The sequence below is a fragment of the Helianthus annuus genome, chromosome 10, assembly GCF_002127325.2.
Source record: "Helianthus annuus cultivar XRQ/B chromosome 10, HanXRQr2.0-SUNRISE, whole genome shotgun sequence".
In the NCBI taxonomy this organism is placed as follows: domain Eukaryota; kingdom Viridiplantae; phylum Streptophyta; class Magnoliopsida; order Asterales; family Asteraceae; genus Helianthus; species Helianthus annuus.
In genome coordinates, this window is record NC_035442.2 from 26,451,051 (window position 1) to 26,523,139 (window position 72,089).

The window sequence follows — 72,089 nt, forward strand, 5'->3', positions numbered from 1 at the left end:
TCGAAATCGTTATTAATTTAATATAAACCATTTTAATCATTTTCGAAACCATCGTTAAAAACATTGAAATCATTTAACACATATGAATCACCCCAGAACAATCGAAAACAGTAAAATAGGGGAACTATGTACTCACTTGAGAATGCTTAGAAGTCTTGAATAACAACCAAGTAAAGCTAGAGGGATCACAGAAATCAATCGGCACCTAATATAAGTAACTACGTTAACAGACCGGACCTAAATCGGAAGATCAGATAGGATGAGGTTTTGTAAACCAAATGAGTATTGGAACTCATATGACATGGTTTAACAATGCCTACATACTAAATCAAAACCTAACCTAAGTGCTTACCACCCATTACGACTCGTTTAGGTAGCTTACGCTACTTTAACGCGTCGTTCGCGTGAAACGCGTTCGGACCGCCTAACTAGTCCTATGACAAGTATTATATGCCTTAACATGTCTAATAATGTTACCTAATCAGTTTAATTGTCAAAATTTAGGTTACATATGCTTAAAATGAAATTATGCGTAAAAAGGGCATTTTGGTCATTTTCCTAAGGCATATAAACTACCTATCATACAACTAACTAAACGAAGTGATCATAAGGTATAACCTCGGAAAGTTATTCCCTATAAACTATGGTCACAAAATATGTTTGGTCGGATCCTAATGAACCACCAAACGGGTCGGGTTCGAAAGTCCAAGGGGTTATTTAGACCGCTTATCTTACGACCCTATATAAGCACTAACTAAAAGTGACGAGTTAAACATGTTAAAACATGTTTAACGAAGTTAGAAAACAAGTTTGATATCAAAACAAAGGGTTTTGATACCCAAGAATAGTTTGGTTGCAAAATACGCATGAATACGCATTTTGACCGAAACTATGACTCGTCACTATACCTAATCAACATGGTAATCAGTAGGTATAGTCACAAGGGACTATGACCATCGTGATTACGCTCACGTTGTGAAGTTCAAACGAACTTCGTGTTGACCATTGATCGGTCAATGCAGAAAGTCAAACACTGTTTGACTTTCGTGCTTGAAAACGCATAAAAGAATGAAGGAATACTTACAAAAGTTCCAAGCTTGAAGATTTGAACTCAATTTGCTCAGGTATGAAGGTTGAGAGCTTCAACTTAGAGCAAGAATGAGAAAAATGTGAGGATTGCAAATGGGGAAAGTGGATATTTATAGAAATTGGACAACCGTTAGTATCATTTCTCGAACTACGAGCTTTGATCTTGGCCCTCCATGTGTGCCCACTGAAATAACATACTATGGGTGCCCAAAACAAGCCCATAGAGTTGAAAAACCATGAAGAAAAACCCAGAAACCAGCTGCTGATTGAGAAAATTAATTTTTGCAAAACTGGGGTTCTCTCGCGGGCCGCGTAGACTTTCACTTAGTCTTACGCGCCACTCCTGAGCCAAGTTTGGCAGATTGTCAGAAATGGTCTCTGAATGTGTGAAACTTGGTTTTCGATGCTTTTTCGGCACATTTAAGCCCCGTTAACCCCATTTCAAGGCCCTAAAATGAAGTTAAAGTACAGGGAACTTAAAATATGCTAGAAATATGTCGGATGTCGGTTCGTTTGGTCGTACGGTTGCGTTGTTCGGTTAATTACGATGAAACACGAACGGACGCGAAAAAACGATCTCAATTACGCGACGAATGGAATTTTATCGTGCCAATCACTAAAATAAAATATTTTAATGATTACATAAATTTTTCGATGTCCGGATATGTTCAGAACGTAAGATATGCGCCAAAATGCAAACTTATGCACTTTTTGACGCTTTTAGTCCCTGATTGACCAAAAAGTTTATTTTAGCATACCAAACCCCTCAAAGCCTATTTCTTAGCTATGTAAAGGATATCAAGGGTATGTTTAACTTATGATCAAGTTCCGGAATGTTCGTTACAGTACAAATCGGCATATTTTTGCAGTTTGTCGAAATTAGTCCCTGTAAGCGAATAAACTTGATTTCGACACACCAAACCTTCCAAAACTTATTTCTAAGTTATGTAAAGGTTATTTAAGGTATGTTAAGCCTATGTCACTGTTCCGGAGTGTTTGTCGCGTTAAACTGATTACGTTTACGCATCGGTTCGCGTATAACTTTCTAGAAAGCGATTTAGAGCTCGAAATCGAACAAGAATTGATATATGCGCAAATGATACACATATTTATACAAATCCCAAGTATGAAACACAATATTTCATTTATTTGGTATTTGTTCGATGGTCGTGGAGGCACAGATGTCACGGTCTCCCCTACTTCAAGAAATTTCGTCCCGAAATTTATTTAGAGGAAACTTGTGAGAGCTCGACACATGAAGTCGAAAACATAACACAACACTGGTTAGGGTTCTGAACTTCTAGTAACATTAAATAACATCATGCTTGCAATATAAGAGGGACACTTATATACAAGTATATGAAGCGCCATTGGTGCATCCACCGAACCTCCATTACATTGTTCACATTTCGTTATTGTTGCCACTATCGGTTCTTACACATGATAAATCTTACTGTGGTTTCCGTGCACTGAATTATATAATTATGTATGCATCCATAATTACATAATTCCTTTCATAGTCCACACAGTGCATTTTATAATGTGTAGGGGAAGAAAATCAAACATGTGATGAGTGTGACTAGACCACTATAGGGTCCTTTTAATTAAATCAACAGATAATCTCTCTAAATAGACCACCAATGAGTCTTTTTATCTATATCATCACATGACATTCCCAACCAGATTTTTGAATCAATCTTTTTAGCTAGACCACTCAAGGGGTCTCTTTGAATTATGGAATGGTACTATATAATCCAAGGGTCTTTACCATTACGTAGAAGCCCATTAAGGATTTGAGGTAGTACCTTTGGATATCCTACTATGAATCCATAATATGAAGATATGGAAGATTCTACGAGGATTTGGATAACGAAAATTCGAATCACACAAAAACATAAAAGAAAACACATAATCACATAATTGTTTAACATGACCTTCAATTTGTTATCTTTGGACACGGGCATTTAAAGCACACCAGGAATCCAATCCGTGGATTTCATTTGGCACTTTAAACATTTCAAGAATCTAACTATGAAGATAGGAAGATCATAGTAGGAATTCGGCTTTGTCCTTATTGGATCGTAACGTATGTGTTAAAGCGTACAAAAAATCCAATCAAGGGCTCCGATTTGAGCGATAATCATCCTCAAGGATCTAATTGTGAAGATAAGAAGATCCTATATGGATTTTGGAATTTGAATAGCGGGTGACACTTCGAAACCTTGCACTAGACGTGCTTAAGTCGATACACAAGGTAGAATGCTCATGAAGTTGAGGTGCTAGATATGCCAAGGCGACATATGAAGCAGAATTTGAAGGTTAAGTCAATGTATGAATAGAATGTTTTTTTTTTTTGAAAGAAATGCATGGGGTTCTTTGGAAATGTGTTTAATATTTGTAAAACCTTACATACTTTTCAAATCATAAGGTAGGTATTATTAGGTAAGTATAAAAAATATTTTAAAATTATGCGAGATGATTTTTTTTTTTTGAAATTATGTATAAGGTTTTTGGAAACATGGATAATGCTTTTGAAATCATGCACTTGGTATATTAAATAAATACACTGTGTTAAAATCGTTTTCAAACTATATGAAATATTTTGAAATCATGAAGGTTGTGTTTTGAAAAACATATACTATGTATGTTGTTATAAAAACTAGAATGTAAAGATATGGGTATGAGATGGAAGAATACCCTTAGTTATTAACCAAGGATTTAAAGTGACATTTTGAGAAATCGTCTAAAATTGTCACTTACATTCTGTACTTCGTTTCTTAGAATGAAACGAGTACTTAGAATTTTTCGAGGAAATCATGAGTGATCACATAAATGAGAGAACTACAAATATGGTTCTTTGGTTAGGTATCATAGGGGTATGCCATACACACATGCAACTACATTTGTAGATCAGAATTGTGAACAACGATTTATTTATAAACAAAACCGATTGTTTCAGAGTTCAAGAAAAACAAAAGAAACATAAGCATAAGATTCAGATTATTCAAAGCAGCAGCATCTTTTGATCAGCCAAATGCTCATCCGTGGGTCAGATTGACATCTTTGGGTATTTGCTCCTGACATAGCCCATCTTGCCATAGATGTAACATGCACCAGGCGGAAAACGAGCTTGAGCAAGGTTGACTTGGGGTTGGTTTGGACCACCTCGGCTTGGGTTGAAAAGACATGCATTTGGCAGGTGACGGAGTCGCCCACATGATGCACACAGACGACACTGAAGGTAAGCCGGGTGGGTGCATTACATTTGTTGCATATCGGCGCAGCATCGGCATAAGGTTTCCTTGCAGGAGATTGAGCAGCAGCAGGATTTGCAACAGCTTTGTTTTGGATAGCAAAGCGGCACACATTAACCAAATGTCCCCATCGTCCACAGTGGGTACATTTGCGACAGGGTATCTGATTCGGATGATGAAGGTTGCATTGATCGCACCAAGGAGCAGTTCCCAAGTACGGCTTCTTGGCTGGTGGTGTTGTCACCTAGCTAGGTTCTACTTGATTTGGTGCAACGGCTGGGGGATTCTTTGAAGCTTTACGCTTCTTTGACCTTTCCGAAGGCTTGGCTTCTGCTTCCTTTGATGCTTCTTGGGTGGCTTCATCATTAAGACGAGACATGGCGACAGCTAATTCAGAAGTTTTCAGGATTACTTCGCCTATTCGCTGGGCAAATTTGGTAGCCTGCTCGGACATTTGAGTGTCACTGCGATGAAGAGACATTCTGGAGGAAATGAAAGATATAGGAGGAAACAAGTGAAATGTTATCGGATAATCAAAACAAAATGTCAACGCATAAAAATTGTGATCATTTGTTTGTTACCTAAGGCAAACAAATGAGACGGTGACTAATCAAAGCAGGCGGGTCATATTAATGTATCGCGAAGACATACTTTAGCCTATAAGTGGATACTCACCCCAAGAGTTCCCAGGTAAGAGTGACTGGTCCGATTATGTGGATTTGTACGAACACTCTAGCCTTAGACAGAAAACTCAGAGTACAGGCATCCACTCTTCCAGATTGCACGTGTTCACACTATAAGACCCAACTTTGACGAGATTTTGAAAACTTAGAGGGTTCAAAACCTTATAATAAATCATCCTAGAAGAAATGATTGGTTTTCAAAGCGGATTTGAAATTTGTGTTCTTGTTGTGGTTGTCACCTAAGGATAAGTGACGGTATTATTTTTAGAATCTAAACGCAAGTAAACTGCGTTAGGGTCCTAGGAAGGTTATAGACTAGGTCAAAGCATTACTAATAACCTAATTCCCTATAACCATGAGCTCTGATGCCAACTTTTCTGTCACACCTCGACCGCGTAAAACAACAAATCGCGGCAGAATCGTCGGGGAGTGTTGTAACAGAATCATTGTTTCATAACAAACGGAAATTTGAAGTTTCGTTTTATTTAAAGATTAACCATTTAGATTCTCTTTAAAATTCAAACAAACAAGTTAAACATAGTCTATTATTGTTATTAAGTCACTAAGGCCATCGTCCAGTCCTATGTGAGCATGCATCCTAGCAATCAACATCATTCAACAACACCTGAAAAATATGTAAAAAAACAAAGTCAGCAAAGAAATGCTGGCGAGCACATAGGTTTATGAGAGTGTCGGATTCATGGCTAGTTTACATGTTGCAATACCTCATTAGACTACAAGAGTTAAAAGTTAAAAACCTTGTTTTGAAAAGTATAGTATTGCAACATAATTAACCAACTCAAATCAAGTTGGTTATAATTTATAAAATCTCGTAGCCATGATTCTTAACCCAAAATATTTATTTAAGAAAACCAAATTGTAAATCATCTCGTTAATAAAACTCGTATGGTTTATATTATTTAGAAAAACCTCGTTGTGTGACATTGTTTTAAAATCTTTTAACCAAGTAAACTAAATAATGCCACGAAATGCAATATGATAAAAACACTAATATATAAGAAGTATCAGCGGCGTATCTAGCATGCTTTTGTCATATCACACCCGTCCCATTATCTAATCACAACCCAAAAACCAATCGTTTATCCAAATCGTTTAACTCGTTAAAGTCGTTTCAAATCGTTTAATTCTTTCTCGTTTTAATTGTGAAAACTACTTTTTGTCGCCTCGCTAATAACATCCAAACCTTCGCAACTCGACTATCTCGAAACTCGCATTAATAAACCACCAAAGGGTAAATTAACAATCACAGATTCAGTCGTTACCCACATAACCCACACATAACCATGGGTGCAGTCTGATAACGGGATTTGTCAGATCCTATGGTACCATAACCTAATACTGGTTGGTTCGGCCAAAATTAATGAATGTTATTTGTTATGTAATTACAACCAACAAGTTTGTTCACATTATCGAAATCGTTATTAATTTAATATAAACCATTTTAACCATTTTCGAAACCATCGTTAAAAACATCGAAATCATTTAACACATATGAATCACCCCAAAACAATCGAAAACAGTAAAATAGGGGAACTATGTACTCACTTGAGAATGCTTAGAAGTCTAGAATAACAACGAAGTAAAGCTAGAGGGATCACGGAAATCAATCGGCGCCTAATATAAGTAACTACGTTAACAGACCGGACCTAAATCGGAAGATCAGATAGGATGAGGTTTCGTAAACCAAATGAGTATTGGAACAAATACGACATGGTTTAACAAAGCCTACATACTAAATCGAAACCTAACCAAAGTGCTTACGACTCGTTTAGGTAGCTTACGCTACTTCAATGCGTCGTTCGCGTGAAACACGTTTGGAACGCCTAACTAGTCGTATGACAAGTATTATATGCCTTAACATGTCTAACAATGTTACCTAATCAGTTTAATTGTCAAAATATAGGTTACATATGCTTGCCATGAAATTATGCGTAAAAAGGGCATTTTGGTCATTTTTCTAAGGCAAATAAATTACCTATCATACAACTAACTAAACGAAGTGACCATAAGGTACAACCTCGGAAGGTTATTCCCTATACAACTATGGTCACAAAATATGTTTGGTCGGATCCTAATGAACCACCAAACGGGTCGGGTTCGAAAGTCTAAGCGGTTGTTTAGACCGCTTATCTTACGACCCTATATAAGCACTAACTAAAAGTGATGAGTTAAACATGTTAAAACATGTTTAACGAAGTTAGAAAACAAGTTTGACATCAAAACAAAGGGTTTTGATACCCAAGAATAGTTTAGTTACAAAATACGCATGAATACGCATTTTGACCGAAACTATGACTCGTCACTATACCTAATCAACGTGGTAATCAGTAGATATAGTCACAAGGGACTATGACCATCCTTATTACGCTCACGTTGCAAAGTTCAAACGAACTTCGTGTTGACCGTTGACCGGTCAAAGGAGAAAGTCAAATGCTGTTTGACTTTCGTGCTTGAAAACGCATAAAAGAATGAAGGAATACTTACAAAAGGTCCAAGCTTGAAGATTTAAACTCAATTTGCTCAGGTATGAAGCTTGAGAGCTTCAACTTAGAGCAAGAATGAGAACAAATGTGAGGATTGCAAATGCGGAAAGTAGGTATTTATAGAAATTGGACAACCGTTAGGATCGTTTCTCGAACTACGAGCTTTGATCTTGGCCCTCCATGTGTGCCCACTGAAATAACATACTATGGGTGCCCAAAACAAGCCCATAGAGTTGAAAAACCATGAAGAAAAACCCAGAAACCAGCTGCTGATTGAGAAAACTGATTTTTGCAGAACTGGGGGTCTCTCGCAGGCCGCGTAGACTTTCACTAAGTCTTACGCGCCCCTCCTGAGCCAAGTTTGGCAGATTGTCAGAAATGGTCCCTGAATGTGCGAAACTTGGTTTTCGATGCTTTTTCGGCACATTTAAGCCCCGTTAACCCCATTTCAAGGCCCTAAAATGAAGCTAAAGTATAGGAAACTTAAAATATGCTCAAAAATATGTCGGATGTTGGTTCCTTTGGTCGTACGGTTGCGTTGTTCGGTTAATTCTGATGAAACACGAACGGACGCGAAAAAACGATCTCAATTACGCGACGAATGGAATTTTATCGTGCCAATCACTAAAATAAAATATTTTAATGATTACATAAATTTTTGGATGTCCGGATATATTCAGAACGTAACATATGCGCCAAAATGCAAATTTATGCACTTTTTGACGCTTTTAGTCCCTGATTGACCAAAAAGTTTATTTTAGCATACCAAACCCCTCAAAGCCTATTTCTTAGCTATGTAAAGGATATTAAGGGTATGTTTAACTTATGATCAAGCTCGGGAATGTTCGTTACAGTACGAATCAGCATATTTTCGCAGTTTGTCGAAATTAGTCCCTGTAAGCGAATAAACTTGATTTCGACACACCAAACCTTCTAAAACTTATTTCTAATTTATGTAAAAGTTATTTAAGGGATTTTAAGCCTATGTCACTATTCCGGAGTGTTTGTCGCGTTATATGGATTACGTTTACGCATCAGTTCGCGTATAACTTTCAAGAAAGCGATTTAGAGCTCGAAATCGAACAAGAATTGATATGTGCAACTAATACATACATACATACATATATATATATATATATATATATATATATATATATATATATATATATATATATATATATATATATATATATATATATATATACTAGTCACTTACCCGCGCGATGCGGCGGGAGTGGCGATTTACAATAGGATACTCGTTTACCGTTAGTTTATCCGTCGTCTCGTGATATATCGTATAGTACTTAAGTTAGTTTTCTTATTCGTGATCTTCTACAAGAATAGTACAAAATAAGGAAGTAGATGTAATTAAAAACAAGAAGAGTTCAAAACAGTCAAGTAGCTAGACAAAACAATAAAAACAAAATGCGGGGAGTCTCTTGTATCTCTTCCTGTTTTACCAATACATCCGTTCGCTTATGACTTTCTTGTATCTTCTCCTCTCCTGTACCAGATTTCGACACATAACAAAATGTTACACGCTTACAGGTGCTTTAAAATAGTAATTAAAAAGTAATTTCAGGAAGCAAATAAGGCACATAATCTACTAACTTACCTTCGTTTTGATACGGATGCGATTAATTAATCACGCAACACTTCCTGGTAGACAACATTTGATGTGTAAACTCCGCGTTGTTTGAATTCTTTGGCGAGATGTACCAACACCTTCGTACTTTGTCTTGAAATCCCTCTTGATAACGCGACATAAAGTTGTCCATGTGAAAATACAGAATCCGGTAGATAAATACCAACGTTCGGAATTGTTTGACCTTGAGCTTTATTAATCGTCATGGAAAAGCTAAGTCGAATTGGAAATTGTTTTCTTTTCAGCTTAAATGGGAACATGTCATCTTCAGAAAGGGTTAGAGGGATTCTTGGCAAAAAAACTCTTTTTCCGGCATGTTGACCGACTGCAATTTCCGCATCAATAACATTTCGCATGAAACCCTTACATATCAACCGCGTGCCATTACACAGGCCATGTGATGGATCGATATTACGTAACAATATTATTGGGCATCCAATTTTTAAATGAAGCTTATGAGGCGGCAAACCACTAACATTTAGCGAATTTAAGAACTCGACCGGATAGAAGTTGCGCTGATCGTCTTCAGCTTCATCAAAACTGTAATAAACTTTTTCCTCCCCTTGAAAAATTTCAATCATTTGATTATTAATCTCGTCAACACTATCATTTTTAGTGGACAATATTGCTCTAGAGATTATATAATCTGAAGAATATACATTATCTTCAATTGATGGAAAGATGGCATGGATCAATTCTTTTATAGCGTTTTCTCTGTTGTTGCACTGAATTGTCATGTCATCGGGTATGCGGATATAGTTTCCTTCGATTGGTTCTTCAGTTCCATCGCCGACTCTTAAAAGAAATTTAGAAAACCATGGATCTTTCAGCGCTCTCATATTTATGGTCAACCGCATCTTCTTAGTCAAAGACCAAAGAGGTGACATTCGTACGCTGGAGTCTACAATCTGTGCTCGAGTGCCACGTTTGATAACCGGCAACACCTGTCTGAAGTCACCTCCCATAACCATTATCTTTCCACCAAATGGGAGACTAACACCTATAATGTCTTGGAATGTACGATCGACTGCCTCTATCGCTTGTCGTTTAGCCATCGACGCTTCATCCCATATGATTATTTTGGCAGAGCGAATCAGTTTAGCGGCCCCACTCTGTTTTTTAATATTGCACATTGAATTATTTTCAAGATTAAGAGGAATCTTGAATCTCGAGTGAGCCGTTCTACCTCCTGGCATATTATTAGCCGCTGCACCTGATGAAGCTGTTGCGAGAGCAATAAGACCACGTGACCGAATTTCAGCAAGCAAGGCAATGTACAAAAATGTTTTTCCAGTTCCACCTGGACCATCAATAAAGAACACGCCTGGAAGATCATTATCAACATGCATCATGATCTCATCAAACACGTTTTTTTGGTCCGGATTAAGTGAATGTTTGGCACTCAAGTGTTCAGGTTCCAAAACAATCCCATACTCTTCTTGTAACTCACGATAACCTGCATCTTGTAAGTTAACATCGTCAGTTATCTTAGGAAGGTCGAATTCATTGAAATTTTTACCCATGGATTGTACCAAGACACTTATTTCGGTAAGAACCATATTTTGAACTCGTTCTATACTTTGACAGTGTAACCGATGATCTTCAGATAGTGAATCAAAGTGGTCATTCCATAACTTTCGAATATCTCCAGGTTGGCAAAAAATCATTATGGTCGCAAATAACCTTCTAAGAGCATTGGGAAACTGAAACGTAGAGGCTTCTTCGAGACATTGTGATAGATATTCATCGTCTTCTATTAAGCCTAACTCAAGAGCTGCTTTCCGAAATGTCGCACACCGTTGACCATTAACTGTGCAAAGATGTTCGAAAGAAGTAGGCCCTTTGACATTTGACAAAAGTAGGCGTAAGTAGTACCTTTCTCCTTCGGCTGGATTAGCGGAAACGATACGACCTCTTTGTTTTTTACCGAAACGACGACTCCAACGGCGTGTGCTTCCATTCCAAGTATAGTGTTTTGGAAAATCTTTATACAAATGTACCCTTGCTGTTTCATCGTTTCTATTCTGATCAAAAAATGCTGTTAGCATGGTTCTCTTATCCCTTTCCCTATCAACAATATTAGGCATCAAGTCATCATCTCTAAATCTAACCATCTGATTATTTGGGAGATGAAGTTGTAAGGCTAGAACAACAGGAAAGATTTGAGAAAGAGAGAAGGAAAAAATTCGCCACATAGCCTCTGGGGGCGATATGTAGCGTGCATCTTGAAATCTTTTTATCTCATTAATAACAACCCCTGGCTCACTTTGATCGACTTGAATAACCTGTTTGTCATGTCCTTTATAAACATATTTGAAAAGATATTTCACAGATTTTATACTTGAGCAAACTTCAACATTCATGTGGCAGTTAAACATCATCAAAAGCCTTGGGTTATATGGGACCACCCATCTATTATCAAGTGTTTGTCCTCGTAGGTCCACTTCTATCCCGGTGTCTCTCCTTCGATACAACGGATACGAATCTTCTCCTTGTGTCGTCTGTTCATTAAATTGTCTAGGATAGTGAAAACGACAAATTTTAGGATCACCCTGCATACAAGGACTGCTTGATCGTAAATTGCCGCAAGGACCGTGAATCATGTGCTTGACAACCATCTCATGCAATCTGGGATGTGTTAGTTTGTTAGGAATTTCAGCACACACAACCTTATCATAATGGTCCGCGTTATTGATCTTGTGTTGCGGGTACATGATTAGGAGAAAATGTGCGTGCGGCAAACCCCGCTTTTGAAATTCAATGACATAGACGTATGACTTAACTTCCCCGAGGACATGTTTCTTGAAGAGTTGATCCTTAAGATCTTCTAATTTAGCCCGGAACACTCTTGAAACAAGGTCTGGACGATCTGTAGCAGTTTGACCAACATGTAAGTTATCACATATCTCAGGCCACTTAGGATTACATGTCATTGTAAGGAATACATCAGGCTTGCCGTCGTCTTGAACTAACGTCATCGCATCTAGAAACCGACGTCGCATGTCGCGAGGCCCCCCGATGAAAGATGCAGGCAACACAATTCTTTTCCCGACTCTGTTTGCATGAACCTCGCCAGTATTGACGCAATCCACAATACCTTGGTACAATTCGGCTCGAATTTTTTCCTGGTTTCTCTCACAAAATTCTAAGCGTGACGTCTCAATTTTGATGTAAACATCAACCACAAACTGCTGTAGCAGCCTACCACCGAACAAAAGCACATTATCGGTAGATCGAATCTGGAACTTGTAACAGTAGTACTCTCGCATAGCCACGGTTGTTCTACCACTTCGTGTGTTAGCCTCTGAACGATGAAGATGTATTAAAAACAAACAGTTAATAAAAATAAAACGCATTACGCTATTTTTATGATCTTCACTTAAAAAGGATAACAAATTGTTGGTACCTTCCATTTCTCCTTCGATGTTGTCATTGTTGCGAACCTCATTGATTGATACTCCTTGACGTGGTATGTTAGCATGCCAACCCGACTCACCATTAGGAAAAAATAAAGGATACGACAATGGATCGTAACAACTGAAGTACGGCTGAATAGTTTGTCTATATTCAGACCTACCGTACACTACAATACTTCGTTTATACGAAGTGATATTGTCATTACCTTCAACCCAAATACCAGCAACCTATATAATTGTGAACTATAAGTAAGTAAAATAAGCAATTATATTAAATAATTGCAATTAATATAATATATTATATATACCTCCGATGTCGTTGGTCGGTTGTACACCCTTTGGTCAAGTTCAACCGAAGTATTCAAAGTGACTCTATAGTTGTCCAGAGGTCCTAGTTCCGCAAGTCTTCTAAATGTATCGACATATGGGTTTGTAGAAAGAACGCGTGTTAAAATCTGAGTAATACGCCGATCAAGATTTGGCCATCGGAGTCTGTGATCTAACTCAGTATCAGGATCGTAAAAATACAACTGCAAGTACCTAGGAGTCCCATCCCAAGGAACTAATTGGTCGATTCTGTGATATATTCCTTTATGTGCACGAAAAGTATATACGCCGTCTCTCATATTGTTCAATGTATCATCCAATGTCACACCCATTGAGGCAAAAGAAAAATTGGTGTTATAAGCACGGATGTTTTGCCTAAACAAATCTCCAATTTCATCTTGAGACGTGAAAAGTCGGTACAATTCCTCTGGAATTTCTAAGTTTGCTAACACGGTTTTCCCACTCATACAACAAAAGGTATCAAATTCAAATTGAAATCGTTTGGCTCCACAATTAGGACATGCGCCTCGTTCCTTTAAAACACGATGCTCTCCAGGTACACCATTGTAAACAAAATTATAAGGATCATCTTCTACGCTCCCATGTTGGGGGGAAGGTTGATCAACTACTTCAGCAAATTGGGGTAATAAAGTACGCGGATGAATTTGAATACCTAAAAAAATTGGTGTATTAAGTAATGAAGGTTGTAAAAGATGTCAAGTTCGAAAAAGAAATCTTTGTTAAATAAATAGAAACCTCGTGATGTTCTATGCCTGACTACGTCAATTACATCATCTATCGGGGTTTGGTTGACTTGACTGCCATTTGAAATACGCATTCCATTATCGTTTGGTGTATTAGAACATCCTTCATTGTACTCCTTGCATTTTGTAGTAGAAACACTTGAGGCGTTCTCATTTGTTGTTTGTAGAAATTGAGTAATATTAGTTTGTAAACTTCTTAACGGTGTCCTTTCTGTTGACCTATTATTCATTAAAGATATTGATGAAGGACTTTGGGGGGCATCACCACTCCCAAATTTAGATACTTTGTTATTTTCTTTGCGTGCAGCATAGTATCTTTTTTGATACTCTTTTCGTTTTTCAGCTTTAGTAGATGCAGTCGAGCTAGAAGCATGATTTCGAGGGTTTGAGAGTCCATTAGTCATTGTAAATTGAAAAAATGACAAATACCTTGCAAATTAAATAAAAGAGAGTTATCATAGATGATGAAATTCTCAAATCATAACAACATTCCAACACATAACTTAGAGAAAAACAAACCGAAGGATAACATTGAAATACATAATGATAACATTAAAATACATGACTTAAACGGAATATCATGACTTACAGAAAAAAAACACAAATCCTTAAAACATTGACATACATAATGATAACATTAAGTGAAAGCCAATCTAAATACTTGGTGAAACAATGGTCTGCACAAACACCGCACCCTTAAAACCTCGAAACCAAGAAACGGGATAAAAACATTCGAAGGGCTTCATATCCATTTCAATTGTAAACAACTTCCCTAATTTAGTCATCACAAACCAATTACCATTTGTCACATAATGTGTTATATCGCACCACAATGACAATGATATCGGGGGGATCGGAGGACATGATAAGACCTTAATCCAGTAATCCCCTTGTAGTGTCCATAGGTCAATTGTCATCTCAAACATGCCAGTGCTAGCAAACATGTGAAGCACATTTTTTACATTAACTAAAACACCTTGAACCATTCCATTAGAAGGAACGGGTGGAAAGCTTATCTCCTTGAACTGCTCCGAATTAACATCAAAACAAATCACCACATTCGTACCTACAATCCAACATTCGCAAACAGTGAAATATAGAGTACCACCACAAAATGTGCCAGCTGACCAATTGAAATGAGGGCTTAGGTACTCTTGTCTTGTTATGAAAGGAATATTTCTCCAAGAGTGTACTTCCCTAGAATAAACATAGACACCAAGTACACCACTCCTACGCTTTATATGCAAGACCTTGTAATCATCGTCAGCGTCAACGTACAAACCAATGGCATCAAGGTTATTTATATAGAATCCATGAGAATCAGGGGTTGACAAACGCTTGAAAGCAGTAGTTGTTGGATTCCAAAGAAGCAGCTCGTATGTATGATTCAAGCAAACACACAACAATCCGTTCAAATGTGAAAGTATTGAGACATCATTATTTTGGTGATGGAATGGAAATGTAACTGTTGAGCTTGGACCATAGTCATTGTTATTAGAGATGATTGGACGAACAGAACACGTTAGGTCGTCAATTAGTAGAACTCTCTGGTTAGATGAAACTACTGAGCGAGAACAATGTATCTTTACGAAATCTTGTGTTGACAATAACGCATACCATTGCTTACATACACTCTTAGAATGACCTACATCCTTTGCTGGCAGCCTCGTTAATATCTCAAACACGATTGTATGAGTAGGAAGATCAGCCATTGTTATACCTTCGTTTAATACAGATAATGATTATTTAGTTGTCCAATCTAAGAAGATTATACCTTGGTGATAGATTATAAATAATTCTACAATTACATCAATATGAGGGAAACAAAAAGCAAAACACGAAACACCAAGAGAGACTTTAATATTCAACAACTAAACAAATAACAACACCAAATGTTTCTAACTTAAACACAAATTGGATAACGATCCATAATTTACATATCCCGTGCCTCGACCATATCCGGTTCGTACGTAATCGTACTCAACTCCGTAGACTTCAAAATATTAACTGAAATAACAAATAAAATATAACTTTTATTAAACTACATGAGCCATTAGATCTAACTAATTATTAGAATGTTCATGTGTAAAGCATAACATACTATCTGGTAGATGAACCAACTTGAGACGTGATACATATATGATGGACCTTTGTTGCACGGCTCGAATGGAACGTATAACATCGGAAGGCTTCAGGGCAGACAAAATCAATTGTATTGTGTGACCACTGTATATTACGATTTTGGGTTAAAGTTCTTCTAATAATAATATTTTCTTACATATAACGTAAATATTATGTTTGTAATATGTTAATAATAAATAATAACGTACGTCTTATCTTGAAGAGAAAGTTCAAAACAACATCGATCACGTTTGCCTTCTGTTATTCTCCCAACCACATCTAAAACCAAATCAGTTAAATCGTATAGACCATATATAAAGTTTTATATATTTAATAAAAATTATAGATAGAGAATTAATATGTACCAACAATATCCATTTGAGGTCTCCTGTCATGCTTCAATTCTATAATGGAAGGGACCAATGGATATAAAGAAGCACCCCTTGGAATCGTAAGCGTAAGTGAAGAAAGCTTTGTATATTCGTTGATGACAATTTTCTTCTCGGACCAAACTAACACGTAATTCTGGTACTTTGGGCACTCAAGATAGTTGAGATTCTCAATTTGGAAATGATTCAATGAAAAAAAACCACCCATCAATGACGCGTCATTATATTTGTGTATCAAATTTTGTGGGACGAACGCAACAATTTTTTGTCTCTAAAATGAAAAGAAATTTAGTGGTGGAAAAACGCTTATATAACACAAAGTAAATTAAAATAATGTTCTTACGTGTTGATCAAGAAATATAACCACTAATCTCTTTCCATCGACGTCATGCCAAATAAACTCCACCTTAACAAAGATTATATTATACCATGCTCTATCATTTGTCAATGATGAAAATTCTTCAACGGAAAAATGATCAGACATATCCTATTAAGTGTTCAATATTAGTTAACTAAAAAAATAAAAACTCCAGAAATAAAATTTAAACTAAAACATGATTAAAATTAAACAGCAACAAATTTAAATTTAAACTAATACATAATTAAAAGTTACATAATTAAGATTCAAACTAATTCGAGAAAAAAAAAACTACAGTCATCATAAAAGTTGTTCTAAGGTTCCCAAACCATTTTTTCATCCAATGGTGGTTCGTAAACCGCCCCAGGGTCAGTTTCGTACCCTTCAGCCCAGGTCGGTAGTTCTTGTGTTTGAATGTAGTTTTCCACATAAGGGGGGTTTGAAGGTGGAGGATGCATAGGAAGTATAGGAGTGTTTGGCACCGGACGATGGCACCCCTCAATTTGTAGTCCACCAAATTGTAGTTGAGCGAAGGTATAGTCATACGCCCAATTCAACTCTTCATCCGTCCAACCAAATGGATCATCATATTCAGGGTTTGCCAATGGAGGTGGGGTTGAAACCGAAGGTGGGGTTAAAACCGGAGGTGGGGTTGACACCGGAGGTGGGTTTGAAGTTAGAGGGTTTGAATCAGGAAGGTTTAAATGGTTTGTTGATCCTAGTGATTCAACGGGAATTGGATAACCACCGCCCATACCTCTCAATTGATATGTGTTTGGAGTGATTTGTAAACTGAAAAATACACATAATTACTATAACAATCAGCTTTGTGAATACAGTATTGTTTTAAATACAGTATTGTTTTGAATATAGTATTGTTTTGAACACAGTATTGTTTTGAATACAGTATTGTTTTGAATACAGTATTGTTTTGAATACAGCTTTGTGAATACAGTATTGTTTTGTGAATACGGCGTTTTATTTTGTTTTGAATACAGTATTGTTTTAAAAAAAATTCCTGTAATGATGAAGGAAAAGATCAAAATATAACAGAACAAAGTAAATGAATGAAAAGATCATAATTATCACAAAACCATGACACATATCAGTCCCAAAAATGAAGGAAAAGATCAAAATATAACAGAACAAAGTAAAATCAAAACTACAAAAACAATTTACTATAATTTACACATATACATAATAACTATAACAATCAGCTTTGTGAATACAATATTGTTTTAAATACAGTATTGTTTTGAATACAGTATTGTTTTGAATACAGCTTTGTGAATACAGTATTGTTTTGTGAATACGGCGTTTTATTTTGCTTTGAATACAGTACTGTTTTAAAAAAAATTCCTGCAATGATGAAGGAAAAGATCAAAATATAACAGAACTAAGTAAATGAACCTAAATATCATAATTATCAAAAAACCATGACACATATCAGTCCCAAAAATGAAGGAAAAGAACTAAGTACATAACAATTTATCTTTTCACTATTCCATAACAGAACTAAGTACACATATCACAAAACCATGACACATAACAGAACTAAGTAAATGAAAAAATATATCAAAACATCCCACAGAACAAACTAAAATAAAAAGTACATAACAATTTATCTTTTCACTATTCCATATCTAAAATTGACCTAACTATCATAATTTTCATTGAACTACAACACTTATCATCCCCAAAAATGACCTAAATATAATAAGTATCACAAAACCATGACACATATCAGTCCCAAAAATGAAGGAAAAGATCAAAATATAACAGAACAAAGTAAAATCAAAACTACAAAAACAATTTATCCTTTCACTATCCCGAAAAATGAAAAAGTATATCAAAACATCCCACAGAACAAACTAAAATAAAAAGTACATAACAATCTATCTTTTCACTATTCCATATCTAAAATTGACCTAACTATCATAATTTTCTTTGAACTACAACACTTATCATCCCCAAAAATGACCTAAATATAATAAGTATCACAAAACCATGACACATATCAGTCCCAACAATGAAGGAAAAGATCAAAATATAACAGAACAAAGTAAAATAAAAACCACAAAAACAATTTATCCGTTCACTATCCCGAAAAATGAAAAAGTATATCAAAACATCCCACAGAACAAACTAAAATAAAAAGTACATAACAATCTATCTTTTCACTATTCCATATCTAAAATTGACCTAACTATCATAATTTTCTTTGAACTACAACACTTATCATCCCCAAAAATGACCTAAATATAATAAGTATCACAAAACCATGACACATATCAGTCCCAACAATGAAGGAAAAGATCGAAATATAACAGAACAAAGTAAAATAAAAACCACAAAAACAATTTATCCGTTCACTATGTCATATTTGAAAGAACTTACAACAATGCAAGAGGGAGATGTGAAAAGCCGACAAAAATTTTAAAACCTTGATGTGAGAGCCGAGAAACAACGCAAGATCCGAATGCAAAGAGTTGATATATTCTGAAATCGAAGTAAATAGAAGTTGTTAAGTTGATGTTTTGAAAGTAGGATTATTCAACTGAGATAAACTTACAATTTCAGTTGAGTGTAGTTGAGAGTTTGTAAAGTGTGAGTAGAGTGTAGATATCTCTGGATTATTTATAGAGACTGAAGGAAGCAGTGCTGTCTTTCAAACAGTGTATGGAAGAGTGTTGATATATTATAGAGACTGCAGCAAGCAAGCTGTCTTTCACACAAAAGTAAAGTGTTGCTTTTTCCTGTAGATTGTACTTCCCTGCTTTTGGCATCCCTTTTTGTCAGATGTGTGAGCATTGAGAGAGAAAGCAGATGGTGATCCGTGTGAAGTCAAATGGACGGTCCCGATCTTGATCCCTTTTTGTCTGTAGCATAAGTCAAATGGGTTAAGATCAGTTAAAAAACAAAAAGCATAAAAATAACAAAACACATCAAAAAACAGAGAATATAGTGAAGTTTATATTCTCTCAGTAGCATAGCATGTTAAAAATTAATATTCAAGGCTTAGAAATTACCAAAAAAGAGCGAAAAACCGACTGAATTCGAATCTCAGCCCATTCTTGACACTAATGCTCCGTTAGTTCTCGCAAAGTCAACCATCATAAAAAGAAATCAAGTATTAGTAAAGATTTGATATTAGTTATAACCAGTACACTATTAACTTAAAATAAATTTAATATAAATCACATTTTGTCAAGTTGCAAATATAAAAACCTTTATTATAAACAAAAAAGAAAAGAAAATTGATGAATGATGATAAACTTTACTTTACCTCTGATCAAATAACAGAGAATATAGTCAAGTTTATATTCTCTCAGTAGCATAGCATGTTAAAAATTAATATTCAAGGCTTAGAAATTACCAAAAAAGAGCGAAAAACCGACTGAATTCGAATCTCAGCCCATTCTTGACACTAACGCTCCGTTAGTTCTCGCAAAGTCAACCATCATAAAAAGAAATCAAGTATTAGTAAAGATTTGATATTAGTTATAACCAGTACACTATTAACTTAAAATAAATTTAATATAAATCACATTTTGTCAAGTTGCAAATATAAAAACCTTTATTATAAACAAAAAAGAAAAGAAAATTGATGAATGATGATAAACTTTACTTTACCTCTACTTGAGTGAGCATGAGACCACTAAGTGAGGGAACATTCTGCATATGAAGCCCCCATCGATTCGAATGAAGCAGCGTTCAGCGTCGCCAAAGCCAATTCCGAGACTCTCCAAGCAGATACACTTTCTCCGGCAGCGTTCAGCGTCGCCAAAGCCAATTCGTGACAGTCGTTAACCAAAGGTATAACTAATTAAATTCAGATCCTAAAAAAAGGTTTCCTTGCGAGTTGCGAGTGACATACCTGAGTCGATTCATCACAAAACACATGCGAAATCCTTCGTAAACCTCAGATTTCGTCCTTCGAACATCCGTCAACCGCTTCACCTGAAAAGTAAGAATCACAAAAGAACATGGTAAGATATATAACACTCATTGCAACTTATCAGAACATCAAACGGATCCCTTGTTCAAATCTGTGGATCCCTTGCCAGATAAAGCTTGTGATACATCTCATGAAACCCTAGATCTGCTCATCGAGCATCCCACAGAACAAACCAAAATCAAAAATACATAACAATCTATCTTTTCACAATTCCATATCTAAATGACCTAAATATCATAATTATCACACAACCATGACACTTATCAGTCCTAAAAATGAAGGAAAAGATCAAAATATAACAGAACAAAGTAAAATCAAAACTACAAAAACAATTTATCCTTTCACTATGTCATATCTGAAATTAATCTAACTATCATCACCAAAAATACAAATTCAAATATCACAAAACTTTCAACCTAATTTGAAATAACCGCATCTACTAACAAATCTACATCAAGATTAAAGATAAGAATCACAAAAGAACATGGTAAGATATATAACACTCATTGCAACTTATCAGAACATCAAACGGATCCCTTGTTCAAATATGTGGATCCCTTGCCAGATAAAGCTTGTGATACATCTCATGAAACCCTAGATCTGCTCATCGAGCATCCCACAGAACAAACCAAAATCAAAAATACATAACAATCTATCTTTTCACAATTCCATATCTAAATGACCTAAATATCATAATTATCACACAACCATGACACTTATCAGTCCCAAAAATGAAGGAAAAGATCAAAATATAACAGAACAAAGTAAAATCAAAACTACAAAAACAATTTATCCTTTCACTATGTCATATCTGAAATTAATCTAACTATCATCACCAAAAATACAAATTCAAATATCACAAGACTTTCAACCTAATTTGTAATAACCGCATCTACTAACAAATCTACATCAAGATTAAAGATAAATCAACATTTAGAACCTAACCTGAGTCGATTCATCACAAAACACATGCGAAACTCCTTCGTAAACCTCAGATTTCGTCCTTCGAACATCCGTCGACCGCTTCACCTGAAAAGTAATAATCACAAAAGAACATGGTAAGATATCTACTAACAAATCTACATCAAGATTAAAGATAAATCAACATTTAGAACCTAACCTGAGTCGATTCATCACAAAACACATGAGAAAATCCTTCGTAAACCTCAGATTTCGTCCTTCGAACATCCGTCAACCGCTTCACCTGAAAGTAAGAATCACAAAAGAACATGGTAAGATATCTACTAACAAATCTACATCAAGATTAAAGATAAAGCAACTTATCAGAACATCAAACGGATCCCTTGTTCAAATCTGTGGATCCCTTGCCAGATAAAACGGATCCCTTGTTCAAATCTGTGGATCCCTTGCCAGAACATCTCATGAAACCCTTGATCTGCTCATCAAACGGATCTGATGATAGATTCAAACGGATCTGGTGATAGAACTCATGAAACCCTAGATCGCCGAGAAGAGAGAAAAGAGAGAGAGAAGAGAGAGAAGAAGATCTGATGTTGTTTTGTGAGATGTGTGAGCATTGAGAGAGAAAGCATATGGTGATCCGTGTGAAGTCAAATGGACGGTCCCGATGTTGATCCGTGTGAGAAGTTAAAACATTTGGACGGCAGATGTATACCCTTGTAAAGGGTAAAAGGGTTTGTGTTTTCTTGTGCCTTAACAGTTGTACATTGTGCATTAAGTGTTTTTTCAACACCATGTTCAATTACCATCTTGTCCTTCACATATCCTTATTAAAGTAGTATAGATTAAAAAACAAAAAGCATAAAAATAACAAAACACATCAAAAAACAGAGAATATAGTGAAGTTTATATTCTCTCAGTAGCATAGCATGTTAAAAATTAATATTCAAGGCTTAGAAATTACCAAAAAAGAGCGAAAAACCGACTGAATTCGAATCTCAGCCCATTCTTGACACTAATGCTCCGTTAGTTCTCGCAAAGTCAACCATCATAAAAAGAAATCAAGTATTAGTAAAGATTTGATATTAGTTATAACCAGTACACTATTAACTTAAAATAAATTTAATATAAATCACATTTTGTCAAGTTGCAAATATAAAAACCTTTATTATAAACAAAAAAGAAAAGAAAATTGATGAATGATGATAAACTTTACTTTACCTCTGATCAAATAACAGAGAATATAGTCAAGTTTATATTCTCTCAGTAGCATAGCATGTTAAAAATTAGTATTCAAGGCTTAGAAATTACCAAAAAAGAGCGAAAAACCGACTGAATTCGAATCTCAGCCCATTCTTGACACTAACGCTCCGTTAGTTCTCGCAAAGTCAACCATCATAAAAAGAAATCAAGTATTAGTAAAGATTTGATATTAGTTATAACCAGTACACTATTAACTTAAAATAAATTTAATATAAATCACATTTTGTCAAGTTGCAAATATAAAAACCTTTATTATAAACAAAAAAGAAAAGAAAATTGATGAATGATGATAAACTTTACTTTACCTCTACTTGAGTGAGCATGAGACCACTAAGTGAGGGAACATTCTGCATATGAAGCCCCCATCGATTCGAATGAAGCAGCGTTCAGCGTCGCCAAAGCCAATTCCGAGACTCTCCAAGCAGATACACTTTCTCCGGCAGCGTTCAGCGTCGCCAAAGCCAATTCGTGACAGTCGTTAACCAAAGGTATAACTAATTAAATTCAGATCCTAAAAAAAGGTTTCCTTGCGAGTTGCGAGTGACATACCTGAGTCGATTCATCACAAAACACATGCGAAAATCCTTCGTAAACCTCAGATTTCGTCCTTCGAACATCCGTCAACCGCTTCACCTGAAAAGTAAGAATCACAAAAGAACATGGTAAGATATATAACACTCATTGCAACTTATCAGAACATCAAACGGATCCCTTGTTCAAATCTGTGGATCCCTTGCCAGATAAAGCTTGTGATACATCTCATGAAACCCTAGATCTGCTCATCGAGCATCCCACAGAACAAACCAAAATCAAAAATACATAACAATCTATCTTTTCACAATTCCATATCTAAATGACCTAAATATCATAATTATCACACAACCATGACACTTATCAGTCCTAAAAATGAAGGAAAAGATCAAAATATAACAGAACAAAGTAAAATCAAAACTACAAAAACAATTTATCCTTTCACTATGTCATATCTGAAATTAATCTAACTATCATCACCAAAAATACAAATTCAAATATCACAAAACTTTCAACCTAATTTGAAATAACCGCATCTACTAACAAATCTACATCAAGATTAAAGATAAGAATCACAAAAGAACATGGTAAGATATATAACACTCATTGCAACTTATCAGAACATCAAACGGATCCCTTGTTCAAATATGTGGATCCCTTGCCAGATAAAGCTTGTGATACATCTCATGAAACCCTAGATCTGCTCATCGAGCATCCCACAGAACAAACCAAAATCAAAAATACATAACAATCTATCTTTTCACAATTCCATATCTAAATGACCTAAATATCATAATTATCACACAACCATGACACTTATCAGTCCCAAAAATGAAGGAAAAGATCAAAATATAACAGAACAAAGTAAAATCAAAACTACAAAAACAATTTATCCTTTCACTATGTCATATCTGAAATTAATCTAACTATCATCACCAAAAATACAAATTCAAATATCACAAGACTTTCAACCTAATTTGAAATAACCGCATCTACTAACAAATCTACATCAAGATTAAAGATAAATCAACATTTAGAACCTAACCTGAGTCGATTCATCACAAAACACATGCGAAACTCCTTCGTAAACCTCAGATTTCGTCCTTCGAACATCCGTCGACCGCTTCACCTGAAAAGTAATAATCACAAAAGAACATGGTAAGATATCTACTAACAAATCTACATCAAGATTAAAGATAAATCAACATTTAGAACCTAACCTGAGTCGATTCATCACAAAACACATGAGAAAATCCTTCGTAAACCTCAGATTTCGTCCTTCGAACATCCGTCAACCGCTTCACCTGAAAGTAAGAATCACAAAAGAACATGGTAAGATATCTACTAACAAATCTACATCAAGATTAAAGATAAAGCAACTTATCAGAACATCAAACGGATCCCTTGTTCAAATCTGTGGATCCCTTGCCAGATAAAACGGATCCCTTGTTCAAATCTGTGGATCCCTTGCCAGAACATCTCATGAAACCCTTGATCTGCTCATCAAACGGATCTGATGATAGATTCAAACGGATCTGGTGATAGAACTCATGAAACCCTAGATCGCCGAGAAGAGAGAAAAGAGAGAGAGAAGAGAGAGAAGAAGATCTGATGTTGTTTTGTGAGATGTGTGAGCATTGAGAGAGAAAGCATATGGTGATCCGTGTGAAGTCAAATGGACGGTCCCGATGTTGATCCGTGTGAGAAGTTAAAACATTTGGACGGCAGATGTATACCCTTGTAAAGGGTAAAAGGGTTTGTGTTTTCTTGTGCCTTAACAGTTGTACATTGTGCATTAAGTGTTTTTTCAACACCATGTTCAATTACCATCTTGTCCTTCACATATCCTTATTAAAGTAGTATAGATTAAAAAACAAAAAGCATAAAAATAACAAAACACATCAAAAAACAGAGAATATAGTGAAGTTTATATTCTCTCAGTAGCATAGCATGTTAAAAATTAATATTCAAGGCTTAGAAATTACCAAAAAAGAGCGAAAAACCGACTGAATTCGAATCTCAGCCCATTCTTGACACTAATGCTCCGTTAGTTCTCGCAAAGTCAACCATCATAAAAAGAAATCAAGTATTAGTAAAGATTTGATATTAGTTATAACCAGTACACTATTAACTTAAAATAAATTTAATATAAATCACATTTTGTCAAGTTGCAAATATAAAAACCTTTATTATAAACAAAAAAGAAAAGAAAATTGATGAATGATGATAAACTTTACTTTACCTCTGATCAAATAACAGAGAATATAGTCAAGTTTATATTCTCTCAGTAGCATAGCATGTTAAAAATTAATATTCAAGGCTTAGAAATTACCAAAAAAGAGCGAAAAACCGACTGAATTCGAATCTCAGCCCATTCTTGACACTAACGCTCCGTTAGTTCTCGCAAAGTCAACCATCATAAAAAGAAATCAAGTATTAGTAAAGATTTGATATTAGTTATAACCAGTACACTATTAACTTAAAATAAATTTAATATAAATCACATTTTGTCAAGTTGCAAATATAAAAACCTTTATTATAAACAAAAAAGAAAAGAAAATTGATGAATGATGATAAACTTTACTTTACCTCTACTTGAGTGAGCATGAGACCACTAAGTGAGGGAACATTCTGCATATGAAGCCCCCATCGATTCGAATGAAGCAGCGTTCAGCGTCGCCAAAGCCATTTCCGAGACTCTCCAAGCAGATACACTTTCTCCGGCAGCGTTCAGCGTCGCCAAAGCCAATTCGTGACAGTCGTTAACCAAAGGTATAACTAATTAAATTCAGATCCTAAAAAAAGGTTTCCTTGCGAGTTGCGAGTGACATACCTGAGTCGATTCATCACAAAACACATGCGAAAATCCTTCGTAAACCTCAGATTTCGTCCTTCGAACATCCGTCAACCGCTTCACCTGAAAAGTAAGAATCACAAAAGAACATGGTAAGATATATAACACTCATTGCAACTTATCAGAACATCAAACGGATCCCTTGTTCAAATCTGTGGATCCCTTGCCAGATAAAGCTTGTGATACATCTCATGAAACCCTAGATCTGCTCATCGAGCATCCCACAGAACAAACCAAAATCAAGAATACATAACAATCTATCTTTTCACAATTCCATATCTAAATGACCTAAATATCATAATTATCACACAACCATGACACTTATCAGTCCTAAAAATGAAGGAAAAGATCAAAATATAACAGAACAAAGTAAAATCAAAACTACAAAAACAATTTATCCTTTCACTATGTCATATCTGAAATTAATCTAACTATCATCACCAAAAATACAAATTCAAATATCACAAAACTTTCAACCTAATTTGAAATAACCGCATCTACTAACAAATCTACATCAAGATTAAAGATAAGAATCACAAAAGAACATGGTAAGATATATAACACTCATTGCAACTTATCAGAACATCAAACGGATCCCTTGTTCAAATATGTGGATCCCTTGCCAGATAAAGCTTGTGATACATCTCATGAAACCCTAGATCTGCTCATCGAGCATCCCACAGAACAAACCAAAATCAAAAATACATAACAATCTATCTTTTCACAATTCCATATCTAAATGACCTAAATATCATAATTATCACACAACCATGACACTTATCAGTCCCAAAAATGAAGGAAAAGATCAAAATATAACAGAACAAAGTAAAATCAAAACTACAAAAACAATTTATCCTTTCACTATGTCATATCTGAAATTAATCTAACTATCATCACCAAAAATACAAATTCAAATATCACAAGACTTTCAACCTAATTTGAAATAACCGCATCTACTAACAAATCTACATCAAGATTAAAGATAAATCAACATTTAGAACCTAACCTGAGTCGATTCATCACAAAACACATGCGAAACTCCTTCGTAAACCTCAGATTTCGTCCTTCGAACATCCGTCGACCGCTTCACCTGAAAAGTAATAATCACAAAAGAACATGGTAAGATATCTACTAACAAATCTACATCAAGATTAAAGATAAATCAACATTTAGAACCTAACCTGAGTCGATTCATCACAAAACACATGAGAAAATCCTTCGTAAACCTCAGATTTCGTCCTTCGAACATCCGTCAACCGCTTCACCTGAAAGTAAGAATCACAAAAGAACATGGTAAGATATCTACTAACAAATCTACATCAAGATTAAAGATAAAGCAACTTATCAGAACATCAAACGGATCCCTTGTTCAAATCTGTGGATCCCTTGCCAGATAAAACGGATCCCTTGTTCAAATCTGTGGATCCCTTGCCAGAACATCTCATGAAACCCTTGATCTGCTCATCAAACGGATCTGATGATAGATTCAAACGGATCTGGTGATAGAACTCATGAAACCCTAGATCGCCGAGAAGAGAGAAAAGAGAGAGAGAAGAGAGAGAAGAAGATCTGATGTTGTTTTGTGAGATGTGTGAGCATTGAGAGAGAAAGCATATGGTGATCCGTGTGAAGTCAAATGGACGGTCCCGATGTTGATCCGTGTGAGAAGTTAAAACATTTGGACGGCAGATGTATACCCTTGTAAAGGGTAAAAGGGTTTGTGTTTTCTTGTGCCTTAACAGTTGTACATTGTGCATTAAGTGTTTTTTCAACACCATGTTCAATTACCATCTTGTCCTTCACATATCCTTATTAAAGTAGTATATATATATATATATATATATATATATATATATATATATATATATATATATATATATACGAATCCCAAGTATGAAACACAATATTTCATTGATTTGGTATTTGTTCGATGGTTGTGGAGGCACAGATGTCACACAACTGTCTCCTAAACTTTATGTTTTAACAAGGTTCCAAGCAACCTATAAGTGATTGAGACCATCCAAGCTTACCATCTTCAATATGGTGAGACTTGTGTTTTGGTAATGTGTGAACCATCGAAGCCTAGGCTTTCCAACTTTGTTTCGACTACTTCACTTGTTGATTTGTTAATCAATCATCTAAGTTACTAAGTAAACTTACTAGTAACAAAGTGACCAAACTAAACCAACTCTCCAAACATTTGCCATGATTGGAACGCACTAGTCTAGTTTGAGATCACTTGGTTATTTAGTGACTTAGATGTTACAATATTCAAAGTAGCTTTCAAGAACCAAAATGAACCAACCCCACCTCGTCTCCAACATTTACCATGTTGGGTATGCACACGTCCAGGTTATCATCATTAGCTTCTTAGTAGATTATGTACTTTTATATTTTAGTCCATATTCATGACCAGCCGAAGTCATCAACTAAGTTGATGACTTTGTGATTTGGTGAATCATATAATGACGTTTAATGGATGCTAATTATCATACCTCCTTGCATGACCATCGTCATGGTACCTTTACTTTACATTTTACCATAACTTATACATTATCCTCTAAAAAATCTGAACCCAACCCAAGAATCAAATCCGCAACTCACACACCTTCGTTTCCCATCTAAGGGTAACTTCGGTGTTCCAAACTCAAGACTCGTCAAACTCACGTTCGTGGACATTCTACGCAAACCGTGAGTATACTCAATCCCATTTTCCTTTATACACACTTAGGGTACAACATGTTCTCAATATTACAAATAACATATTCACGATTAAACTAGTTCTTATAAATACTCTATCCGTTACAAACATCTACCCTAAATAGATTACATTCTTTTGACAAGTATATGTTACATAAGCCAAAGCATTGTTAACGCATACTTTGATATAAACAGATATAGCTCTTATATGATAGATATCATAACATACTGAGATAGATCCAATGGGACATTAGTTTCATTCCATAAGTTTAACCTTAAAATGGGTCCTTATACATGTAACAAACAATATTACTCTCCCTTTAAAGGATAATAGGATCAATGAGATTATATCCTTGTGCTTTATTAATTAGAAGCCTTATGTAGGTTTAAGTCTATATTTGTTTAGATATTACTCACATTGCAACACACTAGATATCTCTAGATTAATGTGAAGCATCTTATAGAGTATGAAAATATCTTTAAAGGAAACGAGAGACTATAATTTAAAGAAGAAGTGAGAACTCAAACTGGTTGATTACTCTAAATTTGTAATATTCATAGATGATAAAATGTAATCTCGGGGTATATCCTTATGTCAGCAGACAAATTCTATCTCATGGGGGAGTCATAAGAGACTGATAACAACAACTTAATATGTCACACCCCAACCGATGGCGGAACATCAGGGCGTGGCACTAGGCGAACCAGATTGCTCATGAGATCCATAACAACTAAATGTTATCAATATTTTTAAGGTCAATTGTCCCATACCAATCAACAAATATTCGAAAAATAATTATTACAGATAATGAGTTTCTCTCGAACAAAGCAAGTCTAACAACGTAGATTTTCTAATTGATGTAGTTTCTAGACTTCCTATCTTGATTCCACAAAACATCAGCATCCATAACATCCTAGACACGTGTTACATACGTTAAAATAAAGTCAATACACATGGTGTAAAGGTGAGTACACAAGTTTTAATAGTATATAGTATAGCGAAAACGATTTGCACATAACCAGCATGTAACACGTAGAAATATGAAGCAAGTAAGCTATCGACAATGAAATATGCAACCGACATGACTGCGAGTGGTAGAATGCGCAACACATTATCACCACTGTGACCATGTGAAGTAAAACCCTTAACAACCAATGTCCACGACAGGTGCTGAGTCCAAACTATAGTACTATCATTGCTAAGGTGTCAGGCAACAATCACTGTGTAAACATAACATACAAGCATTTATCGAAAACACGTATCACATGCGAGAGCGGTTAGCTTATAAAAGGGTTTGCGTTGTGTGTTGATGTGATTTGATATAGGTAATGTTTGTAACACCCAAAAGTGCGTGAAACAAAAAGGGTTCGAGTATACTCATTGTCTGTGTTTAGTAAATAAACACAATCTTGGATTGAAGGGAGCACGTGGGAGATTAGCCTGATCACAGAACAATAGTGTAAGCGTTGAACAACGTATAACGGTGCGTCGAGTGAGATGATTGATCGGATGGTGGTTCGATCGGATGACCGTCCGGACGGATGACCATTCGGTCGGTTGGTCATTCAATTCAGGAAGTGTATTTGTAAAACGTTGAACTTTTGAAGTTTTTGTTGTAGTATAAATAAAGTCATTCGATCGGATGGTCATCCGGATAGAAGGCCATTCGATCGGATAGCTATTCGATTGAAATCTGATATTCTTTGAAGTTTTGAAAAATTGTCTAAGTGTTGAACTTACAGGTCACCTAGTCGAATAGTCATTCGATCGGATAGTCATCCGATCGGGTGGCTATTCGATCGGCGATCTGATGTTTTGCAAATTTTGGTAAAATCAGCTAAGTTGAAAAGTTTTGCGGTTTAACCGGGACGGCTTGACGACGTGTTAAACAATGCGAATCACACCAAGTCCAGCTCAGTCGCTCGGATGGGAATCAACCCGTTCGATCAGACTTAACTGTTCTTGATGGAGTTTCATGTTCAACCCGTGAGTTGGTCGTCTCTTCGGTAGAAATCTGTTCTCAGACCGGTTCTCTACTGGAGAATGGGTAGAGAGCCTGAGCGAGTTCAGATTCCAACAGTTTTGGGTAAAAAGTGAAGAATGTTGAAGAAAAGTTTGAATCAGTTGTTAAATGTTTAGATTTAGACGAAATCAGTGTAAAAACATGTAGAAATCCTTTAGATCTAAACTGTTCTTGATAAGATGAGGTCACACTTCAGTGTTCATAAGAACCCAAGGTGACGTCACCCTAAAACAGCCCAAATCAGGTGATTTCATGGTGTAAATGTAAGATTTGATGGAGAAGATGATGAGAAAGTGTGTGCTGATGATAGAAGTACAAGATTTAGAGTGAAAACTTACAAGAATCGCGAGGAATCGAGAGAAAAAAGGGACCTGAAAGCGTGCTGGTCGGATAAGGCTGTCACATCAATGAACAGTTGATGTGACAGGTGAGTATTTATAGTGCGAGAGGGTGAGAGGCGGTGAAGGGTTAAGTGGGTCGGACGGCCGTTCGATCGGATGGCCATCTAATTGGATGGTTATCCGGTCGGATATCCATTCGATTGAATGGTCGTTCGATCGGTTGGCTTGCGTGGGTTAGTTTTCCAACTTTTCGTTCTGTGCATTGAGCGTTGTGTTTAAGTGAGTTGTGAGTAAGCGATGCGATAGTATTGAACAATAGTTACACAAATGACATAACTAACACATTGTAACGCCTGCGTCCCTAGACTTTTAGCATTTGTCCCTTTTAGCCCCTAAACTATGTGATACTTAAAAGTGATATGAAGGCCAAGTACCCGCAGCTCTTTGAGCAGTCTTCTTCTTAGATTTCGGGGACGAAATCTCCTAAAGGAGGGGAGACTGTAACGTCTGCGTCCCTAGACTTTTAGCATTTGTCACTTTTAGCCCCTAAATTATGTGATACTTGATACTATTAATACTTGATGAATCTTATGCTATGAAACTAAGGAAACTATGATGCTTGATACTTGGAGACTATGATACTATGACACTATGGAAACTATGATTCTATGATACTATTATTCTATGAGACTGGATTCTATGATTCTTGATACTTGGAAGCTAGATTCTTGACTCTTGATACTTTGGTGCTTGACTCTTGAGGCTCGTGAAACTTGAGACTTGGTTGAATGAGGGACTAGAGTCTTGTCACTGGCGGAAACTATGAAACTATGGAAACTATGGAAACTTTTGTGTTAACGATATAATCTAGTTATGTGATACTATTACCCAATAATAATAACGCAATGCAACGCTTAATCTAACTCGCAAAAAGAATCAAAGACGGGAACGCGGAAAGGATAGGATTAACCGAATGGCAATCAAATCGAATGACTAACCGATCGGATGGCCATTCGACCGAGCTGCCATCCGACCCACTGCACATCGCCTTCACTCACTCTGACACTATAAATAGGCCTGTCACATCATCATTCTCACTTATGTGACAGCCTCACTCGATCCAGACGCACGCACTCCTCTTTCTTCCATTTCTCAGCGATTTTGGTACGTTTTACACTAGATTCTTGTACAACTTTCATCTACACATTATTCTCTACATGATTCTCACTTGAAATCTTACTTTTCACCGTGAAATCTCTAAGATTTGAGCTCCTGAAGGTGATGTCATCATGGCGGTTTGTACCAAACTGTTGTGTGATGTCATTCTAGTTAAGATCTAGCTCAGATCTAAGGAATTTCATTTGTTTTGCACTAAATCTTTCCTAAATCTAGACTTTTCAACTAAAACTTATGTTTATCTTCTTCGGTTCTTAAACTTTTCACTTAAGACGGTGGGATCCGGATCTGAACGGACTAAAGACTTGATGATTAGTCTTGAATCAGCTTGGAAATGGATTATTGCCGGATAAGATGGCCGGAGTACGGATTCCGACATAAACCCCACCAAGAACAGACGACTGGACGGACTAGGGGTGATTCCCAACCGATCAGAATGGTGTACGTTGGTGTGTTTACCATTGTCTCAATACATACCAATTCGTCGCCGTTTAATCAGAAACTTAGAAACTTTACAAGTTTAGAAACGGGACAAGGACAACCCAATCGAGTGGCAATCCGATCGAACAACCACCCGATCGAGTGACACTTTCCTCTTAACTTTAACCACTTTGATACCTTGAATCTTTGATCGTCGAACGGCAATCTGATCGAATAGTCATCCGATCGAACTGTCATCCGATCAAGGAGGCAATGTGCCTTGGAATCTTTCAACACTTGGAAACTTTTTAGAAACTTGAAACTTTGGAAACCTCCATGATCGAGTGGCAATCCGATCGGATAGCCATCCGATCGAGGCAACTTGATTGAAACTTCGTAATCTTTTGGATCGATTGACCATTCGATCAGATGACCATCCGATCCGATGGCCATCCGTCCCTCACTCACAACAGTCACCCAATCGAGTAGCTATCCGATCGGACAACCATTCGACCCGGTGACTGATCCGAAACTTGGTTTAAATCTCGTTATTCTGCCCGACTCTTATCTGTTGAAATCTAATCAGACTAAACCTAAAGAGCTCCCTTTGATCCAATAACAGTTAATCTGTTAAGCAATCACTGTGAGTGTACTCGATCCCTTTTTGCTTTAAACTTTGAGATGCATCATGTATTCTATTAAACTACAATACTTGAGACTTTTTGGAAACTAAACTCTATCCTATGTGTATGTGAAACTTGTGATTCTTCTATTCTAGACTCTTTGTGCTATGTGGACGTTTAATCGAGGGTCTGTAGTTCCGCCTTAACAATAGTAGCGCTATAGGAGATGCACCTCCCCATTATTCTCGGGGGTATTGTTAGGAGGATTCTAGTTTTCTTTGAGACTTGGGAAAACAGCAAAGCATCGAGATACTTGGGCTATCACTTGTTGGACTGTGAACACTAGCATGGTTGAAACTATTTTGTTACCTTTACATATGGATATGAGACTTTTATTGTATTATACTATTATTCAAACTTGTATACTCGCCGGTACATTTTGTACTGACTCTATTTTAATACATGTTGCAGGCTGACAGGATGCTAGGAATCGTGAAACAAGCTAGGATGGGACTTAGATACTCCATGTAGCTAGATCTAGAAACTATGAAACAATGATTATGTTTGTTTTAGTTTGATACTATGTTTTGGTGGTTTATGATGTTTTAGACAAATTGCGTGAAATGAATCTAATTTATAATGAAATTATTTAGTGTTATGGATTCTCATGAGCAATCTGACCGCTTAGTGCTCGCACCCCGATGTTTCCGCCATCGGTTGGGTTGTGACAGATTGGTATCAAAGCCATAACTATAGAGAATTAGGATGAGTAGGAATACTTGCTCTAGTCTATAGTTCTAGGAGTCTTGACTCTTATTTGTTGTTTAAGACTTATGCATTCTACCGTATCTGCTTCCTAGCAGCACAATTTCCTGTTAAACTTACATGCCTTTCCTAAGGCTGACACAATATACACTTGATACTTTGAAAACACTGTTAACCAGTGTTTGTGTTTTGCACGAGATCTGCCCTCAAGTCAGGAGTGACATCCAAACCTTGATGGAAAATCTCCATATTATTCTAGTAGGTCTTTTCTGCAGATAAGTACCGACACTATTAGGGTACGATGTTGTCAAGTTAGAGGTGAAACTCAGACCTTGATAACTAGTCCCACTCTTTGATTTTTATGTCTCGCCAAAGTCTTGAAATTCCTAATCAATTAGGTACGTGAAATGACCAAAAGGACGAATATCGTAGGCCTAACATCGATGACGTATTTGTCTAAGTAAGTCAAGACACGTTACCTCAATTCGAAAGGGGTTCGAATCACTTTGGTTAGTCGCCGTTCCTCTACCCGGAACAATCTTATGTTTCACGAGCCTATCTTTTATGTTATCTCGATTTTACACGTGGTTTTAAACTTGATTCTTCGTTTATCTTGATTCTTCATTTATTTTGAGGCTTTTACACAATTTTGCACGTATGTCCGCAATCTGAAACATTAACTCTAATCTCAGGATCAAACTAAATTTATGAAGCTTTATTCTATCATGTTAATCTATGTGGGAATCTCGATCGACTATGATACTATATGAAACTATCTGACGAATCTATGTGTTGTTGTGGTTGTAAGACACTAAACGTAACATGGCATAGCAATACGAGGGAAAAGTGACGTGTCTGAAACATGGTGGATATGCCGCTAGTACTTCCTATATACAAGTGTTTTCGACATGTTACCAACTTTCGTACCAAGTGCCATGCGAAACTTAGTTTTTTGCAGACCGATGATGAGGTTGTCGAATTCTAAAACTATGGGAAACTACTTGTGTAATCTAAGTAAAATCTAAGCGTGATCTATGTGTAATCTATTTGTACTCTAGCATAATCTACGTGTAATATAAGTATGTGTTGCTTGAGAAACAAAATACGAAACGTAGCCTAGCGCCGAAGACGAGGCGGACGTGGCATGTTCGAAACATGGTGGATACGCCGCTGGTACTTCCTATATATAAGTGTTTCTGGCATGTTACCAAACCTTCGTACCACGCGCTAAGCGAAGTTCGTAGTTTTGTAGGCTCGGGTTGAAGTTGTGGAATCTATTTGGTTAATCTAGGTGGTTGAATCTATTTGGTTAATCTATGTTGTGAGAAGTGGTGAAATCTAATGTTGTGGTTAATGAAGCATGACACCGATGACGAGACGGACGTGGCATGATTGAAGCGTGGTGGATACGCCGCTGGTACTTCCTATATATAAGTGCTTCCGTCATGTTGCCGAACTTTCGTAGCACGTGCCATGCGGGGTTTCGTTGTTTATGGATTGTTAACGCTAATCTATGAGAATCTATGTGAAACTATTGGAATCTATTGAATCTATTGGAAACTATTGAATCTATTGAAATCTATTGGAATCTATTGAATCTATTGGAAACTATTGAATCTATTGAAATCTATTGGAATCTATGTGAGTCTATTGGAACCTATGTGAATCTATGATGATGATGATGAGTGTGTATTGCGACACGTAACATGACACCGAGTACGAGGCGGAAGCAATGTGCCCGAAGCGTGGTGGATACGCCGCTGGTACTTCCTATATATAAGCGTTTCTGACATGTTGCCAAACTTCGTACAACGTGCCATGTGAAGGTCGTGGGTTTTGCATTGTTGAGTCTATTGGAATCTATGTGAAACTTGAATCTCTAATCTAAGCGAATCTTGTTGAATCTTGAGTCTTAAACTATCGTGTGTGAATCTATACTATGAGACTTTAGACTTATATGATCCTCTTATTGGATCTTTAGATGTCTTCTCGAAAGCTATCCGACACTCTCAAAAGATCCAGGGAAAAGTCTCAGAAAAAAATGATGTCCTTCATGGCCGACCAGATTGCTCGAGTCGTGCCAAAGATCGTCTCTGAGATCCAAGGATCAAACACTCCTCCATCCTCTGTGGATTTGAAGGCCGAGAAGCTAAAGCCTACAAAGTTCAGCTACAAACATTTCATCTCTTACAACCCTAAGCCTTTCACGGGCAGTGATGGGTGACCGCGATGCTCGAGTGGTTTGACAGCATTGAGGTTACCTTTATCAACAGTGAGTGCCCGGACCATATAAAGACTAGGAGTGTGACTGGGATGTTTCAAGGCAGAGCGTTGGAGTGGTGGTCTAACGAGAGAAACATTCGTTTGAATGAAGAAGCCTATGCTCTTCCATGGGCTGAGGTGCGAGAGCTAATGATGCTTGAGTTCTGCCCTCCCCATGAGCAGTTGAAACTTGAAGAAGAGTTTTGGCACTTGAAGCAGATTGGTGATGATAATCTGGCTTATACTACCCCTTTCAAGCAGCTCAGTTTGATCGTTCCTCACTTGGTTTCTACCCCTAAGCGCATGATAACCAAGTACATCAATGGTCTACCTCCTGCTATGCGTGATTCTATTAAAGCAGCTCAAGTCGAAACTATTGAGGAAGTCTAACGCCTTGCAGCAAGTCTCAACAACAACCGTGTTCGCGATATGCAGTTTGCTAACTCTGCTCCTTCTATGTCTACTCATCAGGTTACTCAGCAGTCTAGTGGCAGCAAGAACAAGAGGCGAAAGTCTCAGGGTTCAGGATGCAACGCTATTGTACCTGCTGCAAACCCTGTTACTAAACCTGCTCCTGCTACTACCGTTCCAATCACTACTTCACCAGAAGTCATGAAGCAGTACTCTGGGTCTTACCCCAAGTGTACAACTTGCAATTTTCATCATCCTGCAACTTCTGCATGTCGTTTGTGCACCAACTGCAATCGCTATGGTCACACGACTCCTTACTTTCGTCAAGCTAACCCTGCTCAACCAGCTCCGCAAGCCACAGCTCAGGCAGCCCTACCAGCACTTCCAGCCCCTCAGCAGAATCCGAGGCCCGTTAATGCTGTTCATGCATGCTACAAGTGTGGAGATACTACTCACCTATGTAACCAGTGTCCTCAGCTGAACCAGGACCAACAGCCAGCCGCTCGTGGACGAGCCTTCAATCTTAATGCCAATCAGGCTCGTAACGACAACGACGTCGTTAATGGTACGTTTATCGTGAATAACCTTTACGCCTCGATTCTATTTGATACTAGTGCCGATAGAAGTTTTATGTCCATGGAATTTGAATCTTTGTTAAATTGTGCACGCTCTATGTTACTTAAGTCGTTTTCGGTGGAGATTGCCGATGGGAAGTCTATTCTAGTTGGTTTTATTCTCTATGGTTGTTCCCTGACTCTTAAAGACCACGTATTTACTATTGATCTACTACCCATGCAATTGGGTAGTTTTGATGTCATTATTAGCATGGATTGGTTGCGTAAGAACCATGCCGAGATTGCTTGTCACGAGAAGTTTGTTCGTCTACCTCTTCCGTCCGGCGATATTTTGCATGTCTATAGATGCTTACGTAAACAGAACCTTTCCTTCTGGGCCCACGTGGTGGAACAAAAGGGCAAAGGGAAGAACATAAGTGACGTTCCAGTAGTGTGTGATTTCCCTGACATCTTTCCTGAAGATCTTCCTGGTCTTTCTCCTCCTAGATCCGTTGACTTTCGTATTGATCTCAAACCTAGTGCGACTCCTGTCGCCTAGGCTCCCTATCGTCTTGCACCTTCCGAGATGCAAGAATTATCCAGCCAACTACAAGAATTGCTCGAAAAGGAATTCATTCGTCCAAGTACCTCCCCGTGGGGTGCTCCCATGCTATTCGTCAAGAAGAAAGATGGTTCGTTCCGTATGTGTATCGACTACCGTGAACTTAATAAGCTTACTGTTAAAAATCGTTATCCTTTACCTCGTATTGATGATTTATTCGACCAACTACAAGGCGCGTCATGTTTCTCGAAAATCGATCTTCGTTCTGGCTATCATCAGCTTCGTGTACTCGAGGATGATATACCCAAAACCGCTTTCCGTACTCGTTATGGACACTACGAGTTCGTGGTCATGCCTTTCGGATTGACCAACGCACCCGCTATAACAGCCCTAACGTAAACCGACACCCTCATAATTTTTCCGACACCCTAAAAATATTTAAAATGTCCTAAAATGTCTTTAAATATACCCCGTATGTGAAAACCGAGCCCGAAATATAACATAACATTAAAAATAAATTAAAAACAAGAAAAATCAAGTTGAGGTGGGCCGCGTAGGATCCCACATCAACCTTACGCGGGCGGTATCAAGGCTGAAACTTAGTCCGGTGAAATTTTAAGTTAAGGCGGGCCGCGTAAGCTCACCTTAAATCTTACGCGGGCCGCTAGAGATCATTAAACGCGAAGACACCCTGAGCCGACACGTGTCGACATCATGGTAGACCTATACGCTGACCCAGCTAAGCTACATGTTGACCGGGTGTTGACGCGGGCCGCGTAAGGCTTCGCCTTACCTTACGCAGGCCGCCTGAAAGTCGAATTCAGCAAGTATAAATAGATGGCATCGGATTTCATTTCAGTTCGCTCACAATTTCAGTTTCGAATCACAATTTCTATAGGAAAGTTATAATACTCGGGTATTATACCCCTAATTAGCGAGGTTCTGCTCCGTTGTAAGTATTATAACCCCTGGATACATATTAGATACGCTGCCCGATTGATCTAGGGTTCCGTAACGGCTGTCGTGGTTCTGCCCGACGTAGTCGTGACGTCTCGGGGAGGGTACTACTAATGTTAAAATGGGTTATTATACTAACACGTGTGCTTTTGTGTAAATTATAGATTGTCACGAGGAAACCTTACGAAAAACCTAAAACAGCAATGTGAGTTGATCCACTTTTTGTAAATCTTTTTGTTAATTGTTTTTACAAAACCTTAAATACCTTTCTATGCGAATAACAGTTATTGAGTATTTGTAAGAATACAATTATCGTGGGTATGTTGCGGTTTTGTATACAAAATTTGTTACCACCTGGTCAAGGAGTAACATTTCCACAAGTCAGGTTTGACAGTACCGACGGGTGATAATTGATATAACTTGGAAACAAATGTAATTGAGGGATCGCCCTCAATACTGTACACTGTGAAATGGTTTTACTTAAACTTGATTAAACTGAGATTCACTCACCAGTATTTTCCACTGACAAAATGTTTTTAAAAACGTGTTTCAGGTAACAAAAGGTGAAAGCCAAATAGAAGCCAGCTGGACAGCACTGAAGGCTTGGAAAAGTGGCAATAAAGTTACCTAAGAATAAAATAGATGTTTTGTTAAATAAAATAGGATTTATTCCTATAAAAGTGTGTATACTGAAAACTTGGGTTTTACCCATGTGTTTAATGTTATAAAATATGGTGGTTTACTCTAATTAAATATTTCCTAACTACGGTCCTGATGAAAATTTCCGCTGCCAAATTGGTTAATAACGTGATACCACCGAAACTGGCTCGCGGCCGCCCGTTCCCGGGGATTAGGGATCGGGGGTTGTGACAGAAGGTGGTATCAGAGCTATGCCACTAATTCAGCCACAGAAGTGTTATGCTGACATCAAAATTCAAAGTGTTAGGAAATAAATTACAGAAATACGTGCATAATTGTATTTTCTTGTTATGTGTTATCTGACTATCTGTTAGTTTACAGTATGAGCGACCAAGGACCATCTGACGCGTATCGTCAATTGTCTGGTTCGCCTAGAAGTGAAGGCACCTCCTCTTCTCAGCCTGCCCTCTCTGGGTACTCTGCTGATACGGAAGAAAGAATCTTTGTGTTTAAGGCTCAGTCTGAAGAGCCATTTCCTTAGAAAAAGAGAGGATGGTTCAGTAGGAGAGCACACGAGCGTAGAAAACGTATGAAAAAGTTGCAGGAACAGCGAGTGTTAGCCGCAGCTAAAAGAGAAACCGATGCCTATGCCCAGGATATGCTCAATAGGGGTATAGCCAATATCCATATTTTAGCAACCACTGCAGCTGACCCAAACCTGGAGCAAATGCTAGGACCCCAACCACAACCACCGATTCCTGACCAACCCATGGAGATAGAAAATCCCGAAAACCAAATAGAAATGCATGATTTCAACCCGGAGGAGATACCTAGGGTACCTGCACCAAATCCCTTAGACCCAAACAATTACGACCCCTGGTGGGACGATGTTAGGGACTATGTGCAACAAAACCCGATACAGGAAAATGTGCCAATGCCCAATCTAGGAGCCTACCCAGGGTTAGATCCTCAAGATCCCTATTACGTTAATGATGCATACATTAGGGAGATCTTAGAGAATCCCTACCCATACTAGGCCCTGTACCAGGAACCCGCACCCCAGATTCCGAACCCATTCCTAGAACCTGCACCCCCAATGAGTGTAGAATATGTACAGGAACTTGGGACTTTTGGTGAGAAAATTTTAGAAAGCAGTGAGAGAATGAGACAGGTGGGAGAGCGTCTCGTATGGAAATACGACGAACGCAATATGGATTTTTGGATGAATCCATATCCATGAATGTGATGGCAGGAACAGTAGTAGTAATAATAATATAATATAATATAATAATAATATATTTGTGTATGTGTTAGAAAAAAAAACTACGGATGCATACTACTAGTATTGTAGTTTTACATTTCAGTCGGTATTGTAATTTTAATTTCAGTACTGGTATGTAATAGATGCATAATATATGAATAGAGTAAAAGTCGCAATGCTCGACGCTTTTGACCAAAAGTGAGTGTCATGTGATTGGCTATATTCAAATATTATTTGTGAAATTAATATCTGGTAAATGTCTAAAATTCAGATGGACAACGAAGTGAATCAGGAAAACCAGAATGATAATATCCAGAACGACAACCACTCAAATAATGATAATCTGAATAATGAGAATCCGAACAACAATGGAAATCAAATGGATAATAGTGCCGTTCAGCATATAGTGGCACAAGGAATTATAGATGCAATGCCATTTATTATTCAAACGGTTCAAGAAGCGAATAATAAAAGTAAGCATAGCCATGGTTGTAAAAGTCGCTAGGCGCTCCCTAGTTGGTCGACCGGGGATTTGAGAGTACTCGACATAGGCGGAGAGTACTCGGGGAGTAATCGGACATGTTAAATTACAAAGAAATTAGTTTTCAGAAATTAAATATATGTCTAATAACATAAATTTACTAATATTTATAACAAAATTCGTGAAAATGATATTTATTATTTAATATGATAGTCATATAAATTATGTTTTATTATTTTCTAAGTCAAACTCGACCCAAATTGACCTACTAGATCCGATTTTGGCCAAGTTTGACCGCGTTTGATCGATTCCGAGTAATTAGGCGGAGTTAGAAAAAGTCTCCCCGGCAGCCTACCTTGTAGCGACTACTCGGGGAGTACTCGGCCTTGGAAACCTTGTTTTACAACCATGAGCATAGCAGTAAGCGACCAACTGAACCAGAAGACAGCGTGAACAATGGACCCGTACTTCAAGCGCCCATTCCTAAAAGAAGAAGAACCATGCCATATGGTTGTTCTAATAATGAATTGTGGTCCTGCAAACCAATAGAATTCTCGGGCAATGAAGGACCCATTGCAGCTCTACGCTGGATAGAGAAGACTGAAGTTGTTCTAAAAATAAGCAAATGTGCTGAAGAAGATAAGATAATGTTTGCTTCTAATTTATTTAAGAATTCAGCCCTAGAATGGTGGAACACTATCCTCCAGTCAAGAGGAAGTGATAGGATATATAACATGGAATGGGAGGAGTTTAAAAATATGGTAGAAAGGAAGTTCTGCCCTCCCAATGAAAAGGAACAAATAGCAAACAAGTTTCTAAACCTTAGAATGACCGGGGTAGATAGTAAGGGTTACACTACCACATTCTTTGAATATGCTAGAATAGTACCAACCCTTGCATCACCTGAACCGGTGTTAATCTCCCGTTACATCTGGGGATTAATCGGAGAGATTAGACATGTAGTCAAGGCAGCTAGACCCCAAACCATATAAGAAGCTGTAGAATTAGCTAATACCTTGACAGATGAGTTAATCCGTACTAGAGAAGAAGACCAAAGGAGAAACCTATCCCAAAGGCTTACTCAAGAATTCCGTTTTGGGAATTCCAACGGTAGGAATATAGGTTCTACCTCTGCACCATACTGCAGGATCTGCAAGAAGAAGCATTCTGGAAAATGCTCCACTCACTGCAATTACTGTAAGACACCAGGACACAAGGAAGAAGATTGCAGGAGGAAAACTAGTAATGGATTGTGCTTCAATTGTGGAGAAAAAGGTCATATCAAGCCAAACTGTCCGAAGCTAGCTCCAACTGCAAACAACAAGAATACTAAAAATGCTAGAGCATTTGTTCTAACTGCAGACGAAGCCAAGATGATCCCGGACGTCATTGCTGGTACGTTTTTAGTTAATGATATTTTTGCTAAAGTATTATTTGACTCTGGTGCAAACCAAAGTTTTATTAATACTTCGTTTTGCAAACTTCTAAATCAATCATTAACTAAACTACCACAAGAATGTCTAGTAGAGACCGCAAATGGAGAAACCGTTAGGATTTCTGAAGTCTTGCAGGAAGCAAGAATAGAAATTTTTAATTAAAAATTTATTGCAAACCTTTACCCAATGAATCTGGCAGGATTAGATGTTGTGCTAGGAATGGATTGGTTAATAGCCAATAAAGCCAGTATTTTATGTGATCAAAAGTCAATTCAAGTAAATTCACCAAGGGGTAAAAAGATCACAATTAAAGGAGATAAACCATCTAGATCCACTAAATTCATCTATGTGATGAAAACTGCAAGTTATATAAGAAAAGGATCTATAGTGTATTTGATTTCTATAATCACTAACACTAAAGGAAAAGAACTAAAAGACATTCCAGCAGTGTCCCAGTTTTCAGATGTCTTTCCAGAGGAATTGCCAGGACTGCCGCCAGACAGGGAAGTTGAATTCAGAATCCATCTGCTACCAGGGACAGCACCGATTGCCAAAGCACCTTACCGTTTGGCACCCGCTAAAATGCAAGAACTAAAGAAACAATTAGACGAATTGTTGGAGAAAGGATTCATACAGCCAAGCTCATCGCCATGGGGAGCACCGATATTGTTTGTTAAAAAGAAGGACGGATCAATGCGTATGTGCATTGACTACCGTGAACTAAACAAGGTCACGATTAAGAATCGGTATCCATTGTCGAGGATCGATGATCTATTCGATCAACTTCAAGGTGCTCGATTTTTCTCTAAAATCGATTTAAGATCAGGATATCATCAATTAAAGGTACAGGAAGAGGATATTCCTAAAACCGCATTTAGAACAAGGTGTGGTCATTATGAATTTACTGTCATGCCATTTGGTTTAACCAATGCCCCAACCGCATTTATGGACATGATGAACCGAATATGTAAGCCATATTTGGATAAATTCATAATTGTCTTCATAGATGATATTCTAATTTACTCTAAAAGTAAAGAGGAACATGCAAAGCACTTGCACTTACTTTTAAGTTTACTAAGAAAGGAAAAGCTTTACGCTAAGTTTTCAAAGTGCGAGTTTTGGTTAGAACAGGTACAATTTCTTGGACATTTAGTTGACCATAAAGGAATCCATGTGGATCCAACAAAGATCGAGGCAATTACCAAATGGAAAACCCCTGAGTTGCCAACAGAGGTTAGAAGTTTCTTAGGATTGGCCGGTTATTATAGAAGATTTATTCGAGATTTTTCTAGAATAACCATTCCTTTAACTAAGTTAATCTGTAAATCCATTAAGGTTGAATGGGGACCAAAACAAGAAGAAGCCTTTAGAATCCTTAAGCAAAGATTGACCCATGCACCCATACTAGCTTTACCAGAAGGAACTGAAGACTTTGTAGTCTTTTGTGACGCTTCTAAATTAGGTTACGGATGTGTGTTGATGCAACGTCAAAATGTTATAGCTTACGCATCTAGACAACTTAAGAATCATGAAGAAAATTATTCAACCCATGATTTGGAACTAGGAGCCATAATTTTTGCCCTTAAGATTTGGAGACATTACCTTTATGGTAGTAAGTTTACCGTATTCACAGATCATAAGAGATTAAGGTATGTTTTTGGGCAAAAAGAGTTAAATATGAGACAAAGATGCTGGATGGAAATGCTTAGTGATTATGATTGTGATATCCAGTATCATACAGGAAAAGCCAATGTAGTGGCAGATGCTTTAAGTCGAAAGTATCACGAAAAGCCAAAAAGGGTACGTTCTCTTAAATTAAATCTACAAGTAGATTTAAACGATCAGATTAGCAAAGTTCAACAATCAGTAATCAAGGAAGATACTGAAAAATTAAAAGGAATGATTAAGGAATTAGAACAAGGAACAGATGGAATTTGGAGATTCCATAAAAAGAGAATGTGGATACCTAAATTAGGAAACCTACGTCACCGTATATTAGAAGAAGCTCATAAATATAAATATACGATGCATCCGGGAAATGATAAAATGTACCAGGATTTAAGGAAAAATTTCTGGTGGATAGGAATGAAAAAGGATATAGCAGCTTATGTTTCTAAATGTTTAACTTGTTCACAAGTAAAAACTGAACATCAGAAACCCTCAGGTTTGTTACAGCAATTAGAAATGGCAGTTTGGAAATGGGAATTAGTAACAATGGATTTTGTTACCAAATTACCCAAAACAAGAAAAGGTAATGATACAATTTGGGTGATTGTAGATAGACTAACCAAGTCAGCTCATTTCCTACCGATGAAGGAAACTTTTAGTATGGAACAATTGGCCAAATTGTATGTAAATGAAATTGTTTCATTAGATGGAATACCTTTATCAATTGTTTCTGATAGGGATAGCCATTTTACCTCTCATTTTTGGTCAAGTTTCCAAAAGGCAATGGGAACTAAGTTAAAACTAAGTACAGCTTATCATCCTCAAACGGACGGACAAAGCGAAAGGACAATCCAGACGATGGAGGACATGCTTAGAGCTTGTGTAATTGATTTCGGAGGTAATTGGGATGATCACTTACCTTTAATAGAATTTTCTTATAATAACAGTTATCACACAAGTATCAATGTTGCACCATTTGAAGCACTTTATGGACGAAAGTGCCGAACCCCAGCCTGTTGGGCAGAAATTGGGGAACAGCAACTATCAGGACCTGAGATAGTGCAAGAAACGACTTGTAGGATAGTTTGCTGACCCGAACGAGTCGTTCAGAGGTTAACTCTTGCAATTCAGATGCGAAATAATAAGAATAGCAAGTAGATATAGCTTGTTCTTCCTCCTAACTGTCTTTTGAATTGATTTGAAACGATTTACAGCTCGATCGTCACACCGGCAGAGCTTCGGCGTGGAATATAAGATTGTCACTCATGAGGATCGCTCAACCCACCCTATTTATAGGCTTCTGGGGCCGCTCATGTGGTCATGTGACACATGAGCGGTCCAGGCTTGACACAAAAGCGACCCACATATGTTCGTATAAGCGACCCAAGACTTGTGTGACCCTATAAGCGACCCTAGCTCCTAAACTCTATACAAACACCTGTTTTCTCGTATAACGTGCCCTATGCTATACAATATGATGTAAGACCTGATCCTAGACACTTAGACGGAATCAACAGATGTAGTGCACCAACAGACTCCCCCTCAGATGTTGATGGAGTCGTCAACACACCTTGACTTCAATGCTGTGTCTTCACATCTTCAAGCTGGATCAGTCTCTGGGCTTTCTCTTCTTTCAATTTACAGACTCCCCCTCTCGATTTACTGGCATTCTTTTGTTCTTTAGTAACATCTTCAGGATCTTTGTCTGGCTTTCAAACACTCTAATTCTCTTGATCAGATCTCTTGATTCCTTAAGTTCTTCAGCATCAATCGATAACCAAGATCTTCAGAATCAGAATCGATCAACCTGTCTCTCCTCTAATCTTTAGAAACCAAAACCTGATTACCTGCACAATCTTAACCTAGAAATAAATTTTCTAATTTTATCACATATCAAATACCTGTGTACCAACATATGACTCCCCTCAAAACACTCTATGATGAACCACTTGAAGAAGGTTAGATTAATACAAACAGTTAGATTTTCACAAACACTCCCCCTCAAATTCTGCTCATCATGTTCAGCATTTGGAATTTTGAAAATCAGTTTTTCAACATCAGTTGTCGAAAATCTTTTTGATTTTTTTAAAACTTTATGCTAAAACACACACAAAATCTTTTTGGATTTTTGAGAGAAATTATCTGACGTCACTAGAAAATACAAACATATAGAAATGTAATATTTACAAACAATATTTTTGTGAGTTCGTGCAAGAGGATCATATCAGTTTATGAGACAAATCACCAACACCGTTAAGCTTGATTTCATTTTATGCTTTAAACAATTTACCTAGATTGTCAGTATGTTTGTCCTCTTAAATTTTCAACACAATTTTCAATCGATTCGAGATACGATATTAATGTTTTAGAGACTTAAACTTAATTGTGTATCACTCTACTTGAATATACTCCCGTATCCAGATCCCAAATATTCAGTCTTACAGGTGAGTATACCACAGCTGATATCTGTAAAGGGGTTAAATGCGAAACCGTGAGAGCTCAGGTTAGAACTTCCGTTCAGCAGAGAGATGACGGCTCGACTTTTGGTGGGTCCCCTTTAGAGGATCTTTTTGCATTTCAACAGCCGCGACTATCAATTTTATTGTTTCATCAGCATGCTGAGGGCGAAGCTTATGTTTCAAAGCTTTAGCAGAAAGCATTATCCGGGGACTAGGTCAGTACTCCATACAGCAGAAGTCCCGGGATAATACCCCAGATATCACTGAGTATAAAGACCTAGTATCTCAGAATATGGGACCTTTCAAACAAGATTTCGGGGGTTACCCATATATTCAAGAATAGTTACCCACGAATCAAGCAAGTTTGAATTAGGTTTATATCTCGATTTCAATTTACTAAATGTGCGAAAATCTACTGACACATCCACAGTAAGATTGTTTAACACTTTTTAGAATTTACATTTCTTTAGCGTGCCGTGATAGTCCACTGATGTACTATCATTTCCTCTTTTTGCAACAAAACTCATTTTCGAATTTTATCATGTTTTTGGCATTTCAAATTTTCAAATGTTTTTGAATTTTCTGAAATTTCCCTACTCCCCCTAAAATGCAAACACATTTTAAAGAAAATTTGAAAACTTCTAGACTCTTGACCTACTAGAAACATAAAAAGTAAAACACACTGTACAGAAACTTGACAACTGACACTGAATCACATCAAATCGCCATTCACTATGCATAAACAATCTGAACTCCCCCTTTCACAAATCATTTTCTCATTTAGATTTCAAAACACTTAAGTTTGTTTTAATCGAAATGACTTTTCCGGAAAATGAATTTGTGTTGATAGCAACCACTTATAGGTTTATCAATTTTAAAAACGGGGATGTGGTTCATCATCTTGTCTATCTTTTGCCAAATATAGTAAATCAAGCACAATTTAATGTCCCTGATTTACCATTTGCATTTAATAACCTTCTGTATCACTTGTAAATGTAATTACTTCAAAGTATCCAACATCTCAAAATTTAACCACAAATACCACTTGTGGGATCAAGATTACCACTTGTAGATACCCAAAAACTATCAATTGTAGGAATGTTACGTCTACATCACCATTTTACCAATCAAAAATGCCGATTCCTTCTTCACAATTAACCACCTGGAAGCTCCGGCGTAGTCTTTCACCTGCAAAACATTCAAAAATTAATCACAAACATTCAAACTTCTCAAATACTAAAAAGATGCCGATTCCTGATCCACCATATAAACTTGGGATCTCCGGCATAGTCCTTTCACTATTCTGGGAAACAAACTTCCCTCCAAGTCTTCTCAGACTTGAGGGCTTTCAGCTCTTGAGCCGTAGGGTTGTATGTCGCCTTTTTAGTTGTGTAAAAATCTTTTACCCCTTTAGCTCCCCCACTCAACATTTTCCCAAATATTTTCTTAACATTTCCGTTGAATGTTTTCTCGACATCAAATTCTTTTTCTTCATTATAAAATTGGTTTGAAATTTCAATTTTACCAATTTTCTTTTTAACCTCCTCAAATTTCTGTGATGGAAAAACATCATCATTCACTGAAATTTTCTCCACAACTTGTGGCTCTTCTGGCTTTGTGGAACCAGATTCATCGCCGACCTTTTCTACTACCTTTTTTGCAACCCACACTTGGTTGTCATTTCCTTTTCTTTTATAAAATTTTGTCTTCGAACATTCCCCAACCTCATGTTTCGAATTTTCAAAAATTTTAGATTTTTCAACAACTTTTTCTTTCATCTTCTGAGAAACTCCCTGTTTTGTTTTGATATCTTTCGGACAATTCGATGCAATGTGACCAGCTTCATTGCATTTCAAACAGGTTTGAGTATTTCTCGGATGAAATACTCCAGTTCCATTCTTTCTCCTCTCAGCAAGAAACTCTTTGTTAGACTGTCTCCAAAATGGTTTCTGCTGTTCATCTTCAGAGCTTCCACCTGACACAAATTCATATTTTGTTTTAGAATTTTTCATATTTTTATCATTTTCTGGTGGAATATAACCAAGACCTTTCTTTTTATAGCTACGATTTTGGTTAGGTTTCTTTTGAAAACCAGGACCAAAATTGTAACCTTTTTTCTTGTTTAGACGTTGTTGAACTCTAGAAGTATATTTTTTAGGTTTATCAAAACTTTTCAAAACCTTTAATTCAGGAATATTTACCTCTACTAATTTGAAAGTTTTGTTGATTAATTCTGTTTTAATACTCATTATCGGAAAATCTTTGTTGTAATATAATTTGTCAGAACCATTCAAAGTATATACAACTTCGAATGTTTCATCATTCAAATCTGCCTTTGATAACAAAAATTATTTACTATAAAACCTTTTAGTCGACGAATTTTGACTGTTGACTGACGACTTTGGCTTTTCAGACTCAGATTTCGACTCTGTCTCCTCATCAGTATCCAACACCTGATCGACCACCTTTTTGATTAATTCAGACTCATGATCAGTATCGGATGAGGTAAACGTCACATCAATGTTTTCTGGTAAGACGTCAGTTGTGTCGGTTTTAAGCTTTATATTGACTGCTTTTGCAAGTCGCTCCTCATTTGGTTTCCTCGGTGAATACCCATCCCAAATTGGAGGTGGACACTTGTTATAGCTAACAGTCGGTTTCTTACCACAATCTTTCTTTTCTTTCGGCTTCTCATCTTGAAAAGCTTCCAAACCTGCAACAGTTGGGTAAACACGATCAATAAGATAATCAGAGGTAGAATAACTCAATAATAACCTCCTAATCCTCTCATTTTCAATCTTTTCAGTTTCCAACTCTTGCTTCCATTTAGCACTTTCTTCAATGTAGAAATTTATAGCTTTTTGCTTCGACATTAAAGTTGCATTCATCATAGTCAACGCTTGTTCTCTTTTTGTGTTTGTCTTTTGGAGACCAGTTACTGTTTTGTTCAAAACATCGTACGATTCTTTCACGTAGTTTAGATTGAACAATAACTGCTCTTTCTTCTTTTCGTACTCAGCTATGATGTCGTCTTTGGCTGCACAATCCTTGCATTCTTCCAGACACTTCTCACATGGCTTGACAACTTCAATAATCTTCTCAACTTCGATTGTTTTAATAACTTCAACCACTTTTTCTACTTCGATCACCTTTTCTACTTCTTTCACAACCTCACCAATCTTCTTAGCAACATTTTCGACATTCTGAACATCACCTTCAGATTCAGATTGTTGTTCTTTAGCAGCTTGTTTCTCTTTCAGTTTCTCCATTCTTTCTGCAAAATAAAAATGAAAACTTTCAGGAGACAGATGAGATTTTGCAATATTTATATGTTTCTCTTCCTCATCATCACTGCTACTATGATCTGGTGATTGATCAAATTGAACTGATTTTTCAGAATCAGCATCAGATACACTAGAATCAGATGGTGTTTTGTCAAATACAACATCCTGTTCTTGAACAGTTTCATCTTGTACAATTTCATCTGAACTATCTGAAACATCCCCAGAGTGTTCTGAAAGTCTATCAATACTATCTGAACTTTCATCAGATGACACAGACTTTTCATCTCCACTTGACACATTTTCTCCAATAGATCTCATCCAAGTAGCAAACAAATTTGGCTCTCGGACGATCTTGGCAATGAAAGCTTTAAAACATCCCTTTTCATCCACGAACATATCCCAACTGAAACCTTCTGGTAGTTTCTCATCATCTTGATCGATAACACGTTCTGCTGTGGCTTCAGATGATATGTAATCACTCCAGCTGAAATCTACTAAACATGCTCTCTTGGGATCTTCAATCTTTCTCCCTTGAGCTGTCTGAGGTTCTTGGGATTGACCAACTTGTTGATAGATAGCTTTGCGGTAGTAATCATCTTTCCCGAATGGATTCTGTGCTCCGCTAGCTTCTCTTCCTTTGCACTCCCGCTTGAAATGGCCTTTCTCCCTGCATCGAAAACAAGTAACTTTAGATTTATCAAAACCTAAAGTAGAAACATGTGCATCAAGAAAGTCATTTCTCCCGTTAATGATTTTGAATTTTTCAGCTCGACGAAGAACACTAGCAAGACACCATTTGATATCCATGAGTTCCATTTCCTCGGCGTCTATTTGATCGTAATCCTCTTTGGTGAGCATAGGATTTCCGATCCGACCAGCAACAAGACCATCATAAGATAACAGAACAGAACCCAGAAGTGCCATATGGTCTTTTGCAGTGTCTTCAGAGAAGCTTTGACCTTCTGGAAGGTTGAGAGCTATGTTGCACTGAATCACATATCCGTTTCCAGTTTTTGTACTCTGAGACTGAAAACTTGTGTTAGTCTCTTTCGGATTCACACTCGGAAACGATGAAAACCCGCTGCTGCTCTTGTTTGAACCCTGATCAACTTTTTCTGATGAATCTCCAGCACTGAAAGCGGTTTGAATCTTTGGGCTTTTTTCAACTTCAGAAACTGGAATACTACCTTTATAGTACATTTTAACATCCTGTTGACCACTCGGGTTATTCATGCTGGCTATCTTCTGTTGTTCCAGATCCTGTCCCTCTATTTTCTCAATAAACTGACCAATTGTTAGTTTGTCATAAACACCCGTGTTTTTCAATATCATCAAATACGTTCCCCACTCTTTCTGAGGTAACGCATCAGCCAACTTATCAACCCATTCCTCACGACCTTTTTCAACTCCCAACATTGATAACGAGCGCATTAAGTGACAGCATCTCTCGATTAGCTTTTTAGTATCCTCTCCCGGCAAACTGCTAAACAAATCAAATTCCTTTTTAAGCAATGCCTTCTTGCTTTTGAGCATACTTTCACTACCCTCGAATTTTACTTTAAGAGCATCCCAAATAGATTTAGCAGTTTTGTCATGCTGTAGCAAAATGAATATATCTTCTTTAATCGCCCGCTGTAACAAACTGATCATCATTTTCTCTGCTCTATACATTGCACGTTCTTGTTCTGAGAATTCAGATATCTGTTTAATGACTTGCAACTCTGTTCGAGGCAATGTGTACTTTTCCAATATGCATTCCCATGATCTGAGATGATTTGCCTGAACCCAGTTTTCAAACCGATCCTTCCACCCATAATACTCCTCAATGCTCATCAATTTCGAGGGCTTTTGAGTCGTTCCCGTCTCATTTTCTAAATTCATCGCTTGAGCAATTGCGGCTGGAGTAGTTGATGTAGCAAAGGCGTTGTAAAACTCAGAATTCATGATGACTTAACACGATTTTCAAGGCAACTGACAGAAAAACGATCCAGAGAAATTCTTAGGAGCGGTCCAGTACAATGTCTTAAGAGCGGTTCAATATTAGTCAAAAGAGCGATCCAAAAAGTCTTTGGAGCGGTCCAACAAAATATGTCAATTCAAGCGATCCAAGAACTGTCTTTCAAGCGGTCCAGCAACTTTCCTTGGAGCGGTCCACAAATTAATTTTGAGCGATCCAAAATCTGTCTTAAGAGCGATCCAGAAACAATTTTGGAGCAGTCCAAAACTGTCTTTCAAGCGGTTCACACCTAAACATGAACGAATGAGCGGTCCAAACAGTGAATTATGAGCGGTTCACGATGACGTCATTCGAGCGGTCCACATTCCGAACATGATTTGATCCAAAAAAAAAACTTCGAATTTTGTCCTGAAACTTTCAAGGGTTTGTCTCGGTATGATAATGAACAATCTGTGAACTTTTGAACTAATTTCAACCGTGAAATCTCCTGGAAATGAGAAAAGAAGGTGTAGAAGTGAGAAGAAACAATGAAATCTGGCTATAATCTGCAGAAAACCTCCTCCCAAGCTCTGATACCACTTGTAGGATCGTTTGCTGACCCGAACGAGTCGTTCAGAGGTTAACTCTTGCAATTCAGATGCGGAATAATAAGAATAGCAAGTAGATATAGCTTGTTCTTCCTCCTAACTGTCTTTTGAATTGATTTGAAACGGTTTACAGCTCGATCGTCACACCGGCAGAGCTTCGGCGTGGAATACAAGATTGTCACTCATGAGGATCGCTCAACCCACCCTATTTATAGGCTTCTGGGGCCGCTCATGTGGTCATGTGACACTTGAGTGGTCCAGGCTTGACACAAAAGCGACCCACATATGTCTGTATAAGCGACCCAAGACTTGTGTGACCCTATAAGCGACCCTAGCTCCTAAACTCTATACAAACACCTGTTTTCTCGTATAACGTGCCCTATGCTATACAATATGATGTAAGACCTGATCCTAGACACTTAGACGGAATCAACAGATGTAGTGCACCAACACGACTGACAAAATCATTCAAGTCAAGGAACGACTGAAAGCAGCACGTGATCGACAGAAGAGCTACGCTGACGATAGAAGTAAGCCGTTAGAATTCCAAGTAGGTGACAAGGTATTGTTAAAGGTCTCTCCTTGAAAGGAGTAGTAAGACTCATCAAAAGAGGAAAGATAAGTCCTAGATATATTGGATCTTTCAAGATTATTAGAAGAATAGGATCTGTAGCCTATCAGCTACAACTGCCAGAGGAAATGGCAGGAATACATGATGTATTTCATGTATCTAATCTCAAAAAGTGCCTAGCCGATGAATCACAGTAGTGCCTCTTAATGATATAGAGGTAAATGAACAACTCAAGTTTGTAGAGAGGCCTCTACAGATTGAAGATAGGAAAGTTAAGAATCTCAAGCATAAGAGATAAGTTCTGGTCAAAGTGAAGTGGGACACTAAAAGAGGACCTGAGTACACATGGGAGCTTGAATCAAAAATGCAAAAGAAATATCCACACTTGTTCCAGTAGATCTCGAGGATGAGCTCTAAAACAAGGTAGGGAGGATATAACAGCCCTAACGTAAACAGACACCCTCATAATTTTTCCGACACCCTAAAAATATTTAAAATGTCCTAAAATGTCTTTAAATATACCCCGTATGTGAAAACCGAGCCCGAAATATAACATAACATTAAAAATAAATTAAAACAAGAAAAATCAAGTTGAGGCGGGCCGCGTAGGATCCCACATCAACCTTACGCGGGTGGTATCAAGGCTGAAACTTAGTCCGGTGAAATTTTAAGTTAAGGCGGGCCGCGTAAGCTCATCTTAAATCTTACGCGGGCCGCGTAAGCTCACCTTAAATCTTACGCGGGCCGCTAGAGATCATTAAACGCGGAGACACCCTGAGCCGACACGTGTCGACATCATGACGGACCTATACGCTGACCCAGCTAAGCTACATGTTGACCGGGTGTTGACGCAGGCCACGTAAGGCTTAGCCTTACCTTACGCGGGCCGCCTGAAAGTCGAATTCAGCAAGTATAAATAGATGGCATCGGATTTCATTTCAGTTCGCTCACAATTTCAATTTTGAATCATAATTTCTGTAGGAAAGTTATAATACTCGGGTATTATACCCCTAATTAGCGAGGTTCTGCTCCGTTGTAAGTATTATAACCCCTGGATACGTATTAGATACGCTGCCCGATTGATCTAGGGTTCCGTAACGGCTGTCGTGGTTCTGCCCGACGTAGTCGTTGGAATGCCGTCTCACGGAGGGTATTACTAATGTTAAAATGGGTTATTATACTAACACATGTGCTTTTGTGTAAATTATATATTGTCACCAGGAAACCTTACGAAAAACCTAAAACAACAATGTGAGTTGATCCACTTTTTGTAAATCTTTTTGTTAATTGTTTTTACAAAACCTTAAATACTTTTCTATGCGAATAACAGTTATTGAGTATTTGTAAGAATACAATTATCGTGGGTATGTTGGGGTTTTGTATACAAAATTTGTTACCACCTGGTCAAGGAGTAACATTTCCACAAGTCAGGTCTGACAGTACCGACGGGTGATAATTGATATAACTTGGAAACAAATGTAATTGCGGGATCGCCCTCAATACTGTACACTGTGAAATGGTTTTACTTAAACTTGATTAAACTGGGATTCACTCACTAGGATTTTCCACTAACAAAATGTTTTTAAAAACGCATTTCAGGTAACAAAAGGTGAAAGCCAAATAGAAGCCAGCTGGACAGCACTAAAGGCTTGGAAAAGTGGCAATAAAGTTACCTAAGAATAAAATAGATGTTTTGTTAAATAAAATAGGATTTATTCCTATAAAAGTGTGTATACTGAAAACTTGGGTTTTACCCATGTGTTTAATGTTATAAAATATGGTGGTTTACTCTGATTAAATATTTCCTAACTACGGTCCTGATGAAAATTTCCGCTGCCAAATTGGTTAATAACGTGATACCACCGAAACTGGCTCGCGGCAGCCCGTTTCTGGGGATTAGGGATCGGGGGTTGTGACACCCGCTGTGTTCATGGATCTTATGAATCATGTTGGTAAACCCTATTTGGATCGTTTTTTGATAGTCTTTATTGATGATATTCTCATTTGTTCTAAGTCTAAAGCTGATCATGCTCGTCATTTACGCTTGATGCTTGAACTTCTACGTGGTGAACGATTGTATGCTAAATTTTCTAAGTGTGAGTTTTGGCTTGATGAAGTGCAATTTCTTGGTCATGTCGTTAGTCAGCAAGGTATTCATGTTGATCCCTCTAAAATCGTTCCTTTCTAGGATTGGTGGGTTATTACCGCCGATTCATCTCGGACTTTTCTAAGATTGTTGTACCTCTCACTTCGTTGACTCAAAAAGAGAGACTTTTTTTCTTGGGGTCCCGAGTAAGAGGAATCTTTTCGGACTCTTAAGACCCTTTTGAGTAACGCTCCTGTTCTTGCTCTACCCGATGGGAATAACGACTTCGTGGTATATTGTGATGCCTCGAACTGTGGGTTGGGCTGTGTGCTCATGCAGCGGGACAAGGTTATTGCTTATACCTCTCATCAACTCAAGGTACATGAGAAAAACTATACTACTCACGATCTGGAGCTTGGTGCAGTTGTGTTTGCGTTAAAGATCTGGCGACACTACCTGTATGGTACTAAGTGTGTGGTTTTCACTGACCATAAGAGCCCTCAACATATCTTTGACCAAAAGGAACTGAACATGCGACAGAGACATTGGGTGGAATTGCTTAACGACTACAACTGCGAAATTCGCTATCATCCTGGCAAAGCGAATGTAGTGGCCGACGCTCTTAGTCGTAAAACTCATGTCAAGGCTATTCGTATCTCTAGTGACCTGCACGCTTATATTCGTGAAGCTCAGTATTCGTCAGCTAATGAAGGTAGTCTATCTGTAGAAGTTCTTGGCGCCAACGTGAATCAGCTCGAAACTAAATCTGATGGTCTTCAATACTATCTCAATCGTATCTGGGTGCAAGATCGCGACAACCTTTGTGAACTCATTATGAATGAAGCTCACAAATCTCGTTACTCTATTCATCCAGGTGTCGATAAGATGTACCATGACATGCGTATGACTTATTGGTGGCCTGGTATGAAGAAGGACATTGCGGTATATGTTGGTGCACATTGTCTAAAGCCCGCGTCTTTTTAATGCTAGAATCATGTATAGGGTCTAGATAGGTCTTTTTGTATAAGTCCAGGGGGTTAAAGTGTAATTTTATGAAGTTTAGTTTGTAGGTCCGCTTTTGTGTCAAGTGTCCACAAAAGCGAACCAGCCAAGTTGTCAGGTTCGCTCTTGTGGACATGTCACATGAGCGGACCACACAGTCTATAAATACCCCTGGTGTTGTTTTCACTTGTAACGTTGTCTGAGATCCCACGTCGAACTGCTGTCCGTACGGCAAGCGTTATAAAGTGAAGAAAAAGTATTTTAAGTGTGAACTCTCTGTTTCTACTCCATTCTTTTACAGTTTTCTTTGTATCATGCTGAAAATGTGTTTCCGCCACATTCTCAGTAAGCACTAGCTCTGATTGACTCACTCGAGAGGTCAAAACTGATCCAGAGTACATTGGTGGGTTCGCTCATTGTTACCTGATTTGGTTCGCTCATAGGATCACTGTGGTTCGCTTATTCAGACTGTTTGAAAATTTCTTCGTTACGACTGAAAATGGAAAGCCAAGATTTTTACAACATGTTTGCGGGTAGTGGTGGAGTTACTCAGAGTCCTGCTAGCATCATGCAGAATGTAAATCTGGAAAACGAGCTTGGAACGATGCAGAAACCTCCTAAATTGATGAGTTTGGATGAATATTCAGGGTGGTCCGGGAGATTCAAAAACTAGGTGCAGGCCAACCATCTAGAGTGCTGGATAAAAATCGAAAGGAAGTATGTTCCTCCGGTAGACGGGTTGAATATGTTGAAGACCATTGCCAGTCTTACAGATGCGGAACAGGTCGAGTTCAAAGCAGAAAAGAAGATGGTTAGCATCCTGCAGCAAGCGATAAAAGAGGATATTCTAGTTCTGCTACAGCACGATGATAGTGCACACTCGATATGGCAAGCTTTGGAACAGAAATTCAAAGGCAGTGCGTCGATGATCAAGAGCAAGAAAGCACTGATAAAGAAAGAATTTGATATATTCACGGGAATTAAAGGTGAATCGACAAAGCAGCTTATCGAGAGGTATTGTCATCTGGTGGTAGAGATGAGAAGGTTGAATATCGAAAAGACGAATGAGGAGTGGATAGACAAGTTATGTGATGCACTTCCCTATGAGGAATGGGGAACGTACTTGATGATGTTGAAAAATAGTTCAGATTTCGTGAACTATAGTTTGAGCGTGTTTATAGAGAAAATTGAAGCTCATGAGTTGGAGTTGGTGAAAATAAAAAAGATGAACTCAGCAAATATGCCACAAGATGTGTCTTTGTATTATAAGAATAGTCCGGCAACATCGAATGTTCAGAGTCCGAAGATTCAAACCGGGTTTAGTGCAGACAACACTTCATCTGCTGCTTCAAATGCCTATCAGGCAAATCAGTCGACTCCATTTGCCAACTTCGAACCAAATGTCAAAGTCTCATAGCAGAATTCTCCTTAAAGTTCTACAGGGTCAAATCAACAGACGTTTGTGTCCGGTGTGCAGTGTAACATTGCGGTCAACATCAAGAATGGGAATGAGATCACTGAGAATGCAGCCAAGCAGCACATTGCTTTACTGGCATCAGTTCTGGAAGCTTATGAAGGCTTGGTAGCAGGAAGGATCGGTAATCCCGATATGACTAAAGAGGATTACGATCAGATCGATCCGGAAGAACTTGAATTGATAGATATAAAGTGGTGCATGGCAAGTCTGGTACGAAGAGCTCAACGCTTTATGGAGATCACTGGTAGAAGCAGTTTGTCAGGCCCTGATCAGAAATTAGGGTTCGATAAGTCAAAGGTTACTTGTTTTAAGTGCAAAGAACGTGGTCATTTCAAGCGCGAATGTCTCAATCGTGAAGTGCAGAATCATCAGAACCCGTTTACAAACGATTATTACAGACAAGCTATATATCATCGACCAAATCAACAATCTGCTGTTCAAAGGCCTCAAATTGAGAACAAACCAGAGAAGGCACTTATCGTAAACCTAGATGATGAAAAGGTTGCGTCTGGGTTTAGTTGGGACAAGTATATTCCAGGAAAGGATGATCAAGCAATGATGGCTGAGGTAGTTGAGATTACTGAAACAGTTGCAGAGTTGAAGGTTATCGATGAGGTGGTTACTGAGAATGTTGTTGAAGTAGTTTCTGAGAGTGTTGTTGAGTCTGGTTCTGAGGTGGTTGTGGAAGTAGTTACTGAGATGGTTGATGAAGTTTCTGAAGTGGTGGTTGAAGAAGTTGTTGAGGTTGTTGATCAAGTGATTCCGGAGGTTGTTGAAAAGGTTTCTACAGATAGTTCTGCAAAAGCTGAGGAATCTGTGACAGAAGTTCTCAATTTTCAATCACGACAAGAGGAATTTGTCTATACTATGAAATCAATTCTGCCTCCTAACGTTGTTTATTCTTTTGCAGATTATTTTGAAGAGCCAAGAACCGGAACGTGTCCGAGATTTGAAGTTGAGAAAGAAGAAGTCGAGGAGTTGATCGATGTTTCGAAGGAAATGACTGAAGAAGCTCTAAAGGAGATTGCAGATAAAGCACTGATGAGCAAGTTAAAAGAGGTAGACTCAGATATCCAGGAGTCAGTTGATAAAGTGTCAGGTCTAGGAGAGGAAACTGGAGTCATAGAGGTCAACGTGGTCAAGTCGTCTGAGTCAGAGTCAAATCCTGTTGGTAAAGTTGTTTGTAAGGATGAGATTATAGTTGAAAATGTTTCAATCCCCGATACACCGTGTCTAAGTTGTTCACAACCATGCACGAGGTGTCTTGAAAAAGACACCAAGTATCAGGAATTGAAACAACATGCAGATTTGGTGAAGTTTGACTTAGAGCAAGTAAAAGAGGCATACGACACATTGTCTAGGTCAATAAAAATGATCCAAAAAGATAGTCTTGAAAACGATAAAGCAACCAAGCTGGCACAATCAACTTTATTTGATAAACAGAGAGAAGTCAACTTTCATTTAGATACGATCGAATCTTTGAGAAAAGAGCTTGAGTTGACTAAAATTGAAAATGATAGAATTGATCAGAAATTGATGAGTTATGTGGCGTCATCGTACGTGTTAGAGCAAATAGTACCACAACAGCCACATGCTTCACCTGCCTTCAACAGCGTTCCACCCCCAATGTGGAATCACTACACACAGAAGTATCCAGATGGGGTGGAAGCTGCATTAAAGCTTAAATTGAAAACTATTGAAAGTGATTTGCCTGATAATATTGACATCACTTTCACTGCATCTGACACTGATAACGAATCCCAGGTTATCAAAACTGTCATTGATCAGGTGTTGGATGATGAAAGTGAAAATTCTGAGAAGGCTAACTTGGTGAAGTCTGTCTGTGATTCTGAGGAGGATGGGAATTTCTTGGATGGTTACTTGTCGAAAACGGATAAAAGTGCGAATAATGATCCAATCATGGTGGTTTACACTATGATTGGAACTGACAAACTTTATTCGGATATTGAGTTTCCGCTTGAGAACGTCAAATTCGAGAATGTTGAGAAAGTTTTTAAGTTGGTTGAACTGAGTGTTAACGAAATCAAGAAAAATGATTTCTTTTCGAAATTGAAAAAATCAGTTGGTTCTTCACGTCCCACTAGTTCGGAAAAGATAGATGGGTGGGTAAAAGCCAAAACAAGAAAAATCGGTTAAAGAAAAAAGGTATTGGTTTTGAGAAGAAAATGGCTAAGCAGGTAGTCAAGCCGAAAGATAGGATTGATGATGTGTTTGTCACTGGTCCTAGCACTGAAAATGAAAAAGATTACATCTTTAGTCAAAAGGCTGTGGACGACTTCAATGCAGCGCAAAAGCTAAAAGTGGAAACTGTCACAACCACTTTTGTAGAATATGATAAGCGTGTGTGTTATCGCTGCAATGAAGTCGGCCACATGGCGAAGCAGTGTAAGAAAGTGATTGAAAAACCGGTTGTGGTAAAAGCTGTTAATAAACAAATGGTTGAGAAACCGAAGGTTGAAAAACCTAAGGTTGAAAACAAAAATGTTTCAAATCAAATCATTCAAAAACCTCGACCAAAATCACCGGTCATTGCAAAAGATAAACAAGTGATGGTTTCGCCGATCCGAATTCTTAAACGAGGTGAAAAGTTGAAGTCGGAGGATAAGCCAAAATCGACTTTCGAGATTGGCGAGTCTTCTAAGTCTCCCAAGACTTCAAAATTTTACCCTAAAGCAAAAACTTTTGAAAATCAGTCATGGGTCGCGAAATCTAAACCATCTGGTGAGATCAAAAAGATGGAAAGTCTGTTGAAAAATGAGTCACGGTTTGTGAAAGATGATGTTGCTGTGTTTGAGTCTGAACTCGATCAGTTTTTGTCGGAATTTCCCAAACTTCATAACAAAGTGAAACAAGATAAAAACGAAATTGAGTCAAATGTCACATTTAACTTTCCGAAAACACCTGAGAAATGCAATGTAGTTTTTGGTTCAGTGTCGGAAGTTAAAAAGTCGTGGGCATCATTGTTTAACTGGTGTGTTTGTGTGCTGATTGCAGGAGCTGCCCAAGTCTGTGCTATCAAGGTGGATAATGGACAGCGGAGCGTCGCGACACATGACGGGATCCTTAGCACTATTATATGATGTCAAAGCAATTAATGGAAGCTACGTTGGATTTGCTGGTAACCAAGGTGGCAGGATTGTTGGTCAGGGAAAGCTCACAAACGGCATCATATCTTTTGACAAAGTGAATTATATTGTTGAATTGACGAACAATTTGTTAAGCATTTCACAAATTTGCGACAAAGACTTTAGCGTACATTTTACAAAAACAGAATGTTTGGTTTTAAGCAAGGGTTTAAAGTCCCTGATGAGTTGGTGCTGTTGCGCGCTCCTAGAGTTAATGATCTTTACATTTTAGACATGAGCGCTGCAACACCGACAACTCCTCAAAAACAATGTTTTGTGACAAAGTCTAAAGCAACTGAGAAAGAGTCGATTATGTGGCACAGAAAAATGGGTCATATACACGTTCGTAAAATGAATTTTCTTGTGCACAACGATTTGGTAGAAGGTGTGAATATTAAGAATTTTCATTTACCTGATGATTGTGTTGCGTGTAAGAAAGGCAAACAGGTACGGAAGTCTCATCCACCAAAGATGCTCAACACCATCCGGTTACCTCTCGAGAGATTGCATATGGATCTCTTCGGGCCGGTCAACGTCAAAAGCATCAGTGGAGATTCTTATTGTTTGGTGGTTACAGATGATTATACAAGGTTTTCATGGGTTGTTTGTTTGGAGAAGAAGGACGAAACGTTTGATGCTTTAATGGTTTTATTCAAAAAGATGGAAACGTTGTATAAGCTGCCTATCCGGAGAATTCGAAGCGATAATGGAACGGAGTTCAAAAACAACAAAATGTACGAGTTCTGCAATGAAAAGGGGATACTTCATGAATTCAGTGCGCCGTATACACCACAACAGAACGGCGTGGCTGAACGAAAGAATAGAACCCTGATCGAGACCGCACATACCATGTTGGCCGATTCAAAGCTTCCGATTTTCTTCTGGAGTGAAGCAGTGTCAGTGGCTTGCTATACATTGAATAGAGTTCTGACAGTGAAGAAATATAAAAAGACTTGTTTCCAGCTGCTGCATCGCTATAAGCCAAATCTTGAGTTCTTAGAACCTTTTGGCTCTCCGTGTACTTTCATAGATGCTGATGGTAAATTCGGAGCGAAAGCGAATGAAGGATTTTTCGTAGGTTACGCCAGCCCGTTAAAAAGGGTGTTTGTACCGTGTCTGGGGAAAGTGATTCAGGTCCATCATGTGGATTGTCAGAAGCACACGCCGTCGCAACAACTTCCCGGACAAAGATTCCTATTCGATTACGACAAACTCTGTTAATCGTTTCATCTGCCGTCCGAGCCGAGTGAGGAGGAACTTGCTCTCATGTACTTGTATCAGCAAAGTCAGTTGCAAGAGCCGGAATCTAGACCGCTAGATGTTCCTACGCCCACCGTGGGTACTCACGATGATGAAGCTGGACCAAGTGGAACCGTTCATATACCGCCAGAGGAACCAGAGGAACCAGCTCCGTCGTTTGACGTTTCTGACGACTCAGAGGAGGAACCCGCTCCTACCTTTGACGAGGAACCAAATGAGATATCAGAGGATGCTGTTGATCAAGCCGTTGATCTTGACATATCGAATCTGGAGTCGGAAGTTGTGGTGCCTGATACTGTGATGCCACAGACACTGTCTTACCACCCTTTAGAACAAATTATTGGCGATCTACAGAGTGGTGTCAAGACGAGACATCAGATAGACCGTGCTTTTACATGTTTTTATTCAGATATTGCTGATATGCAGAAAGAAGTCTCACTCAAATGTTTTATTTCGCAGATAGAGCCCAGGACCTACAAAGAAGCATTGACCGAAGACAGTTGGGTGAATGCTATGCAGGAGGAACTACAACAGTTTGAGAAATTGGGTGTCTGGAGACTTGTTGATCTGCCAAAGAATCAGAAGTTGATAAAGACGAAATGGGTGTTCAAATGTAAAATAGATGATAGAGGAGTCGTGGTGAGGAACAAAGCACGTTTAGTGGTTCAAGGCTTCAGCCAGCAGGAGGGTATAGATTATGATGAGGTTTATGCGCCAGTTGCAAGGCTTGAGGCAATTCGCATCTTTCTTGCCTTTGCATCTTGGAAAGATTTCAAAGTCTATCAACTCGATGTTAAATCAGCATTCCTGTATGGCAAGATTCGAGAAGAAGTTTACGTGGGGCAACCACCGGGGTTTGCTGATCCACTAAACAGAGACAAGGTGTATCTACTGGATAAAGCATTATACAGTTTACACCAGGCCCCGAGAGCCTGGTACGAGACTCTCTCGACCTACTTGCTGGACAACGGGTTCACAAGAGGAACAGTAGACAGCACCTTGTTCACAAAAGAAAAAGGAGGCCACTTGCTGATTGTGCAGATCTACGTTGATGACATCATTTTTGGTTCCACCAACGACGATTTGTGTAAAGAGTTTGAGAGAGTAATGAAGAAGAAGTTTGAAATGAGTTCGATGGGGGAGATGAAGTTCTTCCTCGGGCTAGAACAAATGCCCGACGGAATCTTCATTCACCAGTCAAAGTATGTAAAGGACGTGCTCGACAAGTTTAATATAACCGATTGCAGTTCTGCATCCACCCCCCTCGCACAGAACCATGGTATTTGTCCTGACGAACAAGGCGTGAAGATGGATGAAACGTTATACCGATCAATCATTGGCTCGTTGATGTATCTTACAGCATCCTGTCCTGACATCATGTACCCGACATGTCTCTGTGCAAGATATCAGTCGAATCCGAAGCAGTCACACCTGACGATCGTCAAACGCATCTTACGGTATTTGAAGGGTTGCCCAAGCATCGGCTTGTGGTACCCTCGTTCGGGTGACTTTACCTTATCCGGTTTCGCTGATTCAGATTTTGGTAGCTGTAAGCAGAACGCAAAGTCCACCACTGCTGGGTGCCAGTTCTTTGGAACTCGGCTCGTTACCTGGCAGTGCAAGAAGCAAACTACAGTTGCGCTCTCCATGTGTGAGGCTGAGTACGTCTCAGCCTCTAGCTGTTGCTCGCAGATCCTCTGGATCCAACAGCAGATGCGCGACTTCGGTCTGCAATTCTTGGATACGCCGATATTTGTGGACAATGAAGCTGCCATAAATGTTACTAAAAATCCGGTTCACCATTCGAAAACAAAACACATTGAAATCCGACACCATTTTATTCGAGATTGTCACGAAAAGAAATTAATACGGATTGAACATGTGGGCACCGATGATCAGAAAGCTGATTTTTACACAAAACCGTTTGATAAAAAGAGATTTTATTATCTTTTAAGGTTAAATGGGATGAAAAATCTGCAATCTGGGAGGGTAATCAAATGTGAAGCCGAGCTGGGCGGCGATCTGACATGAACCGTATCGTGTTGTCAACTTTCGTTTGTACAGTTGTATTTTTTTCCTGCTTTTCATTAAAAACAAAAACACAAAAATATGTTTTAGTTTTAGGGGGAGATATTCGCAGAAAAATACAAAAATATGATAAAACCATAAAAAATCCAAAAACATTAAAAAATGCAAAAAGAGCTGTGTAGTATAGGGGAAATGATAGTACATCAGCTAGACGGGCACAGTACGCTAAAGATATGTAATGTATAAATGAAATTAAGCAGTCTCGCTAAAGATGTGCCGGTAGGTTCTTACAGAATTAGTAGATCAGTTTGGGATATAAACTAAATTTAACTTGCGTTTTCGTGGGGAACACCTCCAGGATATATAGGTAACCCCTGAAATCCTGTTTGAAAGGTCCCGTATTCTGAGATACTAGGTCTTTATGCTCGGTAATATCTAGGGTATTATCCCGGGACTTCTGCTGTATGGAAATACTGACCTAGTCCCCGGATAATACTTTACGCAAAAAGCTTTGAAACATAAGCTTCACCCTCAGCATGCTGATGAAACAATAAAATTGATAGTCGCTGCTGTTGAAACATAAAAGATCCTCTAAAGGGGACCCACCGAAAAGTCGAGCCGTCATCTCTCTGCTGAACGGAAGTTCTGACCTGAGCTCTCACGGTTTCGCATCTACCCCCAACAGATATCAGTCGTGGTATACTCACCTGTAAGACTGAATACTGGGATCCGGATACGGGAGTATATACTGAGGTGGGAACACATGTTAACGTTTAAGTCTTTAAAACACTAATCACGTATCCCGAACAGATTGAAAGTTTTGCGAGAATTTAAAATGGATCAATATACCGACAATTAACGCGAATTGCTTAATGCTTAAAATGAAATAAGCTTAACGGTGCTAGTGTTCTGTCGGCAGCTGATATGATCCCCTAACACGCTCGCAAATATATTGTGTGTATATATTTCAGTTTGTACAGTTTAAAACCCAAAAAGATTTTCTTTTCTCATTTTATTTTCGACAACTGGTACTGGGAATTGGAAGATCAAAGCCTGTGTGCAAATCATGTCAGTGTCTGATGAGGGTTGGGTAAGCTGTGATTGCAAACAAAGATCTGGTATGATGTTTGAAAGATAAAATGTGCAAATGTTTGAAACGTTGAAAAGTTCATTAATTTGAACTGTTTTTGAAACAAAACGACAGAGTACTTCGTAAAAACTGATCATCCAGGACCATTAACTTGGACTTGGTAGGTCGAACAGTTGTCCAGGGTCATTAACTTGGACTTGGTCAACTGGGTGTTAGCGTGTGAAATCGAAAAAGTTGAAAAAATGAATAAAAAATGAATTTCTTGAAAAATTAAAGTTGGTTCGCTTTTATGACAACATTGGTTCGCTTTTCTGTCAAAGTAACAAAGATGGTCCGCTCGTATGGTTCGTGTCGAATAAGCGAAACCAGACCCCATATAAAAAAGAACAGGGGTCCGCTTTTATTGTCATTTACTGGTCCGCTTATACGTCAATCTCTCTGGGCGACTCGAGCGATTCTTCATACTTTTCACGAATTGTCATTGTTCAAGCCTTGTTTTCATCTGTTCTTGATAGATTTTCATTCATTACACCATGGGCAAGGTATGTCCTCTTTCAATTTTATCTCTTTTGAGTTAAAATCATGTCAGTCGGTAGAGTTGTATGAACGGTTCGTGTTTTTGAGCTTTATATGTCATATTTAGTTGAATTGAACACTGAATCTGTGTCGTCTGATGTCATATAGTGTGATGATATGCTTTAATTGCTGTTATTTGAGTGTTTGATGTGTGTTGTCAGTAATGGGTGGATTCAGTTTCAGATCTAGGGTGCATTAGGCATGTTTTGTAGAAATCAAAGACAACCCTAGTCTCGGAATTAAGTGTAGATCTTGATTAGTGAATCAATTTTAGGGTTTGTGCAGTTTTGATAAGTTTTAGGTCAGGTCCGCTTTTGTAGACATGTAATTCAGGACCGCTCATGTGTCACCTTATAGGTCCGCTCCTAGATACCATCTTAGGTCCGCTCATAGTTACATCTTAGGTTAGCTCATTTTTACATCCTTAGGTCCGCTCATACTTACATAGCAGGTTCGCTTTTAAGGCAATAATTTTAGGGTATCGCTTATTGGTACAAGGGACGGTTCGCTTTTTGTGTACTTTATAATGTTGGTCCGCTTTTTAGTCATCTTATTGGTCCGCTTATAGGGTTGCATTGTTCATGGTTCGCTTTTAAGTATAATATCATATCTGGTTCGCTTTTATGGTAGTACAGTGTATGGTTCGCTTTTACTGTATAATGTTGGTTCGCTTTTTGGTCAAGTTTCAATGTCAAAATTTTTCTAAGTCTTTGATTGTCTTATTGTTGTGCAGGCGTCAGCAAACGTTTTATTCGATCCAATACACAACAGCTGCATTGATTTAGATGTGGAGAAGAGTCCATTATTGTCGGAATTTAGCAGCATCTTAGACTATATGGGTCGAATTCCAGTAAAGAAAGCAATGACAGACCAACGGCCATTCTACAGATCACACATTAGTCGTTTCTGGGAGAATGCTACATATGACGAGGCTAGCAAGGTGATATCTTCAGTAGTGGAAGTGGATGGAAAGTTAGAGACCATTCTGGTGACTGAAGCATTAGTTCGAGAAGTTATGAACTTTCCTGATGAGGCCAACTACCCCACAAGATTTCCAGAACGTATGGTGAAAGGCTGTATGCTGAGATTAGGATACAGAGGTGCTTTGAACACCGGGAACTACTTGAAGTCGAAGTTTCAAAAATCTTTCAAGTTCTTAATTCATTGTATTCTGATTACATTGAGCCACACAAAGGGCAGTTACGATCAGATGAGGGATTACCAAATGAACATGTTGACAGCGTTGGTGTTAAATAAGAAATACAACTTCTCGCACATAGTTTTTCACTATATGGCGGAGAACATCACGACGAACGTTAGAACTTGGAAGTATCCGCGTTTTGTACAAATGTTAATCGATCACGCATACCCTGGGATTAATAGAGACATTCAGGGTGATCTTCTAGTTCAAGCTCACATGCCTAATAACACTTTGAAGAACCTTGTCAAGTATCATCCTAATCATCCAGAGCCTGATCTAGTGATTGAAAATTTCGGATTACTTAGAGATGCGAACTATGTGGATCCCGATCCTGAAAATCACCAAAATTGGAGAAATCAAGAGGAAATGAAAGAGGCGTTGTATGCTGTAGAGTTGAAAATACTTCAGAATTTCAAAGCAACCAAAAACGAGTGGTATGTAAAGGAGTCAGGACGCAGGCGTAGATTTGCAACTCCTGTAGCTGAAGGTGAAGGTTCTTCTTCAAAGCCGAAGAAGAAACAAAAGAAGAAAGCGCAAACAATGTTAGTAGATGAGCCTGATGAAGTTGTTCCTGAGGTGAATGTTGAAAATGAACAAGAGATGACTGGTGCTGAAAACATTGTAATTGAGACAGATTTATTTACGACAGATGCATATTTTGTTGATAATGTTGTGGAAACGGTTATTTCTGATATTCAAAAGGAGAAAGAGAAGGTGTTAGATGATGTTGAAGGTGACGACGTTGATAAAGACACTACTAGTTCTTCTAGTTCATCAGAAGATGAAGTGATTGATGAGGTTGAACGCGAAAGGAGAATGAGAGAAGAGATAGAAAAAGAAAAGTTGATCAAGAAGAGGAAGAGGCAAGAACAGGAGGATGCTCCTTATGTTCCTTCTCCGGAGCATGTTTCAGAGTCACAATCTACTCCGAAGGGTCATAAGAAAGCTGCAAGTCGAAAAAGAGCAACACCGAAGCATAAAGTGTCGAAGAGACCTAAAAAGATCTTTCAAAAGACTCCTACACCTCCACGTGAACCTACACCTCCACGTTAACCAATACCTCCACATTCACCGATACATCAATCTCCACCCAGACTTCCCACACCACCAAGACAACCATCACCTATTCCTCAATCAACACCACCACCACAACAACCATATTACACTTCACAAGATATCTTCGGCACACCTCCACTCACCCAAGTACAACCTGGTTCTTCGAGTAAAGGTCTTCCGTCACCGCAAGATAATCTACTAGACGTTGATTTCGACTTTGCAAACAATTCGCAAGTGTTGAAATTGGAAAAGAGAATTGAGAATGTGATAGCAGAGAACAAAAGGTTGGCAGCTGAGAACAAAAGGGCAGCTGATAGAGAAAAACTGCTTGTAAATCGTGTTCAGGAGTTAGAAAAGAAAGTTGAAGCTGATCAATCTGAGATTGATATTCTGAAGGTTCGTGTATCTGAACTTGAAGAAGAAAAGAACAGACGTGATGCACAGAATGAATACTTTGAGTTGAAACATAAAGAGCTTAATGAAGCGAAAAGAGCTAAAGATCATGAGTTATATATGTTACACAAAGTGGTTGAAAGTATGTTGGGATCATCTGTAGAAGATAAGTTTGAAGAGCTACAGGTTGCAGAAGTTCGTGCTGAACGTCAAGCAGAGATTGAACGACAGATGAAGGATAAGGGTAAAGGAGCTGCAGGAAGTTCAGCTGTGCCTGAAATGTCTATTGTACCTTCGATGGTGATAGAAAATCCTGAGCCTATATCTGCAGTTTCTGGCTTATTTGAAGAAGAAACTCCAATGCAAGAATTAATTGGTGGCGAAGATGAAGAGGATGATGAAGATGATGATGAGGATGAGTTTGTATATTCTGCGAGCAGTCACAGTTCTAAAGGTGATGATGATGATGACACTGCAGGAGGTTCAGGTGTTAGAGTTTCCAAAGCTTCAAATGAAAAAGTCGTTGAAGATTTGATGAACGACACTGTGAATGAAGAAAGTGGTGAAGCTGAGGGAAAGGGGGAGTCGAGTAAGACGCAGATTGTTGAGCATCATGAGCCGTTGTTCGTGCGTCTAGAGGTGTATAAGGAAATGCTTAAAGGTGTAAACCCTGAAATTCCCTTCGACTTCGAAGAGGACTTAGAATCGTTTGATATCAATAAACAGCAAGATTATAAGTATGATTATGTTGAAGATGCTGATATCTACGATAGAGTTGAGGTTGAAGAATGTTCGGATAATGAAGAGGTTCCTGAAGATACTTCGAAACTTCCAACATTAATGGAGTTCTTTGCTGCTGAGAATAGAGATGAATTACGTCAAAAAGTGACTGAAGCGGTGAATGATAATGTATTTGAATGTTTGAGGAAAGAAGCTGAGCAGGAAGGCCAATCTAATGTTGATAAAGAACGTCAATCGAATGTTGAAGAAATTGATCGTTCTAAATGGTTTAAAGATTCTCATGAAAGAAAATTCAAGAGGCCGCTGAAGTACTTCCAACGAGATCGAAATGTTTCGCTTGGCGATATTATTAGTTGGGGTTTTCTTCCGCAAGTTAACGCTTATGCTATTCGAAGAGAATATGGCGTCCAGTATTTTGAACGTTTATATCACATAATGTCATTACCGTGGTGGGACGTTGATGAATTAGCAAAGGTGAGAGTCTTGGATTACAAGGTGAGAAATAATGATACCGCGATGTGGGGCTACATCAAATATGAACAACTGAAGTCATTTCGAAAGTGGAAGCCTCATCGTCCAAGGCGTGTTCAGAGAGTTGATCCAGAAACTGGGGTTGTCGAAATTATTCTGAATGTGAAGCCTCCGCGTACAATGAAGACAATTCCGATGCCAGAAATGGAGTAGGAATTCTATAAAGGCTTTATTGATTGGGTTTACAGTTGCAGAACGACCGAAGCAATAATCACGTACAGAGCTGGTGGAGAATTGAGAGATATTCATGTTTACGACCCGATGTGGTTAGTAAATTGCTCAACGAAAGACATCGAATGTCTATTCAAAAACAAGATTCGCTACTCGCCAGCAGATAAAGAGCAAGCTCTTCAGTTTCAACGTGTAATTTCTCTGTGCTTTCAGAAAGGTATCAACTCCGAAAGCAAGTGGAAATCTTCGTGGTGGTCTTTAGACGAGAAGATGAAGAAGAAAGCGAAGCGTGAGCGTGAACGTGAGAATCAAAAGATGGAAGAAAATAGAGGAAAGTTTATGAAGCAAAAAGAAAAGGAAGAGAAAGCGAGGAAGATAAAGAATGAAAAGATCAGAGTTGCGCTGGGTAGAAAGCCAAAACCGAAGGAAGAGAAATTCAAAGCTATCTGAAGACCAACTTTCAAGACAAAGACTGTGGCTTCATCCAAGGGGGAGTTTGTTGGTGCATAATGTCTAAAGCCTGCGTCTTTGTAATGCTAGAATCATGTATAGGGTCTAGATAGGTCTTTTTGTATAAGTCCAGGGGGTTAAAGTGTAATTTTATGAAGTTTAGTTTGTAGGTCCGCTTTTGTGTCAAGTGTCCACAAAAGCGAACCAACCAAGTTGTCAGGTTCGCTCTTGTGGACATGTCACATGAGCGGACCACACAGTCTATAAATACCCCTGGTGCTGTTTTCACTTGTAACGTTGTCTGAGATCCCACGTCGAACTGCTGTCCGTACGGCAAGCGTTATAAAGTGAAGAAAAAGTATTTTAAGTGTGAACTCTCTGTTTCTACTCCATTCTTTTACAGTTTTCTTTGTATCATGCTGAAAATGTGTTTCCGCCAGATTCTCAGTAAGCACTAGCTCTGATTGACTCACTCGAGAGGTCAAAACTGATCCTACAGTATATGTTTCAAAATGCCTTACTTGCTCGAAGGTTAAGGCCGAACATCAGCGTCCTTCTGGACTCTTAGAACAACCTGAAATCCCTGTGTGGAAATGGGATAACATTGCTATGGACTTTATTACTAAACTACCCCGTACACCGTTTGGTCACGATAGTATCTGGGTGATTGTTGATCGTTTGACCAAATTCGCCCACTTTCTTCCTATTCCTGAAGATTATAAAGTGGAGAAACTTGCTCGAATCTATACCGATTAGATTATATGTCGTCATGGCATACCTCTTGACATAATCTCAGACCGCGATGGTCGTTTTACCTCACGTCTTTGGCAAACTTTTCAATCCGTTGTGGGTTCTCATTTGAATCTTAGCACGGCCTTTCATCCTCAAACGGATGGACAGACCGAGCGTACTATTCAGACCCTAGAGGATAGTTCTTGTGTCATCGACTTTGGTGGTAACTGGGATGTACATTTACCATTGATTGAGTTCTCGTACAACAACAGCTATCATTCCAGTATTCAGATGGCTCCTTTCGAACCTTTGTATGGTCACAAGTGCCGATCTCCTCTCAGCTGGCATGAGATTGGTGACAAGTAGTTTATTGGCCCTGAAATCATTCAAGAGACAACGGATAAGATTCTTCAAATCCGTGATAACTTGATCAATGCTAGGAGCAGACAAAAGAGCTATGTTGATAATAGGCGCAAGCCTCTGGAATTTGATGTTGGTGACCGAGTTCTTCTCAAGGTATCTCCCTGGAAGCGAGTAGTTCGTTTTGGTAAGAAGGGGAAGCTCGCTCCTCGCTATGTGGGTCCTTTCAAGATACTCGAAAAGATTGGCAAGGTGGCGTACAGACTCGACCTGCCACAAGAACTAAACAACGTACATCCAGTTTTCCACGTATCAAACCTACGTAATTGCCTAGCGGACGAGGAACTGCAGGTTCCCCTTGAAGACTTGCAAATAAATGAAGCTGTGCACTTTGAGGAGAAACCGGTCGAAATCATGGATCAAGGTGTCAAGCGACTGAGGCGCAGCAAAATTCCCATAGTCAAGGTTCGATGGGAAGGAATGCGTGGCACCGAATTCACTTGGGAATTTAAAAGTGATATGAAGGCCAAGTACCCGCAGCTCTTTGAGCAGTCTTCTTCTTAGATTTCGGGGA

The 72,089-nt window shown here is 38.2% G+C and overlaps 2 protein-coding genes and 1 long non-coding RNA gene across 3 annotated transcripts; all 3 read right to left on the reverse strand.

Annotated features, from left to right (window-relative positions):
- Positions 1 to 9,452: 9,452 nt before the first annotated feature.
- On the reverse strand, positions 9,453 to 14,086 carry LOC110880852. Its single transcript, XM_035978154.1, has 5 exons — positions 13,675 to 14,086; positions 12,900 to 13,591; positions 12,582 to 12,819; positions 9,652 to 12,479; positions 9,453 to 9,500 (listed from the first exon to the last, which is right to left on the reverse strand). The coding sequence occupies exons 1-5, from the start codon at positions 14,084 to 14,086 to the stop codon at positions 9,453 to 9,455; spliced, it is 4,218 nt and encodes a 1,405-aa protein (XP_035834047.1).
- Positions 14,087 to 14,335: 249 nt separating this feature from the next.
- Positions 14,336 to 15,394, reverse strand: LOC110880854 (putative F-box only protein 15). The gene has a single exon (XM_022129293.1). It carries the CDS (start codon positions 15,392 to 15,394, stop codon positions 14,336 to 14,338), a length of 1,059 nt encoding a protein of 352 aa, XP_021984985.1.
- Positions 15,395 to 18,908: 3,514 nt separating this feature from the next.
- On the reverse strand, positions 18,909 to 19,735 carry LOC110884282. The gene is made up of 3 exons (XR_004869542.1): positions 19,580 to 19,735; positions 19,123 to 19,429; positions 18,909 to 19,049 (listed from the first exon to the last, which is right to left on the reverse strand). It is a non-coding gene; the product is annotated as an uncharacterized LOC110884282 (long non-coding RNA).
- Between the last annotated feature and the right edge of the window lie 52,354 nt (positions 19,736 to 72,089).

What these genes read in the sequence shown, in the direction of transcription:
- LOC110880852 (XM_035978154.1), bottom strand. Translation starts at nt 14,086, where the DNA reads ATGACTAATGGACTCTCAAACCCTCGAAATCATGCTTCTAGCTCGACT. An exon ending in CAGGCATAGAACATCACGAG is followed by an intron (nt 13,592 to 13,674) that starts GTTTCTATTTAT and finishes CAATTTTTTTAG; the next exon opens with GTATTCAAATTCATCCGCGT. An exon ending in CATCGAAGGAGAAATGGAAG is followed by an intron (nt 12,480 to 12,581) that starts GTACCAACAATT and finishes TTCATCGTTCAG; the next exon opens with AGGCTAACACACGAAGTGGT.
- LOC110880854 (XM_022129293.1), bottom strand. Translation starts at nt 15,394, where the DNA reads ATGGCTGATCTTCCTACTCATACAATCGTGTTTGAGATATTAACGAGG.